Source organism: Triticum urartu, chromosome 6A (assembly GCF_056163025.1).
Source record: "Triticum urartu cultivar PI428250 chromosome 6A, HENAU_Tu73, whole genome shotgun sequence".
NCBI lineage: Eukaryota > Viridiplantae > Streptophyta > Magnoliopsida > Poales > Poaceae > Triticum > Triticum urartu.
Window position 1 is genome coordinate 365,046,660 of NC_141878.1, and position 72,089 is coordinate 365,118,748.

The following is a 72,089-nucleotide window of genomic DNA, read 5'->3' on the forward strand; positions in this document are numbered from 1 at the left end:
ATAATAGGAACACCTCTGACCTTGAGAATAATATTAAATAATTTATCAATACACAAAAAGTTTTCAACATTTCCATAGAAGAAAAATTAAGTAAGGTTGATGATTTATCTAGAAATGTTGATAGAATTGCTCATGATGTGGAAAATCTCAAGATGAAAATTTTTGTGCCTAAGATTGATGAATCAATTAAAGATCTTTATGTTTCTATGGATGAAAGTAATAAAAGAACCTCTATGCTTAGAGCTAAAAGAGAATTCTTAGAAAAAACTTTTAATAGTGATTTCTTTCGCAAAAGTGATGAAGATATTAAAATGATTAGTGTTTATTCTATTGATTCCTTGTTTAGTAAATTAAATATTGATGAAAAAGGGACTGGAGAAGACTCAACTTTAGGTAGAAGGCGTCCCAATATTTTGGAGGATGAAAATCTTGTTGAGAAAATTGATGAAAGTGGGTTTGGAGAGGTTAAAACTTTAGCTAGTGATGTGCCCACTCTTTTGGATTACAAAGACTTTAATTATGATAGTTGCTCTTTGATTGATTGCATTTCTTTGTTGCAATCCATGATAAATTCACCTCATGCCTATGAATAGAATAAATATTTTACTAAATATATTGTTGATGCTATGATGAAAGCTCTTGAAGAAAAATTGGAATTAGAAGTTTCAATTCCTAGAAAATTGTGTGATGAATGGGAACCTACTATCAAAGTAAAGATTAAAAATTATGAGTGTTTTGCTTTGTGTGACTTGGGTGCTAGTGTTTCTACAATTCCGAAATCTTTATGTGGTGTGCTTGGCCTTACCGATATTGAATCATGTTCTTTGAATTTGCACTTGGCAGATTCTACTATTCAAAAGCCTATGGGAATAATTAATGATGTTCTTATTCTTGCAAATATAAATTATGTGCCCATATATTTTATTGTTCTTGATATTGATTGCAATCCGCCTTGTCCAATTATTCTTGGTAGGCCGTTTTTACGCACTATCGGTGCTGTGATTGATATGAAAGAAGCCAACATTAAGTTCCCATTTCCTTTGAGGAAGGGTACGGAACACTTTCCTAGAACTAGAATTAAGCTAACCTATGAATCAATCATGAGGGCATCTTATGGATCTCGAACCAAAGATGACAAAACTTAGATCCTTGCTTTATGCCTGGCTAAGGGCGTAAAAATATAGCGCTTGTTGGGAGGCAACCCAATGAATAAAATTTATTTTTTCTTTTTGCTTCCTATTTTTGAGTGTTAGCACAATTATGCTACTGTTATGGTTGTGTTTTTATGTTTTAATTAGTGTTTGTGCCAAGTAAACCTTTTAGGATCTTCTTGGGTGATAGTTGTTTGAGCTTGCTCAAAAACAGAAACTTTTACGCTGAAGAAATTAATTTTAATTTTCTACCAGAGAGCGATAAAATACCCTTTCCACTTGCAGTGGATCGATATAAAAATTTCTCAGGTAGTCCTATTTTTTCAGAGTTTTTGGAGTTACAGAAGTATTAGAACTGTTCTATTTTGACAGATTTTGTTTTCTTTGTGTTGTGTGCTTATTTTGATGGCTCTATGGTTTTCTTTGATGAGTTTTTGCCATAGAAAAGTTGGAATACAGTGTATATAATACAAAAAAATATGAATTGGTTTGATACAGCACTTATAGTAGTAGTTTATTATTCTTATACTAACAGATCTCACGAAGGCTTTGTTGAGTTTTGTGTGATTGAAGTTTTCATGTTTTGGGTTATCTTACGATGGATGAAGGAAGGATGTAAGAGCCTAAGCTTGGGAATACCCCGGCATCCGAAGCTATTATCCAAGAATGAGCAACCAACTAAGCATGGGGATGCCCCCGAGTGGCATCCCCGCTTTCTTCCAACAACTATCGATATTTTACTCGAGACTATATTTTTATTCGTCATATGATATGTGTTTTGCTTAGACCGTCTTGTATGATATGTGTCTTTGCTTGTTTTATTTTGTGTATTAAGTCATCAATCCTTGTTGTACACACCTATTTGAGAGAGCCAAAATTGTGTCATGACTTGTTAGAATTGCTCTCTATGCTTCACTTAAATCTTTTATGAGCTAGGACTTGCTCTACTGCTTCACTTATATCTTTTTGAGCACGGTGTGCTTAGTATTTTTGAAGAAATGCTCTCTTGCTTCACTTAGATTTATTTGAGTGTTAGTAAAATTTTGAAGAAATTCTCACTTGCTTCACTTAAATTATTTTGAGAGAAAGAAAATTTGTTATGCTCATGATCTTCACTTATATTTGTTTGAGCTTATGAAAAGCAACACATGAAAATTAGTCCCAAAGTGATAGATATCCAAGAAGGATAAAAAATGTCATGAAGATCATTAGACAAAATAAACTTGATTCTTAGTAATAGTTTTGAGATATGATGATGTGATATGCGAGTCATCTTGATGAGTAATTATGCTTTAGTAAGAATACCGGTGTTAAGGTTTGTGATTCCCTATGCATGCATGAAAGTCAATAATCATGCAATGAAATTATATCCTACTTATGGTGCATTATTCGGTGTTAATTATGCTTAATGATTGCTTATGAGATTATTCATTTCTTGGTTGGTCGCTTGCCAATCTTTTGCTAGCCTTCATTTTGTACTAAGTATGATCACTACTTGTGCATCCAAAGTCCTTTAAACCAGTTTTGCCACATGAGTCCACTATATCTACTTATATGCGGTATTCTTTGGCCATTCTAAGCAAATTTACATGTGCCATCTCTAATTTTCAAAATAAACTTCTCTTTTGTGTGTTTGTTTCGCTTGCGGAGCGGTGAGGGGTTGCTAATATATTCCATGCTAGATGTGTTATTCTCAAGATGAGTGTTTATTCAGTTGTCATTGCATGAGAGTAAGGCAAAGGTATTAGGGATGCCCAGTCCTGAAATGCAAAAACAAATGAATTTACTTTATGTTGTCAAAAATAAATTCCTTGGAATGTGTTGGTATGAAGGGCACCCATGGATACGGTTAGCCATGGAAAGTGAAAGTTATGGTGGAAAAAGGAATAAAATTTATTTTCTGTGTGGGAACCGCCTATGATATATCAATGCATGGAAAGTATTGGGAACTCTTAAGTCATTTTCGTTGGTGGGATGGATACACCTCCCAAAATGTTTTTATCTCTAACTTTTTTGCTTTGAGCTCTGGCACCTCTACAAATCCCTACTTCCCTCTATGAAGGGCCTATATTTTACTTTATGCAATTTTTATTTTGAGTCTCCATCTTGTCTTACAAAAAGCACCAACTAGGAGGCAATATGATCGTACTTAAGTATTGGGTGTAGCTAATATTCGAGTGTGTTTCATGAATGGATCAATGTTTGAGCATGATGGGCTAGGGATAACTTATTTTAGCATTGATATTTTGAAAGACATGGTTGCTTGTTGATATGCTTGAGTATCTAAATTATTATGTCAAAACTAGACTATTGCTTTGAATCACATAAAAGTCCAAATGTCCATGCTATAAAGAAAAGAATATGATATGACATGATGAACAGCACTCCACATCAAAAATTCTGTTTTTATCACTTACCTACTCGAGGACGAGTAGCAGTTAAGCTTGGGGATGCTGATACGTCTCCAACGCATCTATAATTTTTGATTGTTCCATGCTATTTTATTATCAATCTTGGATGTTTTATAATCATTTTATATCATTTTTTGGTACTAACCTATTGACATAGTGCCAAGTGCCAGTTGCTGTTTTCCATGTTTTTTACATCACAGAAAATCAATATCAAACAGAGTCCAAATGCCACGAAATTTTACATATAATTTTTATGGGCAAAAAGGAACACAACGGGCCCTGCCTGCGCCTGGGGGGTGCCCCGAGGGGGGCACAACCCACCAGGGTGCGCTAGGAGGCCCAGGCACGCCCTAGTGGGTTGTGCCCACCTCGGGTTCCCTCTGGACCGCCTCTTTGCTCTATAAATACCCCAATATTCTAGAAACCCTTGGGGAGTCGACGAAATATTCATCCAGCCGCCGCAGAGTCCAGAACCACCAGATCCAATCTAGACACCATCACGGAGGGGTTCACCACTTCCATTGGTGCCTCTCCAATGATGCATGAGTAGTTCTTTGTAGACCTTCGGGTCCGTAGTTAGTAGCTAGATGGCTTCATCTCTCTCTCTCTCTCTTGGTTCTCAATACAATGGTCTCTTGGAGATCCATATGATGTAACTCTTTTGCGGTGTGTTTGTTGGGATCGATGAACTTTGAGATTATGATCAGATCTATCTTTTTATATCCATGAAAGTATTTGAGTTTCTTTGATCTATTTTATGCATGATCTCTTATAGCCTCATATTTCTTCTCCGATATTTGGGTTTTGTCTGCCCAACTTGATCTATTTATCTTGCAATGCGAAGAGGTGCCCGGAAGTGGGTTCGATGTTACGGTGCTTGATCCCAGTGACAGAAAGGGAACCGACACATATGTATCGTTGCTACGAAGGATAAAAATATGGGTTCTATATCTACTGCCATAGATAAACGGATCTCATCTACATTATGTCATCGTTCTTATTGCATTACTCCGTTTTTCATGAACTTAATACACTAGATGCATGCTGGATAGCCGTCATGTGTGGAGTAATAGTAGTAGATGCAGGCAGGAGTCGGTCTACTAGTATTGGACGTGATGCCTATCTAATGATCATTGCCTGGATATCATCATAATTATTTGAGGTTCTATCAATTACCCAACAATAATTTGTTTACCCACCGTTTGCTATTTTTCTCGAGAGAAGCCACTAGTGAAACCTACGGCCCCGGGTCTCTTTCTCATATTATTTGCCTTCACGATCTATTTTATTTGCTTTTATTTTCAGATCTATTAAACCAAAAACCCAAAAATACCTTGCCACAATTTATTTTATTTGGCGTTCGATCTATCAATATTTACAACTCTCTCCCGTCCGCACGCCGTTTCTGGCGCCGTTACCCGAAAGGGATTGACAACCCCTTTAACACGTCGGGTTGCGAGTGGTTGTTATTTGTGTTAGGGGATGTTTACGTTATGTTGCTTGGTTCTCCTACTGGTTCGATAACCTTGGTTTCATATCTGAGGGAAATACCTACGGCCGTTGTGCTGCATCATCCCTTCCTCTTTGGGGAAAAATCTAACGTAGCTTCAAGCGACATCAGATAGGAATACCAATCACACACAGTTATGAAAATGGACACGTTGTCGTTAGTAGAGGCACCACACACATTTTACATTCTTGAACCGTGTGCGCTAATGTACCTATCACAAACATATCGGTAGATTAAATGTTGATGTACACCTTTTTCACACGACTATAGCGGCGAAATCGTTTGGGATGTCTCTTTGATCAGAAACGTAACGTCGAGATGTAACGTGTGGGACTGGGGCAGCTTCTCATATGTTTATTCTATGGCGATCGTTAGTAGCCGCTCACCTATCCCCGATGGTTTCAGGGTCATGTGGGACGGACCCCCCCCCCCTATCGCAGTCACTCACTAGGCGACGATTCCAAATGCCATCGTGGAAACGGGTTAAAACCGTTTGTATAGCACGGTACGGTACCAATGATGCTATCCTGTTTGGATAGACAACATAAATGTGAATTATTTCATGCCCTCTTTTATTCCCCACTATCCATTGCACCTTCCTATCATATAATATATGTACATTATTCAATTACCATTTTTGTTTATGAGCCATTTGCATGGGAGGGGGAGATGGCAGTATCTAAGGGAGTAAAAAAACAATCTCCAGAAAAGATAGTGCTACCCGTCAATGCAGATAGAACCTCGATTATACTTGCCCAAGAACCGGCACCACCACACATAACCCAAACTCTCGCAGATTGTACCCCAATCCAATTTGACAGAGAACCAACTACACCCCTTCTAGCCCGAACCCTAGCAGATAGTAACCTAGTTCTAGTTGTGTAGCGACCAGACCTCAAACGGTCCAATCTATGTGCTCAGGTGTCATCCCTGGATCAGTAATGCTGACACCACACAGTACTTGAGGGATTTATAATAGAGTAGCAATTACACACTTATTACATCGAATGTCTCAAAAGAGAACTTACTACAATAAATATGGTTTAAGGCCATCTAATAACGATAACAGCGGAAGGCTTGGAAGATAAGTGAGTCCATCAACTCCAACGGCATCACTGAGTATAGAACCACGACCTAAGGCACCTTAATCATCGTCTGAAAAGTCTGCAACATTAACGTTGCAGCCCGAAACGGGTCAGCACATGGAATATGCTGGCAAAATAACACATAGAGAGCAATACAAGAATATGGCTATTCTATATGCATATATGGCTGGTGGAAAGCTCTATGGTTACAGTTTTGCGTAAAGCCAATTTTTCCCTACTGCAAAGGAATAAATTTTATTTAACTATCATGGTAGCTGTTCAACATTGAGAATGGTTGACAGCATTCTCAATCCCATTTAAGCATCATCATTAAAAACCCAACAATTAACTTTAGAGTAACATGATGAGATTCACATGATAATCCAGGTACTAGATACTAAAGATGTCCATAACCGGGGACACGGCTAATCATGATTAGTTTATACACTCTGCAGAGGTTTGTGCACTTTTCCCCACAAGACTCGATCTCCTCCGTTGGATTTCTCGCATTACATGGTGTTTGAGAAACGGATGACCGAGACATAGTCTTTCAGAAGCTCTAGCACCTTACGAACGGGTAGACCGTACCAACCTACATCCCCAACATCTGCTAGTCTACCACTGTAAGAGTTTGCACGACTTAGTCAACTATGCTAGAGCCCATAGTAGCTTGCGGCTGCACACGGAACTTTCTAGTATGAATAATCTCATGATCCCTTTGAGCCTGGGTGGCGGTCCAAAAGAAAACAGGCAATCGCTGGAATACCCAGGTGCCTCAATCCACCCAGATGTGTGTTTAGGTTGCCACCTTAAATAAACCATTAATTAACAAAGCTCACATCTATCATGGATACACTCACCCGATCCACGTCTACTAGCATAGCATAGCAATAATAAGCAAACGTAGGTAACTCCCAAAGGTTTGATAATAAACAGGTAATAGGTTCTACCTCAACTACTCCCCAAACCCACAATTTAATTAGATCCTAATCATGCAATGTGTGAGGATTGATCTAATGCAATAAAACTGGGTAGTAGGAGGTATGATCAAAGTGTTACTTGCCTTGCTGATGATCCGAGAAACCTAGCGATTCGAAGTAGCAAGCGGCGCACTCCGGGTACTCTATCGCAAACAAACAAGCACAGTATAAGTACTCAACTAATGCACAGGTAAAACTCAAACAAAAGATCTAACCAGAAAGTTCAACTTAAGAACTCCGGTTGGCAAAAATAATCAAAACGAACGAAGCAACGAAAGACAAACGGCAAAAGAAACAAGCTTCGTTTACTATTCTGGATCTAGGGCAATTTTTACAGTGGCAAAAACTTGTTTGAGTTGGTTAAACGGAAAGAGGGTTTCCGAACAAAACTCCGGGCGCTTGAATCGCCTGATTCCGATAAACGAGCGAAAAGTTAAACTAAAACGAACCTCGCATCAAGGATGCGATCAGAAAAACCACGGATTTAATCTGAGAAAAAGAAAATGAGGAATAGTTAACGAACGAACGTTCGTTAACAGAAACTAAATGAAAAACATGTTCGTTAAAATGAACGGACGAACGGGCTCTCGCTAAATAAATAAATCGGAAAAAACCGATCTATTTTAAAAAAAAAGGGAAACTAGGGTTTTCAAAAAAACCGAATCGGTTTTTTTTCAAAAACCGGCCGGCGACTACCTCGGCGGCGGCGGCTCTCCGGCGGGGCTTTGGCAGGGCGGCGGGGCAGCGGCTCCGGGCGGCGCGGGGGGCGGCGGCTCTAGGTGGCGGGGCGGCAGCAGGCGGCGGTGGGCGACGCGGCGGTGCGGCGGCTTGCGGCGGCGCGGGCAGCGGCAGGCGGCGTGGGGCGGCGTGGGGTGCGGGATGGCGGCGGCGGCGACTCGGGGCTCCAGGGGGCCCCGGGGTGCTACTTAAGGAGGGGGGCGGCTGGCTTGGGGAGGGGGTCGGCGGCGGCAGCGGCTACTGCTCGGACTACTCTCCGAGTCCGGCGGGGAAGGCGGTGGCGGCTGGGCCCTTGGCCCAGTCGGGCGCAGGTTTTTTTTAAACAATTTCGCTGCGCCTAAAAAAATCTAGCAAAATAAATAAAAATCTAAAATTTCCAAAACAAATTTTCTCCGTCTAAATAAAATATTTAGAACAGGATGAACATTTTTTTGGCTCTAAATGCAATTTTTGAAAATGTGCAATTTTTCCTAAACTCAAATAAAATAGCAAATAAAACCAAATAAAATCTTATTTGATTTTTTTTAATCCTCAATATTTATTTATTTTGGGAAAGTCATTTTATTCCCTCTCTCATATTTGGATAATAGAAATAATTGAAGATAAAATAAATAAAATCAAATGATCCCTATTTCAAAATTTGAGAAAACTCAAATATGAAAATAACGAAATCCCCAACTCTCTCCGAGGGTCCTTGAGTTGCGTAGAATTTCTAGGATCAACCAAAATGCAATAAAATATGCTATGCAATGATGATATAGTGTATAACATTCCAAATTCAAACACCTACCCCCCTTAAAATGAATCTCGCCCTCGAGATTCGGGTTGGCTAGAAAATAGGTGAGGGTGGTCCTTCAGCAATTCTTCCTCTCGCTCCCAGGTGGCTTCATCCTCCGTGTGGTGGCTCCACTGAACTTTACAAAACTTGATAACCTTGCTGCGGGTGACTCGACTGGCATACTCTAGAATCTTGATTGGTTTCTCCTCATAGGTCAAATCACTGTCCAACTGAATTGTTTCCAGCGGCACTGTATCTCTCAGCGGTATATCAGCCATCTCTGTGTGGCACGTCTTCAACTGGGAAACGTGGAACACGTCATGAACTCCTGATAATCCTTCAGGTAATTCCAACTTGTAGGATACTTCTCCCATACGTTCCAAAACTTGGTATGGGCCTACAAAACATGGCGCTAACTTTACCTTAACTCCAAAGCGCTTAACTCCTCGAAGTGGTCATACTCGAAGATAAACTCGGTCTCCGACTTCGTAAACTGTCTCCTTGCGTTTAGAATCTGCGTAGCTCTTCTGCCTAGACTGGGCTACCTTGAGCCTGTCGCGAATCAATTTCACTTTCTGTTCAGAATCCTTAATCAGATCTGGTCCAAACAACTGACGGTCTCCAATTTCATCCCAAGACAATGGGGTCCTGCACCTCCTTCCGTACAAGGCTTCGAAAGGGGCCATCTTCAAACTGGATTGATAACTGTTGTTGTAATAGAACTTTGCATATGGCAAATTCTTGTCCCAACTAGATCCGTAATCTAGCGCACAAGCTCTCAGCATATCCTCCAAAATCTGATTAACTCTCTCGGTCTGTCCATCTGTCTGCGGATGGAAAGCTGTACTAAACTCTAGTCTGGTACCCAAAGTTTCATGCAACTGATTCCAGAACTTTGAGGTAAATTGGGTTCCTCTATCTGATAAAATGCTCTTTGGAACTCCATGCAGACATACGATTCTGTTCATGTATATCTTTGCCAACTTTGCACTGGTATAGGTAGTCTTCACTGGAATGAAATGGGCTACCTTTGTCAAACAATCGACTACAACCCATATTGAGTCATAGCCTGAACGAGTTCTAGGTAAACCCGTAATAAAATCCATGCCTAACTTATCCCACTTCCATTCGGGTATCGGCAATGGTTGTAGCAATCCTGCTGGCTTCTAATGCTCTGCCTTTACTCTCTGGCATACATCACAAACTGCTACATACTCCGCAATATCCTTCTTCATTCCGGTCCACCAGAAAGTATCCTTCAAATCCAAATACATCTTGGTATTTCCTGGGTGAATCGAATATGGTGAATCATGTGCCTCTTGCAGAATTAACTTCCTGATCTCCGAATCATTAGGCACATAAACACGGTCTTCAAACCATAAGGTATCATGCTCATCTTCACAAAATCCTTTAGCTTTTCCTTTGCTCATTTTCTCCTTTATAGAGGAAATCTCCTTGTCAGTCCTTTGAGCTTCTCCGACTAAATCTCCAATGCTGCTACATAGCCTCTTGGAACTATCTCCAAATATAGCTCACGAAGATTTTCAGCTAACTCCCTTGGTAAATCTCCCGTCATTAAGGTGTTGGCATGGCTTTTATGGCTCAACGCGTCAGCTACTATGTTGGCCTTTCCGGGGTGATAATGTAATCTCATATCATAATCCTTGATGAGCTCCAACCATCTTCTTTGCCTGAGATTCAACTCTTTCTATGTGAAGATATACTTCAAACTCTTGTGATCTGTGTACACCTCAGAATGATTTCCAATGAGAAAGTGTCTCCAGGTTTTCAATGCATGCACTATGGCTGCTAACTCCAAATCATGTGTAGCGTAATTCAACTCATGAGGCTTAAGCTGTCGTGAGGCATAGGAAACAACTCTTCCTTCCTGCATAAGGACTGCTCCAAGTCCTCGACATGAAGCGTCGCAATACACCTCATAATCCTTGGTCTGATCTGGCAAAATCAACACAGGTGATGTAACCAAACGTTTCTTCAATTCCTGGAAACTGGCCTCACATTCCTCAGTCCATATGAACTTGGTATCCTTTTTCAACAACTCCGTCATAGGCTTCGCAATCTTTGAGAAATTCTCAATGAATCACTGTTAGTATCCTGCGAGTCCAAGAAAACTCCGGATCTCTCCAACTGTTGTTGGCGCTTCCCAATTGGTCACGGTATCAAGTTTAGTGGGATCTACTGCTATACCTTCTCCGGATATAACGTGTCCGAGAAATCCAACTTCCTTCAACCAAAACTCACATTTGCTAAACTTGGCATATAATTGATGTTCTCTGAGTTTACCAAGCACCAAACGCAAATGCTCCTTATGCTCCTCTTCATTCTTTGAGTAAACCAGGATATCATCAATGAACACTACCACGAATTTATCCAGAAACTCCATAAACACCTTGTTCATCATGTTTATGAAATATGCTGGTGCGTTAGTCAGACCAAATGACATAACGGTATACTCGTACAGCCCATACCTGGTGGTGAAAGCCGTCTTAGGTATATCTTGTTCTTGAACCTTGAACTGGTGGTATCCTGATCGCAGATCGATCATGGAAAATACCTTAGCTCCTTGCAATCGATTAAACAGATCATTGATCATTGGTAGTGGGTACTTGTTCTTGATGGTTACTTCATTCAATCCTCGATAATCAACAACCATCCTTAACGATCCATCCTTCTTTTCTACTAGAAGTATTGGCGATCCCCAAGGTGAAGAACTTGGGCGAATATAACCCTTATCCAGTAACTCAATCTGCTTCTTAATCTCCACCAAATCCTTTGCGGGCATCCTATATGGTCTCTTTGATATTGGCCCTGTGCCTGGCAAAAGCTCAATCAAAAACTCAATATCTCTATCCGGTGGCATGCCTGGCAATTCCTCGGGAAATACATCAGGGAAATCCTTCACTATTGGTACTTCCTCCTGCACAACTCCTGTTAGGCAATTTACTTGAGTCCTTTTTGGCATATGTCGTGATACATACTTGATCCTTCTTCCTTCTAGGGTGGTAAGCAAAATTGACTTACTGGCACATTCAATATTCCCTTCATACCTTGACAACCAATCCATTCCTAATATCACATCCAATCCTTGAGATTCCAACACTATTAGGTCTGAGGGAAATACGTAGTTACCAATCCTTAATGGTAACCGATCACACCATAGACTAGCCATATACTCTGCTCCAGGCGAGGTTACTAACATGGGTGACCTAAGGGCTTGGGTTGGCAGTTTATACTTATCCACAAATCCCCTTGATATGTATGAATGCGAGGCACCAGTATCAAAAAGAACGAGTGCAGTAAATGACTTAACCAAAAACTTACCGATTACTGCATCCGGCTACTCTTCAACCTCCTCCACATTAACGTGGTTCACCTGTCCCCTGTTGAAAGGGTTCGGCTTCTTCCCAGAGCTTCCATTGCCATTTCCATTCTGTGATTCAGGACATTCGTTGGCATAATGTCCAGTCTTCTAGCACTTAAAACAAGTGACTTGGCTCAGTTCTTTCTTGGCTGGGGTTGATGGGTTGGTGCGGTTCTGGCCGTTGCTTCCTCCATTCCCATTACCAGTCTTGGGGCCATTGTGATTGTGCGAGCTACCTCCTCCATGGGTATGCTGGAAATGTCCTCCCAGTCTAGGGGTAAAACGTGGCTTCTGTTGAGCTCCAGAATTGTACTTCCCTTGTCCATACTTCCTCTTGAGTTTCTCGATCTGCTGCTGCTTCCCTTCAATCATGAGAGCACGATCTACCAACTCCGGGTAGTTGTTGAAGGTTGCTACCATCAAGTGCATGCTCAACTCATCATTCAGTCCTTCCAAAAACTTCTCCTGCTTAGCTGCATCCGTAGCAATGTCATCTAGGGCATAACGTGCTAGCTTACTAAAGTCCTCCACATACTGGCCAACTGTTCGTCCTCCTTGGCGCAAGTTGCAAAACTCTTGCTTCTTCATGGCCATAGCTCCTGTTGAAACATGGGCAGTACGAAAAGCTTGCTGAAACTGGTCCCACGTGACAATGTCGACAGGGAAAGTGGCTGTGAAATTCTCCCACCATGATGCTGCGGGTCCTTCAAGCTGATGTGCGGCAAACTTCACCTTTTCCGCATCTGTGCATCCTGCCGTGGTCAACTCTCTTGCTGTCTTGCGGAGCCAATCATCTGCTACTATCGGCTCAATGCTACTGGAAAACACTGGCGGATTCAACCTAAGAAAATGAGCTAAGTGATCAATAGGTGGTGGTGGTGGTGGGTTGTTGTTGTTGTTGTTCCCCTGATTCTGATTCTGGACTAGTAACTGCATCAATGTTTTCTGCTGCTGGATCAACTGAGTGAGCTCCGGTAGGAAGGTAAATCCGGGATCACGTCTCGGAGGCATCTGAGGGTTTAGAAAAGATGAGATTTAAGAATAGAGGGGGTCTAAAGAGAAAACACTACCCATATGCACATGAGGCAAAAGCAAACAATTCACTTCATTCAATCAATCAAACAAGGGCATACAATCGATCTAACTATCGCAAAAGTGCCCGGACTACTATATTTACATGGTGGACTACTACTACTATTGGGGTGGTCTACTAGAAATACTCTTCGGTTGCAGACTCCATGATATCTGCTCCAGCTTCATCAACATAGTCATCATCGCTATCATCTGGATCCGAGTCGGTGTCGTCGATGATGATGTAGTCTTCCGGGCGAATCTCCTTGGGTTCTTCATCTTCTTCTACTGGTGTAGGGTCTCCCATGAATATTCCAATCTTCTTGATCAGATCGTCATTCTTTTCCACTAATACTTCGATTTCCTCTTCATAATCTTCACGTGTAGCCTTGAGTTCTTCCTCCAGTTCCTTGATTCTTGTCCTCGCCTTCTTCAGATCTATCAGGTCTGCGCACATCTGGTTCTCCTGACGTCGAATGTGCTGGTTTAACTCCTGGATAAAAGCTGCAATTGATCTATCCTTCCTGGTGCTGATCATCTCCCAGTGCTCATCTCGGCGCCCACAAATCTGGTAGATAGTATCCTTGAGATCATTGTGGTAAACTTCTCCAATGCGTCCCATGGCGATGTGAGCTGCCATGCTCTTTCCTAGATTCCAAGTTGGTGCATCAAAAGAAAACTCTATGGGCTCAGTGACTGGCATGAACGTCCTTCCTGGAACTTGAACTTGAATCATCCAGCGCTCTTCTTCAGGTAATGTGGCGTTGTAGGTTCCGGTGAAGCTTGGTACTCCTATGTTCAGGTATCTAGTGACTTCCTTCCAGTGACGTCCAAAGGGTGTATCTTCATCCGGTTGTATGAACTTGTTCCTTGCATCTGCCATCCTAAAAGAGTAGAAAAGATGAGAGGTCAGAAAGAGAAGAGTGAGTAGTGATCTAGGGCTTTAGCTTAGTGGTCGTGTCCTACAGTCAGCGTGTGCTCTGATACCATCTTGTAGCGACTAGACCTCAAATGGTCCAATCTCTGTGCTCAGGTTTCATCCCTGGATCAGTAATGCTAACACCACACAGTACTTGAAGGATTTATAACAGAGTAGCAATTACACACTTATTACATTGAGTGTCTCAAAAGAGAACTTATTACAATAAATATGGCTTAAGGCCATCTAATAACGATAACAGCGGAAGGCTTGGAAGATAAGTGAGTCCATCAACTCCAACGGCATCACTGAGTATAGAACCACGACCTAAGGCACCTTAATCGTCATCTGAAAAGTCCGCAACATTAACGTTGCAGCCCGAAATGGGTCAGCACATGGAATATGCTGGCAAAATAACACATAGAGAACAATACAAGAATATGGCTATTCTATATGCATATATGGCTGGTGGAAAGCTCTATGGGTTACAGTTTTGCGTAAAGCCAATTTTTCCATACTGCAAAGGAATAAATTTTATTTAACTATCATGGTAGTTGTTAAACATTGAGAATGGTTGACAGCATTCTCAATCCCATTTAAGCATCATCATTAAAAACCCAACAATTAACTTTAGAGTAACATGATGAGATTCACATGATAATCCAGGTACTAGATACTCAAGATGTCCATAACCGAGGACACGGCTAATCATGATTAGTTTATACACTCTGCAGAGGTTTGCACACTTTTCCCCACAAGACTCGATCTCCTCCATTGGATTTCTCGCACTACATGGTGTTTGAGAAACGGATGACCGAGACATAGTCTTTCAGAAGCGCTAGCACCTTACAAACGGTTAGACCATACCAATCTACATCCCCTACATCTGCTAGTCTACCACTGTAAGAGTTCGCACGACTTAGTCAACTATGCTAGAGCCCATAGTAGCTTGTGGCTGCACACGGAAGTTTCTAGTATGAATAATCTCATTATCCCTTTGAGCCTGGGTGGCGGTCAAAAGAAAACAGGCAATCGCTGGAATACCCAGGTGCCTCAATCCACCCAGATGTGTGTTTAGGTTGCCACCTTAAATAAACCATTAATTAACAAAGCTCACATCTGTCATGGATACACTCACCCAATGCACGTCTACTAGCTCACATCTGTTTACTCCCCAAACCCACAATTTAATTAGATCATAATCATGCAATGTGTGAGGATTGATATAACGCAATAAAACTGGGTAGTAGGAGGTATGATCAAAGTGTTACTTGCCTTGCTAATGAGCCGGGAAACCTAGCGATTCAAAGTAGCAAGCGGCGCACTCCGAGTACTCTATCGCAAACAAACAAGCACACTATAAGTACTCAACTAATGCATACGTAAAACTCGAACAAAAGATCTAACCAGAAAGTTCAACTTAAGAACTCCGGTTGGCAAAAAGAATCAAAAAGAACGAAGCAACGAAAGACAAACGGCAAAAGAAACAAGCTTCGTTTACTATTCTGGATCTAGGGCAATTTTTACAGTGGCAAAAACTTGTTTGAGTTGGTTAAACGGAAAGAGGGTTTCAAGACGAAACTCCAGGCGCTTGAATCGCCTGATTTCAATAAACGAGCGAAAATTAAACTAAAACGAACCTCGGATTAGGGATCGCGATCAGAAAAACCGTGGATTTAATCCGAGAAAAACAAAACGACGAACAGTTAACGAACGAACTTTCGTTTACAGAAACTAAACGAAAAACACGTTCATTAAAACGAACGGACAAACGGGCGCTTGCTAAATAAATAAACCGGAAAAAAACCGATATATTTTTAAAAAAAATGGAAACTAGGGTTTTAAAAAAAAATTGAATCGGTTTTTTTTTTCAAAAACCGGCCGGCGACTACCTCGGCGGTGGCGGCTCTCTGGCGGGGCTTCGGCAGGGCGGCAGGGCAGCGGCTCCAGGCGGCGCGGGCGGCGGCGGCTCTAGGCGGCGGGGCGGCAACAGGCGGCGGCGGGCGACGCGGCGGCGCGGGCAGCGGCAGGCGGCGCGGGGCGGCGTGGGGTGCGGGGCGGCGGCGGCGGCGACTCGGGGCTTCGGGAGGGGGCCCGGGTGCTATTTAAGGAGGGGGGTCGGCTGGCTTGGGGAGGGGGTCGGCGGCGGCGGCGGCTCCTGCTCGGACTCCTCTCCGAGTCCGGCGGGGAAGGCGGCGGCGGCTAGGCCGGCCTGGCTCAGCTGGGCACTTGGCCCAGTCGGGCGCGCGGTTTTCTTAAACAATTTCGCTGCGCCTAAAAAAATCTAGAAAAATAAATAAAAATCTAAAAATGCCAAAACAAATTTTCTCCGTCTAAGTAAAATATTTAGAACGGGATGAACATTTTTTTGGCTCTAAATGCAATTTTTGAAAACGTGCAATTTTTCCTAAATTGAAATAAAATAGCAAATAAAACCAAATAAAATCTTATTTGATTTTTTTAATCCTCAATATTTCTTTATTTTGGGAAAGTCATTTTATTCCCTCTCTCATATTTGGATAATAGAAATAATTGAAGATAAAACAAATAAAATCAAATGATCCCTATTTCAAAATTTGAGAAAACTCAAATATGAAAATAACGAAATCCCCAACTCTCTCCGAGGGTCCTTGAGTTGCGTAGAATTTCTAGGATCAACCAAAATGCAATAAAATATGCTATGCAATGACAATCTGGTGTATAACATTCCAAATTGAAAATTTGGGATGTTACAAGTTGACACAGCACCATCTCCACCACAAACCACCCAAACACAAGCAGTTAGTAAGGCAACTGCAGTGCCCAAAGCATGAGGACCACCACTCCGAGCCCAACTAAAATCTTAAAGCAGCAGAAGAAGAATTGTTCTTAGGTCAGGTTCCGTAGCTATGGTTTATGCTCCTTTGCTCTCGCATCACTGTATTTACTCATACCAATTAATTTCAAATTTGAAGGATGCAACTGAAACTAAAATGGTGCAGCAGGTATGTTTTAAACCTGTTTCTTTAACTGGTTTGCTATTGTAACTTGCTCTATGTTGATTTCAGTTTCAATTGTATAAACAGTTATGTTCTCATTTCATGCACATTACAAGTGTTGTTAGTGATGTGTAGTTTCCCACACTTATATTATGTCTATGTTGCTTTGTCTTAAACATATATGATTTGAACTATGTCTCTATCTTGATTTGGCAACATAAACTAGAATGATATATATATAGACCATACCGTGACCATGGTACATAGATATATGTTTGTTTCATGTTGTTATCATGTCCACTTTACTACTGAACTAGTTTAACAAAATGAGTTTCTGATACGTCTCCAACATATCTCCTTTTTCCAAACACTTTAGCCCTTGTTTTGGACTCTAACTTGCATGATTTGAATGGAACTAACTCGGACTGACGTTGGTTTTAGCAGAACTGCCATGGTGTTATTTTTGTGCATAAATAAAAGTTCTCGGAATGACATGAAAATCCACGGAGACACGTTTTGTAATTAATAAAAAATACTGGCGAAAGAATTAGCATCAGGGGGCCCACACCCTGTCCACGAGGGTGCAGGGTGCCCTCCCTAGGGTGCCCCCCTGCCTCATGGGCCCCCTCGGACTCCACCGACCTCAACCCCAACTCCATATATTCACTTTCAGGGAGAAAAAAAATCAGGGAGAAGGATTCGTCACGTTTTACGATATGGAGCCGCCGCCAAGCCCTAATCTTCCTCCGGAGGGCTGATCTGGAGTCCGTTCGGGGCTCCAGAGAGGGGAATCCATCGCCATCGTCATCATCAACCATCCTCCATCACCATTTTCATGATGCTCACCGTCGTGCGTGTGTAATCTCATCGTAGGCTTGCTGGACGGTGATGGGTTGGATGAGATTTACCATGTAATCGAATTAGTTTTGTTAGGGTTTGATCCCTAGTATCCATTATGTTCTAAGATTGATGTTGCTATGCTTAATGCTTGTCACTAGGGACCGAGTGCCATGATTTCAGATCTGAACCTATTATGTTTTCATGAATATATGTGAGTTTTTTATCCTATCTTGCAAGTCAATAGTCACCTACTATGTCTTATGATCCGGCAACCCCGAAGTGACAAAAATCAGGACCACTCCCGGGGATGACCGTAGTTTGAGGAGTTCATGTATTCACTAAGTGTTAATGCTTTGGTCCGGTACTCTATTAAAATGGGCCTTAATATCCCTTAGTTTCCAATAGGACCCCGCTGCCACGGGAGGGTAGGACAAAAGATGTCATGCAAGTTCTTTTCCATAAGCACGTATGACTATATTCGGAATACATGCCTACATTACATTGATGAACTGGAGCTAGTTCTGTGTCACCCTATGTTATAACTGTTGCATGAGGAATCGCATCCGACATAATTACCCATCATTAATCCATTGCCTACGAGCTTTTCACATATTGATCTTTGCTTAGTTACTTTTCCATTGCCACTATTACGATTGCTACAAAAACTACTACTGCTACTTTTGCCACCGTTACCATTACTTCCATACTACTTTGCTACTAAATACTTTGCTGCAAATATTAAGTTTTTTATGTGTGGTTGAATTGACAACTCAACTGCTAATACTTCAGAATATTCTTTGGCTCCCCTTGTGTCGAATCAAAAAAATTGGGTTGAATACTCTACCCTCAAAAACGGTTGCGATCCCCTATACTTGTGGGTTATCAGGACTATTTTCTAGCACCGTTGCCGGGGAGCATAGCTCTATTCTTTGAGTCACTTGGGATTTATATCTGTTGATCACTATGAGAAACTTGAAAGATGAAAGAACCAAGATTTTTCCCTCAATTACGAGGGGAGGTAAGGAACTGCCATCTAGCTCTGCACTTGATTCACCTTCTGTTATGAGTAAATTTGCGAAACCTACACCTATTATTGATTCTGATATGTCGCATGTTATTGATGATGCCACTTCTGCCATGCATGATGCTTATGATGAAACTACTTCTATGCTTGATAATACCGTGCCACTAGGTGAATTTCTTGATGAGCAACTTGCTAGGGTTAGAGAAAATGAAATTACTGAAACAGATAATATTGATGAAAATGATGATGAAGATTCTCCCCCTAGATATGAATTGCCTGATGTGCCGGGGGGTTATGTTATGGATGAAGAAACTGCTAGAGACCTTTTTGCTTGCAAAGATAGATATGATCTTAAGAAACTGTTAGCTAAGCTGAAAGAGAAGTCTTTGAATGCTAGAATGAAATATGACCCTGCTTTTGCTACTTCACCTATCTGTATTTATGATAAGGATTATGATTTCTCTGTCAATCCTGAGTTAATTACTTTGGTTGAATCTGATCCTTTTTATGGCTATGAATCTGAAACTATTGTGGCACATCTTACTAAATTGAATGATATAGCCACCTTATTCACTCATGAGGAAAAAATTCGTTACTACTATATCCTTAAGTTATTTCAGTTCTCATTAACGGGTGATGCTAAAACATGGTTTAATTCTCTTACTCCTGGTTGTGTGCGTAGTCCCCAGGATATGATTTATTACTTCTTTGCTGAATATTTCCCCACTCATAAGAAATAAGTTGCCTTAAGGGAAATATATAATTTTGTGCAAATTGAAGAAGAGAGTCTCCCACAAGCTTGGGGGAGGCTTCTCCGATTACTTAATGCTTTGCCTGATCATCCTCTCAAGAAAAATGAAATACTTGATATCTTTTATAATGGACTAACCGATGCTTCCAGAGACCACCTGGATAGTTGTGCTGGTTGTGTTTTCAGGGAAAGAACTGTTGAGAAAGTTGAATTGCTATTGAATAATATATTGAGTAATGATAATGATTGGACTCTTCCAGAACCAACTCCTAAGCCAACTCCAAAGAAAAGGGGTATTCTATTTCTCAGTCCTGAAGATATGCAAGAGGCAAAGAAATGTATGAAAGAAAAGGGTATTAAAGCTGAAGATGTTAAGAATTTACCACCTATTGAAGAAATACATGGTCTTAATAAGCCGACACAGGTAGTAAAGTTAAATTCTCTCTATAGATTTGATGAAGGTGATATTCCTCGTAATAAGTCTGCTAGACAATGCTTGGATGAGTTTGATAATTTTATTGTTAAACAAGAAAACTTCAATGCTTAGTTGGTAGACAATTGAAACATAATTCTTATATGGTTGAACACTTGAGTGATTATATGTCTAGAGTTAAAGGTGACCTTAAACTTATTAGTAAACATGCTTCCATGGTTACCACTCAGGTAGAACAAGTGCTTAAAGCACAAGATGATTTGGTTAATGAATTAAATAATAGGAAAAATGATAATGTTGTTAGAGTTATGACTAGAGGGGGTAAAATGACTCAGGAACCTTTGTATCCTAAGGGCCACCCTAAGAGAGTTGAGCAAGATTCTCAGAGAACTAATGTTGATGCACCTAGTCCTTCCAAGAAGAACAAAAAGAAAAATGATAGGACTTTGCATGCTTCTAGTGAACCTGTTGTTGACACACCTGAGAATCCCAATGATATTTCTATTTTTGATGCTGAAACACAATCTGGTAATGAACATGAACCTAGTGATAATGATGATGTTCATGTTGAGGCTCAACCTAGCAATAACAATGATGTAGAGATTGAACCTGCTGTTGATCTTGATAACCTACAATCAAAGAACCAATGTTATGATAAGAGAGACTTCGTTGCTAGGAAGCATGGTAAAGAAAGAGAACCATGGGTTTAGAAACCCATGCCTTTTCATCCTAAACCCTCCAAGAAAAAGGATGATGAGGATTTTGAGCACTTTGCCGAAATGATTAGACCTATCTTTTTGCGTATGTGTTGACTGATATGCTTAAAATGAATCCTTATGCTAAGTATATGAATGATATTGTTACAAATAAAAGAAAGATACCGGAAGCTAAAATTTCCACCATGCTTGCCAACTATACTTTTAAAGGTGGAATACCAAAGAAACTAGGAGATCCCGGAGTACCAACTATACCATGCTCCATTAAAAGAAACTATGTTAAAACTGCTTTATGTGATCTTGGAGCTGGTGTTAGTGTTATGCCTCTCTCTTTATATCATAGACTTGATTTGAATAAGTTGACACCTACTAAAATATCTTTGCAAATGGCCGATAATTCAACTGCTATAGCTGCTGGTATCTGTGAGGATGTGCCTGTTGTGGTTGCAAACCTTACTATTTTTGTTATTCTTGATATTCCCGAGGACGATGGTATGTCGATTATCCTTGGTAGACCATTTTTGAATACTGCAGGGGCTGTTATTGATTGCAACAAAGGCAATGTCACTTTTCATGTTAATGGTAATGAGCATACGGTACACTTTCCGAGGAAACAACCTCAAGTCCAAAATATCAATTCTATTGGAAAAATTTAAACGATTACTAATGGAGGTTTTGAATTCCCTCTTCCCATTGTCAAGAAGAAATATGGTATTCTTATTGTTGGGGACATGCATATCCCCGTTGAGGTAACCTAGTGTTATTCGAAAATTCTCCGGTTTCATGTTATTCGGGAAGAGTTTGTTAACAAGACTTGATCAACCTTGTTAGTGGATTACTTTTGATGAGCACGAGATGGATGAAGTTAGAAAGCACAACTCTCTGTACCCTCCTTTTACTTTCTGTTATTTAGAATAAATAAAGAAAAAATAGTATTTTCTTTCTGTTTTTTGAATTAGCCTTGCAATAAAAATACCCTGAAAATAAAAATTCTTCAAATGTCCTGAAAATGAAATATGATTTTTTGTAGAATATTTAAGAATTTCTGGCACTGAGAACACACCAGGGGGGGCCACCATTTGGCCACGAGGGCACATGGCGCGCCCACTGTGACGCCCCCGATTCGACCGTACACTAATCATACACGCAAATGTGTACGATCAAGATCAAGGACTCACGGGAAGACATCACAACACAACTCTAGACACAAATTAAAATAATACAAGCTTTATATTACAAGCCAGGGGCCTCGAGGGCTCGAATACATAAGCTCGAATACACAAGAGTCAGCGGAAGCAACAATATCTGAGTACACACATAAGTTAGATAAGATTGCCTTAAGAAGGCTAGCACAAAAGCAACAATGATCGAAAAGGCAAGGCCTCCTACCTGGGAGCCTCCTAACTACTCCTAGTCGTCTGCGGTCTTCACGTAGTAGTAGGCATCCTCCGGGTAGTAGTACTCATCAGTGGCGTAGTCTGGCTCCTGGGATCCGTCATCTGGTCACAACAACTGGGTATGGGAGAAAAGGAGGTAGCAAAGCAACTGTGAGTACTCATCCAAAGTACTCGCAATACTTACATCATCTCTAAACTAAGTATGCATCTGTATCAAAGGAAATGGGTTGTATCTGTTGACTAAACTGCAGAATGTCAGTGTAGCGACCTGACCCGAATGGATCACGTCTACTGTGCTACGGTGTCATCCCTGGATCAGTAATGCTGGCACCACACAGTACATCGAGGTTTTATAGCAGAGTTGCAATCACACACTTATTACATCGATGGCTCCAAAAGAACTTATTACACTGAATATGGCTTAAGGCCATATAATAAAAATAATAGCGGAAGACTTGGAAGATAAATGGGTCCATCAACTCCAGCGGCATCACTGAGTATAGGGCCATGACCTAAACGCACCTCAATCGTCGTCTGAAAAGTCTGCAACATTAACGTTGCAGCCCAAAAACGGGTCAGCACATGGAATATGTTGGCAATGTAACACATAGAGAATAATGGAAAGAAACAGCTATACTATATGCACATATGGCTGGTGGAAAGCTCTATGGTTACAGTTTTGCGTAAAGCCAATTTTTCCCTACTGCAAAGGAATAAATTTATTTAACTATCATGGTGGTTGTTAAACATTGAGAATGGTTGACAGCATTCTCAATCCCAATTAAAAATAATTAAAACCCAACAACATTAATTAGAAGTAACATGTTGAGATTCACAATGATATTCAAGTACTAGATACTCAAGTTGTCCATAACCGGGGACACGGCTAATCATGATTAGTTTGTACACTCTGCAGAGGTTTGCGCACTTTTCCCCACAAGACTCGATCGCCTCCGTTTGTTTTCTCGCACTACATGGTGTTTGAGAAAACGGATGACCGAGACACAGTCTTTCAGAAGCGCTAGCACCTTACATGTGGGGTAGACCGTACCACCTACAACCCCTACATCTACTAGTCCACCCCGTAAGAGTTCGCACAACTTAGTCAACTATGCCAGAGCCCATAATGGCCTGTGGCTGCACACGGAAGTTTCTAGCATGAAAGATCTTATGATCCCTTTGAGCCTGGGTGGCGGTCCAAAAAAAACAGGCAAGTCCTGATAGACATCAGGTGCCTCAATCCACCCAGATGTGTGTTTAAGTTGCCACCTTAGATAAACCTTTTAAAATTATCAACTCACATCTGTAATGGATATCACTCACCCAATCCACGTCTACTAGCATAGCATGGCATAATAATAAGCAAACGTAGAAGTAACTCCCAAAGGTTTCATAATAATACAGGTAATAGGTACTACCTCATCTACTTCCCATCCCACAATTTAATTAGATCCTAATCATGCAATGTGTGAGGATTGATCTAATGCAATAAAACATGGGTTGTAGAAAAGGTATGATCAAAGTGTTACTTTCCTTGCTGATGATCTGCGAGTCCTAGGGTTTCGAAGTAACAAGCGGCGCAATCCGGGTAATCTATCGCAGACAAACAACAAGCATACAATAAGTACTCATCTAATGCACAGGTAAAACTCGAACAAGAGAACGAACCAGAAAGTTCAATTTAAGAACTCCGGTTGCAAAGAAAGAACGAACCGAACAAAGAAACGGAAAACAAACGGCGGAAGAAAACAACTCGGTTCTAGCAAGTTGAAACTAGGTCAAATTTTTTTATCGGGGCAAAAGCTTGTTCAAGTTGATTAGACGGAACGGCGGTTTCGAGACGAAACTCCAGGCGCTTGAATCACCTGATTCCGATAAACGAGCGAAAAGAAAAACTAGAAAGAAGATCGAATCTAAGATCGCGATCGCGGAATAAATCCGACGAAAAGAAAAAGAAGAACGGTTAAACGAACGGACGTCGTTAACCTAGAAAAATCCGGTGATCACGTTCGTTAGGACGAACGGTCCGGCGAACGGTCCAAAGACAACTAAATCGGAGAAGAAAACGAATCCGATCTAGGGTTTCGGAGAAGAAAAACCGAACGAAAAACCGATCTAGAAAACCGGAACGGTTTAGAGAAGAAAAGAATCGGAACGATTAGAAGAAAACGATCCGAGAAAAAGAATAGATGTAGCGCGGGGCTACCTCCGGCGAGGTCTCCGGCGAGGGGCTCCGGCGGCGTGGGCGTGGGGCGGCGGCGGCAAGGTGCGGCGGCGGCGCGGGTGTGGGGTGGCGGTGCGGCGCGGGTGTGGCGGCGGCTTAGGGCGGCGCGCGGGTGTGGCGGAGCTCTAGGCTTTGGGTTTGATGATTTAGAGGGGGGGTGCTTGGGTATTTATATTGGGGAGGGGAGGGGTTTACTTGGGGTAGAGGGCAAGGAATTAGACTAGGAATAGGAAAGAATATACGGAGTAGGACTAGGAATAACGAAACAAAGGAAAAAGGGGCAAGGGCTACCCTAGAATCCTAAAAGGATTCGTAGAGCAAGAGGCGGCGCGCCGGCTCCCTGGCGCCTGGCGCTAGGCGCGCGGTGGCCTGGGGCGCGGTGGCCTTCGGCCCGGCTGGGCCTTGGCCTGGCCGGCCTGCTCCAGTTTTTTTTTATATAAATGGTTCAGCGCGCAGAAAAAAACAAAAAGAGATCTAAACGAACTCCGAAAAATCTAAAGTAAATTTTCCCCGACTCCAAAAAATGAGCCGAACAAAATGAACTTTTCTCCGGACCTAAAATGCAATTTTCGAAAACGCGCATTTTTCCCTATCCAAATAAAATGCAAATAAAACTCCGGCAAACAAAAATCGATCTATTTATTAAATCTTCATTTTTCTAAATTTTGGGAAAGTCATATTATTCCCTCTCTCATATTTTGACACCGGAAAATTTATTGGAGATAAAACAAATAAATCAAACGATCCTCTTTTCAAAATTTGAGAAACTCTCAAATATGAAAATAACGAAATCTCCAACTCTCTCCGGAGGTCCTTGAGTTGCGTGAAATTTCTAGGATCGGCCAAGATGCAAGAAAATATGTTATGCATGATGATCTAGTGTATAACATTCCAAAATGAAAATTTGGGATGTTACAGTCAGAAGGGAAGGGGAAAGCCTAGCCTATCGAAGACTAGCATCTTCTGGAAACCACCATCTTGCAGCAACAGGTGGGAGTAGAATAGCATAAAGTAAAGTCATAGAAGTGTTATCAACCTCGGCCAGAGATCCTTTCTCGACTCCCTGCGAGAAAGCAATCACAGAGCCATACTATCCAAGTGTCAACACATTCCAATTCTCATCACCATCCAGTTCTCATCACAAGTATCCAGTTCTAGTTGTATCGATCGGGATACAACTCCAAGTGTCCGTTACCGTAGGATAGGCAATCGATAGATGTTTCTTCCCTACAGGGGTGCACCAACTTACCCACCACACTTGATTAACTCTGGCCGGACACACTTTCCTGGGTCATGCCCGGCCTCGGCTAAACAATACGCCGCAACCCGACCTAGGCTTAATATAGAGGTCAACACGCCGGGCTAAGCCTATGCCCCCAGGGGTCATGGGCCATCTCCCCGGGAACTCCTGCACGTTGCGTACGCAGCCGGTGAGCAGATCTAGCTACCTCCTTAAACAAGGTAGGAGCTTACGCAGTCCAACCCGGCACGCGCCGCTCAGTCGCTGACGTCTATTAAACTTTGGCTGATGTATACGACGCAGAACGCCCATACTATGCCCACATGATAGTTAGTGCTATCAGGCCAGAGGCCCCTCGAATGAAATATCCAAAACATAGTGGATTAGGAGCACGCGGTAACGAGCAGAGACTCACGATCGATGTGACCCTGTCGCCCCATCTCAAGTACTTGTGGCAAGGGCTAAGAATGCCCGGCCACGCCTCGTAAGTATCTCGCGGGCACCTTCCAGGTCAACCCGACTCCACATCACTCGCTATTAAGCTTGCGCGGGTACCCCTCAGGGCCGACCCATCTTTAGAAACATGGTTCAGTGTAAATTCATAGTAACCATAGTAATTGTGTGTCTAACACCAAGGGGAAAACCCGAGGAATCACCCCCGGTGAATTCCACTCGATGTAATCATCAAGGTGAACGTAAGAGGATTCACCCTCGAGGTTCACACTTGAGGGGTTGCACGACAGAGCCGTATCGGAAGTAGTTAAGGAGGAAATCACCCTCGATGACCACGACCGGATAGCTACACTACAGAGATCTCATCATGAGTGATGTAAGAGGTTCCACCCTTGGCACTCGATGGTAACTCTGCAGAGTCGTACAACTAGGGGGTGATGTGCGGTGCCGGGGCCTGGACGTCGATCACGTTGATCGAGTCATCGAACATAAAGCGGGGCAACTGGGACAAGGTGGGGTCACTGATGGATCTCTAACCAACATATACTAAGCAGTTTAGGATAAGCAGGTAAGGTATGAAAGCAGGTAACAACAATAGGCTATGCATCATAGTAGGATCATACAGAAAGTAGTAGCAGTTCTAATGCAAGCATGAGAGGGAAAGAAATAGGCGATATCGGAATGCTCAAGGGGGGTTTTATTTGCCCTGTTTGCATCACAAACATAGCATGGCAACAAGCGGTGCTAAGGGGTGACCTAACACGGCAGTAGGTGATACCGGCAAAAAGGGGGGGAACATCCGGGAAAGTATTCCTGGTGTTTCACGTTTTCGGACAGAAGAACCGAAGGGGAAAAGTTGCGTGCTTGCTATGCTAGGGATGTGTGGTGGGCGAACGGGTTGCGTAACCAGATTCGTCTCGTCGTTCTGAGCAACTTTCATATATAAAGTTTTTCGATCCGAGCTACAGTCAATTTTCTATGATTTTTCAAAGTTTTAAACATATTCTGGAATTATTTATATTAACAGAAAAGGAATTATGACATCAGCAGAGTGTCAGCATGTCATCAGCAGGTCAACAGACCCGCTGACTGGTCAAACTGACCAGTGGGTCCTACATGTCATAGACAGAGGGCTAACAGTGGGTTATTTTAAATGAACAGGGGTTAATTAGCAGTTGGGCCCCACATGTCAGTGACTAATTAGTCTAACATTTATCAAAACATTTAGTTAGCCTAATTAGCAGACAGGGCCCATAGGTCATGCATAGTAACTGCGTTGACCAGAGTCAACATGGTCAACTGAGGCGTCGGGGCCCACTGGCAGCCTCACTGGGGTGGGCCCCACAGGGCCACGTCCGTGCCAGGTCAGCACGGCGGCCGGAGCAACGCCGACGACCATAGGAGGTGGCGGCGACGCGCAGGATTCGTCCCCCGTCGTCTGTTTGACGCGCGGGGGGTGTGTTCGGTCGAGGACGATGAGCCGCATGGAACTAGGGTGGTAGCCGGGCTGGGGGCGGACGGAGACGATGCCGGCGATGAGCCTAGGCGATGGCCGAAGCACGGGCAGGTCGGAGCCGGCGCTAGGAGGCACGGGAGGGGGCACTGGTGGTTGCCACCGGCTCCTGCGATTGTTCTGAGCACGATAGCGATCTCAGGCGAGGGCTGCGGCCATGGGGGCCACAGGGGCGAGCTTGACCGCGGTGGCAGGAGCACGTGCGCGACGGGGGCGAGCTACGGCTACCTAAGAGAGCACGGGGAGAGGGGGAAGGGAAGCGGTGCTCACAACGGGGCAGTAGGGGATGGCAGAGGGCTCGGGGTGGCTCTGGTGAGGCCGAATCGAAGACGGCGAGCGGCGGGGCAGAGGTTGAAGACGACCTCGATCCGGTCGAGGTGGAGGTCTCCGGCGTCGATCTCGAAGGCGTGGTCAACGAAGATGCTCACTACGGAGCTTCTAGACGACTTGGCGGGGCACGGGGAGGACGGTGGCCACGGGATCGACGGTGGCCATGGCGACCACGAGCTCGGATGAGCTCCAAGTCAAAAGAGAGAGGGGATGGGGAAGAGCGAGTGGGGCTAGGGTTCGTCAAGGGAGGGAGGAGGGCGTCGGGGCGTCCTCTTATCCCCTTCGGGGCCTGTAGCGGCGCGGGACGGTGAGGTGGTCGGACGTCAATGAACCAGAGCCCCTCCCCTCGGTCGGTCGAAAAGGGTGGGAGGGAGACGACCCAGGGGGGTTGGGCCGGTCGGTTGAGGTAGGTGGGCCGGCCGGCTGGTCGACTGGGCCTGCCAAGCGGCCTGGTGGCCGGTTGGCTAGCTGGGCCGGTTGGCCCAGCGCAGGGGGGTTTGTTTTCTTTTCTTTCTTTTTCTTTTTCTGTTATTTGCCCTGTTTGCATTTTTCATTTAGTACCAAATGAGTTTTGTTTTGAACAAAACTTGGCACATAAAACTAACACAATACCTTGAGATGGAACAAAAAGTTTGGGGTCAAAAGGAGTTGTCTAATCAATTTTAGAAATTGAAAAGGACATCTTAAATACTGCTAGACCAGATAATAAATTCCCAGGGGCAATTTGGGAATTCCAAAAATGTTGGTTTCAACATGAAAAATGTCTAGGGATTATTGTCCATAGGATGAACTATTTTATTTGCATGAAAGAAGAAGCAAATATTTGACATGCAATTTGAATTTGAAGCCTATTTTGGACAAGTGGCATTTTGGGATGATGATCATGATGACATGACCTTCATTAGGGGGAGATTACTGTAGTGGATGCTGGGGATGTTACAAATCTCCTCCACTACAAGAAATCTCGTCCCGAGATTTAAGCGGGGAAGAAAAGAGTAACTCTGGGTGAACTGACCCTTATAGGGTTAATTGTCTGGTGAACAATGTAGGGAATGTGGCAGAAGTATCTCTCGAGTTGAAACTTAAGAAAACTTCGAGAGCAAAATATGAAGGTACAATAAGAAGTTTCAAGTGAATGGGCAAACAGTCGACAACTGAACAGAGTGTGAGAAGGGGTTCAGAGCACTGGGATTAGATCATCTCTCGAACGGTGGCTCATGACAACACACAAAGCCAAGTGCAAATGATACTTTGAAGTAAAGGATATACAGGAGGGTCAGGTTCTGATCCTGTGGAACTGTGGGTTATGGGCCCACCATGTGGGTTAAAATAGAAGGAGCGATGACATCTTGCATGGTCCGGATAGCAAGGCATGTCAGAGGATAGCCTGTTAGTTATGTCGGCAACAACGTCGGTACCAAGGGCGAGGGACGAAGAGAACCATTTTCCTGCTCGTTGAACGAGGCGGGCTGTTACGCAAAGTTCTCGTCCATCAGTGGCTACCGGAATGTCATCAACAATAGTAACAGGGTCTTTACTGACAGAGTTGTACATTGAGGTGCTTACCTAAGCAGGAAATTATCTCTACTGAGATAAGTTAGTTTACCGGAAAGGTTAAACAGAAGAATGGAAAGGAAAATATGATTAGTATATTAATCAGAACAATGGAAAGGAAAATGTGTTTAAGCACAATTATCAGGGGTATATCCTCCCCAAGGACAAGCAGAGGATGATATCCATGACAGGATAGTAAGTAGATAACCAATTAGGTAAAGGGGAAGAAATTTTCATGACATTACCCATACAACAGTGTTTGGATAATTGATAAAGAAAATTTTAGTATCGTGCTTCAAATGTTCTTATTGGAGATCGGATTACCATAGACATGCTTCGAGATAGCATTGACATGGTTTCAAGCAAAGGTCAGACTTTGGATACACAAAGGATCCATCATAAACAACTTAGAAAATAAGTCATACAATTTTAGCAGGGAAAAGATGAGGGTGTGGTCGACGGGCTCAGTAGCAATCCATCGACATGTCAAAAAGGATGTATTCCCAAAATCAATATGATCAAGTTTGTGTTGGGGGGGGGGAGGAAAGAATGTTGTTGATGCTGACACAAATCAACGAGAGGCAAGGATGGTATTTCTAGCCATGAATTAAATTGACATCTCTGAAGAAGCCGGAGTGTGACGGTGATCAAGACAAAGTTTGTCGAGAGACTCTATGAAGATGCCCTCGAGCAGAAAAGGGAGAATGAAGTGAAAGGCTATGAGAACCACGGATTCGACACAAGCTCAAAGTCAAGCTTGTTGTTCGAGGTGAAATGATAAGATGAGGAAGATCGACGTAAGCTTAGCTCATCGTCGGAAGTTGCTCCGGGCATAAGGACCCGGTAGCCTAGTTAAAAAGTTGACATGATAAAAATATAGCCGATCAGGCTAGGAATGATGTGATGTGGTATAAAGCTTCCCAGTATCAAGTACTAGGTGCAATGCCAGAAGGTAAATCGGAGTAGAGGTTGGACAGGGGAATGATTTGCAGAGGATAAGTAATTGTAACTTACCCAGTAAATGGGATCAAGGAGGAAATATGGTCGGGACCATAACTACAAGGGATCCAATTCACGATACCGGAAGAATTATTCAAATGATTAAATATCCTTGCAAGAAGCTTTCATGATAAGTCCCACACCGTGTCCGTGGGCATGAACACAAGGTTCAGGGTCGACTCCCACTTCTACAATGCATAACCTTTCATTTTATTTCTCGCTCTTGATGAAGCTGTAGTATTTAAATTTTATCTGGCGAAAAGCCAGTAGAGTATAACCCGCATAACTTTCGAGTTCACACAGATTAGGGAAGGCATAGGTTCAACCCATCGGGGCATCTTAGGAACCTATATCATAAATTCCAAGAATAAATAACACAAGCTCGGTAGTAGAGCATGCTTGAGAAAGCGGAGGATACAATTTACCAAAAGCATTATGTATCCGAGGAAAAGCTCACAATCTTATTGAATATGAAGGACGTTGTCGGATAACATCCGAAAAAGGGGGTCTGGTGGTCCACGAGGGATCCGATGTGAGCATCAATATTCAACCAGAGGAAGAAATAATGCAAGGAGATCGGATTATAGAAACAACTGACTAACTCAAAGCTCAATTAAAAAGGAATTATGAATTCCAAGACAAGGGATCAGAAGCAATGCTCTAATTAGGGATGGATAGATAGAATAGCATTAGGGGTACAATCGATGGCGATTTGATTGATCGAGATTTAGCACATGTTAAAATGACGTCTGAGCCGGAAGGATAAATTCTAGGATCTGATTGAGGATTGCGAGCATTCGCAACATATTGTATCAACGGACTCAAAATGATAATGACAAAGGCTGACAATAAGATTACTAGACTTATGGTATTAACCATAATGCAAGCAAGCAAGAAATTCAAGAACAATAGGCTGTTGAGGATTTTCACAATAACGAATGGTATTACGAAGACTTTTGTGAAGTACAAGAATCAACTAAGGATGAGCGGATACTCGATAGGTGCACAAAGTTATCCGTAGGGGTATTTAGAGGACAAGGAACTGCAAGGCAGTAAGCTCAAAGGATTCTCGGGAAAAAGAAGAGCAGTTCAGGGCATCTTGTAATAACAAGATCAATGGGATAGAATGTAAGATTGGCAAGTGTGTAGTTATCCATAAGGATATTTCGGTGGTAGGGAATTGCAAAGGCAACAGGCACAAAGTCTCGAGAGAATAACGTAGAGTATCTTCGGAATCTTCTGATGCAGCAGGCGATCATCAGAAATAAGGGGCTCTCCGGGCAGATGTGATCACAAGATCTTAATGTGCAAGTTAGTAAAACCATTTAACCCGAATAGAAGAGAGATCAGAGTCCCAGATTATAGACGAGGAGTAAAAGATCCTAATACCACCCAATTGGCAACGTGGGCCCGTAAGACACACAGCCAAGTTAATAAAACGTTTTTCGGTTTCTAGACTCAACTTCGACGAAGGAGTTAGGAAGGGGGATTTCTACAGGCAGTCGGCTCTGATACCAACTTGTGACGCCCCGATTTCACCGTACACTAATCATACACACAAATGTGTACGATCAAGATCAAGGACTCACGGGAAGATATCACAACACAACTCTAGACACAAATTAAAATAATACAAGCTTTATATTACAAGCCAGGGGCCTCGAGGGCTCGAATACATAAGCTCAAATACACAAGAGTCAGCGGAAGCAACAATATCTGAGTACAGACATAAGTTAGATAAGATTGCCTTAAGAAGGCTAGCACAAAAGCAACAATGATCGAAAAGGCAAGGCCTCCTGCCTGGGAGCCTCCTAACTACTCCTAATCGTTCGCAGTCTTCACGTAGTAGTAGGCATCCTCCGGGTAGTAGTAGTCATCAGTGGCGTCGTCTGGCTCCTGGGATCCATCATCTGGTTGCAAAAATCGGGTATGGGAGAAAAAGAGGTAGCAAAGCAACTGTGAGTACTCATCCAAAGTACTCGCAAGACTTACATCAGATCTAAACTGAGTATGCATCTGTATAAAAGGAAATGGGATGTATCTGTGGACTAAACTGCAGAATGCCAGAAGGGAAGGGGAAAGCCTAGCCTATCGAAGACTAGCATCTTCTGGAAACCACCATCTTGCAGCAACAAGAGGGAGTAGAGTAGCATAAAGTAAAGTAGTAGAACTGTTATCAACCACGGCTAGAGATCCTTTCTCGACTCCCTGCGAGAAAGCAATCCCAGAGCCATACTATCCAAGTGTCAACACATTCCAATTCTCATCACCATCCAGTTCTCATCACAAGTATCCAGTTCTAGTTGTATCGATCGGGATACAACTCCAAGTGTCCGTTACCGTAGGACAGGCTAGCGATAGATGTTTCTTCCCTGCAGGGGTGCACCAACTTACCCACCATGCTCGATTAACTCCGGCCGGACACACTTTCTTGGGTCATGCCTGGCCTCGGCTAAACAATACACCGCAACCCGACCTGGGCTTAATAGAGAGGTCAACACGCCGGACTAAGCCTCTACCCCCAGGGGTCATGGGCCATCTCCCCGGGAACTCCTGCACGTTGCGTACGCGGCCGGTGAGTAGACCTAGCTACCCCCTTAAACAAGGCAGGAGCTTACGCAGTCCAACCCGACGCGCGCCGCTCAGTCGCTGACGTCTATTAAACTTCGGCTGATGTATACGACGCAGAACGCCCATGCTATGCCCACGTGATGGTTAGTGCTATCAGGCCAGAGGCCCCTCGGATCAAATATCCAAATTGTAGTGGATTAGGAGCACGCGGTAACGAGATGAGACTCATGATCGATGTCAGCCCGTCGTCCCGTCTCGAGTACTTGTGGCAAGGGATAAGAATGCCCGGCCACGCCTCGTAAGTATCTCGCGGGCACCTTCCAGGTCAACCCGACTCCACATCACTCGCTATTAAGCTCGCGCGGGTACCCCTCAGGGCCGACCCGTATTTAGTAACATGGTTCAGTGTAAAGTCATAGTAACCATAGTAACTGTGTGTCTAACACCAAGGGGAAAACCCGAGGAATCACCCCCGGTGAATTCCACTCGATGTAATCATCAAGGTGAATGTAAGAGGATTCACCCTCGAGGTTCACACTTGAGGGGTTGCACGACAGAGCCGTATCGGAAGTAGTTAAGGAGGAAATCACCCTCGATGACCACAACCGGATAGCTACACTACAGAGATCTCATCAGGAGTGATGTAAGAGGTTTCACCCTCGGCACTCGATGGTAACTCTGCAGAGTCGTACAACTAGGGGGGTTATGTGTGGTGCCGGGGCCTGGACGTCGATCACGCTGATCGAGTCATCGAACATAAAGCGAGGAAACTGGGACAAGGTGGGGTCACTGATGGATCTCTAACTAACCTATACTAAGCAGTTTAGGATAAGCAGGTAAGCTATGAAAGCAGGTAACAACAACAGGCTATGCATCAGAGTAGGATCATACAGAAAGTAGTAGCAGTTCTAATGCAAGCATGAGAGGGAAAGAAATAGGTGATATCAGAATGCTCAAGGGGGGGTTGCTTGCCTGGTTGCTCTGGCAAGGAGGGGTTGTCGTTCACGTAGTCGTACTCAGAGGCATCAGCGTCGGTCTCGAGGTCTACCGGAGAAGAAGAGGGGGAAGAAACAGTAAATACGGAGCACACAAGGCATCACAAACATAGCATGGCAACAAACGGTGCTAAGGGGTGACCTAACGCGGTAGTAGGTGATACCGGCAAAAATGGGGGGACATCCGGGAAAGTATTCCTGGTGTTTCGCGTTTTCGGACAGAAGAACCGAAGGGGAAAAGTTGCGTGTTTGCTATGCTAGGGATGTGTGGTGGACAAACGGGATGCATAACCGGATCCGTCTCGTCGTTCTGAGCAACTTTCATATATAAAGTTTTTCGATCCGAGCTACGGTTAATTTTCTATGATTTTTCAAAGTTTTAAACATATTCTGGAATTATTTATATTAACAGAAAAGGAATTATGACGTCAGCAGAGTGTCAGCATGTCATCAGCAGGTCAACAGACCCGCTGACTGGTCAAACTAACCAGTGGGTCCTACATGTCATAGACAGAGGGCTAACAGTGGGTTATTTTAAATGAACAGGGGTTAATTAGCAGTTGGGCTCCACATGTCAGTGACTAATTAGTCTAACATTTATAAAAACGTTTAGTTAGCCTAATTAGCAGATGGGGCCCACAGGTCATGCAAAGTAACTGCGTTGACCAGAGTCAATATGGTCAACTAGGGCGCCGGGGCCCACTGGCAGCCTCACTGGGGTGGGCCCCAGAGGGCCACGTCTGTGCCAGGTCAGCACGGCGGCCGGAGCAACGCCGGCGACCATAGGAGGCGGCGGCGACGCGCGGGATTCGTCCCCCGTCGTCCGTTTGACACGCGGGGGGTGCGCTCGGTCGAGGACGATGAGCCGCATCGAACTAGGGTGGTAGTCGGGCCGGGGGCGGCCGGAGACAGCGCCGGCGATGAGCCCAGGCGACGGCCAAACCACGGGCAGGTCAGAGCCGGCGCTAGGAGGCACAGGAGGGGGCGCTAGTGGTTGCCACCGGCTCTTGTGAGCGTTCTGAGCACGACAGCGATCTCAGATGAGGGTTGCGGCGGCAGGAGCACGTGCGCGACGGGGGCGAGCTACGGCTACCTAGGAGAGCACGGGGAGAGGGGGAAGGGAAGCGGTGCTCACAGCGGGGCAGTAGGGGATGGCAGAGGGCTCGGGGTGGCTCTGGTGAGGCCGAATCGAAGATGGCAAGCGGTGGGGAAGAGGTTGAAGACGACCTCGATCCGGTCGAGGTTGAGGTCTCCGGCATCGATCTCGAAGGCGTGGTCAATGAAGATGCTCACTATGGAGCTTCTAGATGACTTGGCGGGGCACAGGGAGGACGGTGGCCGGGGGATCGACGGCGACCATGGCGACCACGAGCTCGGACGAGCTCCAAGTCAAAAGAGAGAGGGGATGGGGAAGAGCGAGTGGGGCTAGGGTTTGTCAAGGGAGGGAAGAGGGAGTCGGGGCGTCCTCTTATCCCCTCCGAGGCCTGTAGCGGTGCGGGACGGCGAGGTGGTCGGGCGGCAACGAACCGGAGCCCCTCCCCTCGGTCAGTCAAACGGGGAGGGAGGGAGACGACCCAGGGGGGTTGGGCCGGTCGATTGAGGTAGGTGGGCCGGCCGGCTGGCCGACTGGGCCTGCCAAGCGGCCTGGTGGCCGATTGGCTAGCTGGGCCGGTTGGCCCAGCGCAGGGGGGTTGTTTGCTTTTCTTTCTTTTTCTTTTTCTGTTATTTGCCTTGTTTGCATTTTTCATTTACTACCAAATGAGTTTTGTTTTGAACAAAACTTGGCACATAAAACTAACACAATACCTTGAGATGGGACAGAAAGTTTGGGGTCAAAAGGAGTTGTCTAATCAATTTTAGAAATTGAAAAGGACATCTTAAATATTGCTAGACCAGATAATAAATTCCCAGGGGCAATTTGGGAATTCCAAAAATGTTGGTTTCAACATGAAAAATATCTAGGATTATTGTCCATAGGATGAACTATTTTATTTGCATGAAAGAAGAAGCAAATATTTGACATGCAATTTGAATTTGAAGCCTATTTTGGACAAGTGGCATTTTGGGATGATGATCATGATGACATGACCTTCATTAGGGGGAGATTACTGTAGTGTGATGCTGGGGATGTTACACCCACCCCCCTGGGGCGCGCCCCCCTGCCTCGTGGGCCCCACGTGGACCCCCTCCACTTACTCCAGCACCCACTCACTTCGTCTTCCTCCAAAAGAAATCCTCCCATAGCTCAAACCCGTGTTCTAGCTCATCTTGCTGCCATTTTTGATCTCTTTGCTCAAAGCTCCATTCACAAAAACTATGTTGGGGGATTGTTCTTCGGTATGTACTCCTCTAATGGTCCAATTAGTTTTTGTTCTAGTGATTTATTTATTGCAATTTTTTGCTGCTAAGGTGACCCTGTTCTTGAGCTTGCATGTCAAATTTATATGGTCCAAAGTAGTTTTAATGCATGATATAGCCTCTATGCACCTATGGGAGTAGATGCTATCAATCTCGTTGAGTTTGATTCACTTTTATTTCGAGTCACTAAAATTTTAGAAATTTTTCAGAGAAAGAAAAATGCATAGGAAAATGTACCAAGGTGGTTCCTCAAGGAAGCAAGAATCAAGGCTCGCGATACGTGAGCCGGACGATGAACCACCGAGGGAAGCTGAAGTGCGCCCTTGTGAATGGCCGTTAGAGGAGTTTATGGTCCATGCAGGCACCAAGGATTAATTTGACGCATATGTGCGTAATGCTGATCTTGATGACTTCGTGTCAGATAAGAGCCTACAGTACCATTACCTAACTAATTCCTTTGTGACGAGGTTTAAATTTACATCCTCGCGCAATTCTCACACTATTTTATTTGATCTTTATGATAAATCATATACTATGGACCTAGAAGATTTTAATATTGCTTGTAAACTCCTGCAGTGGGGCAATGTTAGTGAACCTCGCAAATCTGAATATAAAGACTTTCTTGCTAGTATCACTGTGGGGGAATCTAGGGAAATCACACAAGCTACCATAGGGAGCATTCATTTCCCTTCCATACATTATTTTTCTCTCTTTATAGGTAGATGCATTAACGGTAAAGATGAGGCTTGTCACATGTGCGTTCTAGATCTTAGTGTCCTCAACAGTGTGGTATTAGCTGATAAACAATATAACTTAGGGGCCATTGTTGCACGAAGGTTGCATCTTAACGGGAGAAGTGGAGATTTGTTTGGTGGAATTTATGCAACTCGTGTAGCTAATTATCTTGGTGTACCCATACATGGAAATGATATGGAGTTGCCTCCTGCTTATCTAGATTATAGTGCTATGGTTCGCCATTAGTTTCTTGAGAGGAATGAATAGTTCCTCCAGTACTGATTAATCTTTGACAGACAGCGCACTGTCCATGTTGCCCTCCCTGCTCCTACTTTCTTTAACTTTCAGGAAAAAAGGAGATATGTTATAACCAGGGAGGAAGCGAATGAGTATGAGAGGAGGACGGAGGCAGCTCGCCTCCAAGCTGCAGCTCTTCAGGCAGTAGCTGCTGCATCTCAGTACAACCCCATCTACAACTTTGGATATCCGCTAGGCCAGCAGTAGCCATAGACCAACTTAGTCCAAAAGCCTAAGCTTGGGGGAGTACGTATTTCTCACCGACATTACATTCACGTTCACACACTCATTCTAGTTGTCGATGCTCATACTTTTTCATTGTACTATCCATGTTGGTTTATTTTCTTTTCTAAGCCTTCTTCTTGTGTGTTTGAAAAACCTTAAGAAAAACAAAAAAAATTAGTTGTAGCTTTTAGCTAGTTTACTTTCCATGCCTGTAGTAGTAGTAACTAAAAGAAAACCCAAAAAGATTTCTCGTTCTTCTTTTGCTTGTTGGGAGCTTTCCCGTGTACATAGTTTTATTTCCTTTCTTATTCTTTGGGGGTCGAGAGGAGAAGACCATGATGAAAATGTTGAGTGACTCTCATAGGCAATATTGTTGATTTAACCCAAAGCCCATATATACCTTGTCTTCTCCCCTGTATAAAATGCTTGCAGATTCCATCTTAGTCCAATGCATGTGCACTATTATTATTATCCACACCGTTCGGTCGTGCGAGTGAAAGGAAATAATGACGCAATAGGATGGACTGGGTGAGATGAGAGAAGCTGGTATGAACTCGACCTATCTTGCTTTTGTAAATATGATTAGTTCATCGTTCCTGATTCATCCTATTATGAATGAAACATGTTTGCAATGACAATTAGAGATTATAGTTGCCCATGCCATGCTTAATTAGCTAGGAGTTTATAATGGTTTACCTTGCATGCCAACATGCTATTAAAATGGTTGTGATGTGGTATGATAGGGTGGTATCCTCCTTTGAACGATTCGAGTGGCTTGACTTGGCACATGTTCACGCATGTAGTTGAAACAAAATCAACATAGCATGCACGATATTTATGTTCACGGTGATTTATATCCTACTCATGCTTGCACTCATTGTTGATTAATCTTAATGCATGTTCATGACTGTTGTCGCTCTCTAGTTGGTCACTTCCCAGTCTCTTTCTAGCCTTCACTTGTACTAAGCGGGAATACTGCTTGTGCATCCACTTTCACAAACCCCAAAGTTATTCCATATGAGTCCACCATACCTTCCTATATGTGGTATTTACCTGCCGTTCCAAGTAAATTTTTATGTGCCAAACTCTAAACCTTCAAATGAAATTATGTTTTGTATGCTCGAATAGCTCATGTATCAACTAGAGCTGTCTATATCTTCCATGCTAGGTGGGTTATCCTCATGATGAGTGGACTCCGCTCATCATTCATGAGAAAATGGCCGGTAACCGAGATGCCCAGTCCCATGCTCAAATCAAATCAAAATAATTGCAAACAAAACTCCCCCGGGATTGTTGTTAGTTGGACGGCACCCGTTGTTTCGGACAAGCCATGGATTGATGTTTGTTGGTAGTGGGGGAGTATAAACTTTACCATTCTGTTTGGGAACCGCCTATAATGTGTGTAGCATGGAAGATATCGAGATCTCTTGGTTGTTATGTTGACAATGAAAGTACGCCACTCAAAATATTATTTATCTCTATTTCAAAACTCGAGCTCTGGCACCTTTGCAAATCCCTGCTTCCCTCTACGAAGGGCCTATCTATTTACTTTTATGTTGAGTCATCATCCTCTTATTAAAAAGCACCAGTTGGAGAGCACCGTTGTCATTCGCATGCATTGCTATTAATTTACATTGAGTATGACTGTGACTGGATCTCTTTTACCATGAATTACAATGTCTAGTCAGTCCTTGATCTTCAGGGGTGCTCTGCATTTATGTTTTGTGGTCTCAGAAAAGGCTGGCGAGATACCATCTTGTTATATCATGTTATGATTGTTTTGAGGAAGTGTTGTCATTTGAGATTTATTATTATTGCTCGCTAGTTGATTATGCCATTGATATGAGTAAATGTGAAACCTAAATGTTATTGTGAATATGGTTAGTTCATAACCTTTGTTGAAAACTTTAATGCTGGCTTTACATATTTGCAACAACAAGATCAAACAGAGTTTGTAAAAGTTTTTATTTATCACTTTCAGTTTGTCAACTGAATTACTTGAGGACAAGCAAAGGTTTAAGCTTGGGGAAGTTGATATGTCTCCAACGTATCTACTTTTCCAAACAGTTTTTCCCTTATTTTGGACTCTAACTTGCATGATTTGAATGACTAACCCGGACTGACGTTGTTTTCAGCAGAACTTCCATGGTGTTATTTTTGTGCAGAAATAAAAGTTCTTGGAATGACCTGAAAATCCACGGAAACATATTTTGGAATTAATGAAAAATACTGGCGAAAGAATCAACATCATTGGGCCCACACCCTGTCCACGAGGGTGCAGGGTCCCCCTGGGGGCGCCCCCTGCCTCGTGGGCACCCTGGGACTCCACCGACCTCAACCCCAACTCCATATATTCACTTTGGGGGAGAAAAAATCAGGGAGAAGGATTCATCACGTTTTACGATACAGAACCGCCGCCAAGCCCTAATCTTCCTCGGGAGGGCCAATCTGGAGTCCGTTCGGGGCTCTGGAGAGGGGAATCCTTCGCCATCGTCATCATCAACCATCCTCCATCACCAATTTCATGATGCTCACCGACGTGCATGAGTAATGTCATCGTAGGCTTGCTGGACGGTGATGGGTTGGATGAGATTTACCATGTAATCGAGTTAGTTTTGTTAGGGTTTTTTTTACAATGAAAACAGCAGGAGAAGCTCCTACTGTTAATTTTTTATTAAATGTTAATAGAGGGTTAACATGAGCACCTCAGGGGGTTTACAAGAAGCATTACATGAAGCTTGAGGCTAGCCACTTTGGGTAGCACCCTAAAAAGAAAATAAATACAGAGACAGTTATATAGAGGTGTGTGCTACTGTTGTGAGAGAATTCTTGTATCTTTCCAAGAAGGTCAAGCTTTGGGGATTTATTCTATACCCTAAAATAATGAAGTCCTCTTTCAGTTTTCTCAGCCAATCAAGATGTGTGGACAACTCCCATTCAAAAATCAGTTTGTTTCTCTGTTTCCATATATTCCAGGAAGCTAGGGTGGTGATTTCTTTAAATAATGGTCTCTGCCATCTCTCTTTGTCTTGGTCGTGTCTTGCTTGCATATCCAGATGATTGGCCCATTCAATACCCAATATTTCCCAGCACCTAATAGCAAAAGGGCATTCATAGAATAGGTGGTTGTTTGTTTCAAGTATAGCATGCTCACATAGGGGGCAGTTTTGGTCATCACCAATATTGAAGTGTCGTCTCTACAATAAATCTCTGGTGTTTATTCTGTCAAGGAGCATTAGCCATGCAAAAACCTTGTGTCTCATGATACACTTGGATTTCCATATCGAAGTTATGAGTTGTGGAGCTTGCACATTCTTGAACATGAAGTCATAGAACTTTTTTGGTTTATACTTCGTGTCCCCCCAAGATAGAATCCATTCGTCCTAGGCCATCTGCTCGAGAGATACTCCAGTCAAAGTTGCATGAAGATTATCCATTTCTACCCTAGCCTCCAAGGATAATTGTAACATGAAATTGTCTTATAGCATACTGTTGTTGCAGAATTGTGCCAAAGAAATGTACTCATTTGTAGTGAAGGAGAACAGATGCTCATGAGTGCTCGTTAAAGGTTGATCCTCCAGCCAAATGTCTTTCCACAGAAGAATAGTGTCACCCGCCTCTGGTACACAAGTTGTAATCCCACGATACACATCCATCAGAGAGAACACGTCACGCCACCAGAAAGAACCATAGCTTGGTTTGGCGTGAGGAGGGATTCCATCAGAGTAGTAAGCGTTCCATAAAATCATGACCCATGGAGTGTCATTCTTATGCATAAACTTGTGTAGGTATTTAAGAAGCAGGGCGTTATTTTGAATTTGGAGGTTGAGGACACCAAGCCCTCCTTTCTTCTTAGGACGACAAACAAGATCATAGGCAGCTAGTGAGTGAGTTTTAGCATCTCTGTCAATTTCCTTTCTCCATAAACAATGTCTTCTAGCTCTGTCGAAGATATCAATCAACTTGAGTGGTACTTTTAGGACACACATTGCAAATGAGAGAAGCGAAGAGAGTGCTGTGTTGATTAGTTTCACGCGTTCTCCATATGATAACCAAATGCCAGTTCCCGTTAATCTTCTATCGATTCTGTCTACTAATGGCATCAACTCTTTAACTTTGGGCTTAGTTGTTCCTAGTGGTAGACCAAGATACGTGAACGGCATTGTTCCAACTTGACACCCAAACACCCTGGCTAAGTCAGCAACTTTTTGCTCCTCCACATTGATTGGCATTAGTTGTGACTTGGAGTAATTAATTTTCAGGCCGGTAGCACGAGCGTAAGAATCTAGGATGGCTTTAATTGTGACCAGATCTTCTCCATTGGTCGGGAGCACAATTAAGGTGTCGCCCGCGTACTGGATAACTCAAAAGTTTTTTGATGCAGGCTAATTGATTGGCAAATAAATTAGGCCTTCCTCCCAGGCTTTATTGATTAGGGATTGTAATAAATCCGCTGCCATCATGAATAATAAAGGCGATATCGGATCCCCTTGTCTCACCCCCTCTTGCATTTGAACTCCTTACCAGGTATACCGTTAAGAAGAATTGAAGAAGAGCCTGAATCGAGCAGCATCTTTATCCACATGCACCATCTATCATCAAACCCTTTGCATTTCAGCATTTTCAAAATGAATTCGTGCTCCATCGTGTCAAACGCTTTTTCGAAGTCAAGCTTCAGAATGACAATCTCATTTCTAGAGTGCTTGCATTGATGTAAATATTCCAATGCCCAACCCAGACAATCTTGTATTGTCCTAGTCTTTATGAAGCCATATTGGTTTCGTTGAACTATTTTTAGAATCCAGCGTTGGAGTCTTTCCGCTAAAATCTTTGTGATGACTTTGAGCACACAATTCAACAAGGAAATCAATCTATAGTCGTTCACTGTTTCTGGGGTCAGTGTCTTTGGAATCAAGGTAATGAGTGAGGTTTTTAAACAGTTCAGGTTCACTTTACCTTCCCAAAAGTCTTGGCATAGTTGGTAGAAATCCTCTTTAATGATGCCCCAACATTTTTTTTTAAAAAGACCGTTAAATCCATCCGGTGTCGGTGCCCGGTCAGCAGGAATCGGTTTTATGACATGATCGATCTCCTCATTGGTGAAAGGGGTCGAGAGCTCCTAAAGACCTTAACATTTGTGCACTAGTTCAGAAAGCTCGAAGTCAAACTCAAGTTGATTAGAAACACCCATTCTATTTTTAAAACATTCATAGAAAGCAGCTGCCTTTTCGTCATGATTTTCAATAAGATCCCCATCCGGTTGCATCAAATTAGTGATTGAATTCTTGCATAATCTCTCAGTGGCACGAGCTTGGAAATATTTAGTGTTTTCCTCCCCTTAGACTGCCCATCAAAACGTGCATCTTATTTTCCAATACTCACTTTGGTATTTTAACAACCTAAGCAAGTGATTTTTAAGAATGAGTCTGAAGTTGGCCTCGGGAATGGATAAAACTCTGATTTCCTCCAAATTATCAAGTTGTAATAAAAATTTATTGCAGTTTTCTATTAGTAATTTGAGCTTAGATATGGAATTACTCCACCTTTTTAGAGCATATCTCAATCTCTTCAGCTTAGCAGATATTCTAGTGGCACTAGATGTTGCTTTAATAGGAGTTGTCCAAGAGTCTTGAACCACTTGCATGAACCCCGGGTGTGATGGCCAAAAAATTTCAAATCTGAAAAGTTTACATCTAGGAATAGCTGTATCCACTGATAAAGACAGGGAATGTGATCTGAAATTGGTCGAGCAAGAGGTTTTACCACAATGTTTGGGAATTTCAAAATCCATTCCAGGGAAGAAGAAAACCAATCCAATTGTACCAACAAGGGAGTTTCCTGAATATTGCTCCATGTGTACTTCCTGCCTTTAATTGGAATTTCCAACAGTGCTAGCTCGCTAATAATTTCATTAAATTTAATGATATCCTCCATATTTCCACCTGGCAGTTTTCTGTTTTCTAAAGATCTCATAAAGTTAAAGTCTCCCATGAAAAGCCATAAATCATTCACCTCCACGTTTAAACTTTCCATCCACTGAGTAAATAATTCCCTCTCAGGGCCATCACATGGTCCATAAATGTTTGATAATAACCAAGTATAATTAGTTTGTACTGACGTCAATCTGATCGTGAGAGCAAAAGACAATTTATGCACCACTTGGCCTGGGAATTGACTACTGCACCAAATTATTATGAGACCACCTGAAGCACCCACTGAAGGGACAAATTCAAATTTGTTGAACCGTCTTGGACAACATTTTCTAATATAAGAATGATCGAAATCAGATTTTTTTTGTTTCTTGCAAGCATACAATTGAGCAATTCGACTCATCAATTTTGTTACGTAGTGCATCACATTTAGTACTAGCATTTAAGCCACGCACATTCCAACAAAGGACATTCCACAAAAGGGATGACATAATGGTTCAAAGCAAATCGAGTTTAGGACAAAGCAAATAGTTTTAGAGTGAAGCAAATAGATAAACTTAACGACGTGCTAGTTTTACTGAGAGGAAGCCACGCCTTTTCCCTTGTCCTTGAGGGCAGCCCAAAGCCTTTTATTGGTGAGTTCTTCCTGTGGAATCTCACAAGCCATGGTGCCAATATACTGAAGTGTCTCAATCGGTGTTGGAGGGGGGCCTGCTTCTCTGCATTAGAACCAGAACCACGTGTCTGCTCTAAGATGTCTGGTGTGCGTTGAGGCTTAACATAAGACTGTTTTTTCTTTCCCTCTGCCAATGAAGGAGCCCTAAAACCCTTGTACCTCATTGCTCTAACACTGCGCCTAACTTCAGAAACATCAAGAGGCGTGATCACTCTGCGTCTCTTCCTCGAGGTGACTTCATCCACTTCCATCAGAGTTTGGTTATTATCCTGACTGCACACATCTTCAGAAACAGAGTAGTTTTCCACTTCCTTCCCTTCTAACGTCAATACTGCCAATGACTCCCTCAGAATGCAAGAGATGAAGTTACAGCAGATGTTCCAAGCTTCCTCAGGAAAACCAATAAGTTTAGTTCCAGGCATAAAAGGTGAAAATTGGAATACCGAGAAGCAAGCCATGCCAACTAGATCATGCATAGTATCTTGAAAGCCAGTAGCAAATTTTCTCCAAGCTATTGCCATTCCAACCTCAGTAGATTCCCAACCCAATCTAGGTGTATAAACAGTGCAGTACAAGTGAATCAGAAATGAAAGCCAATTATTTTCAGCAGGTACCTTAATAGTGATGTCGTGTGAGTTAACTGGAATAAAAGTCAAGTCACCTCCATCATGACCCTGAATGGACTCTTCAGCCACTTCCTCAATCATTGCCACATGTTCATTCCAAACCCTGAGTCCATCATCAAATCCTGAATCTGCAGTTTGAATACCATCCATCATGGAAGGACCATCATAACCAGTGTATTGTTTGTAACTGAATCCTTGGTAAACTAGTGGAACAGGGGGCAATTCAGGCCAAACACCCCATCCTTGCTGAGGAGGAGGAGGGGTGGGGCCACTTCCCATGGATTTGCGGCATTCTGAAGGTGCCAGACTTGTGCATTGTGCTGCTGTTGCTGCATAGCATTGAGAAATGGAAGCTGCTCAGGATGAGGCGAAGCACTCAATGGAGGAGGAGCTTCTTCATTTCCTTGCATCCCTAGACTTGGATTTCTACCATTCAGCACATACATAGGTACTGTCCATGATGTACCCAGTTCGCTAATATCAGTAAACCTCTTAACTATCAGACTGAATGGTACTAAAGCAAGCTCATTAATCAGCACACGGACAAGCACTCTCGACTTCTTGTAACCAGGGCGGTGCCAGTACATGCATCTACCAAAACAGGAGACCGCTTTGATAATGTAGTGCTCAGTTTGATAATTCAAAGGAAATCCTAGCAGCATAACCCAAGCATCCCTCTCAATCACCGACCTACGCATATTCGGCCCCTCATCATGATGCAGCAGATAGAAATTTGTATGTTCATTTAAAGGCTGCTCTCCTCTGTTAGCCATAGTATCACGCACTAAAGTATCATGGAATCGGATTAAACCAACACAAAACGGATAGAGTTCTCCATCGATAGTATGCGCACCATGATCATCAAACAGAACACGTCTAACCTCAGCCAAAACTGCTTCTCGTTGAAGATCTACGAGCGGCGGAACCACCATGACCAACGCATACTGTGAATGATCGAGCGGTGGGTCATCGACGACCACCATGTTACTCTGCAGCCTGCCTTCTCGACCTTGTTGGATGTCCATCTCGCCCGGCACATACTGGTATGGGAACACCGAGAGATTTGCCATGGGAGGTCTAGGTTGGGTCGGGGAGGAGCTCTCGAGGTTGTAGGGTGGCAGACTAAACAGGGGAGGGAGCATGGTCTCGGGAATCGGGGCGGTTCTAGTAGGATAGGAAGGAGGCAAAACGTCCGGGGTATTTTCGTCCAAGTTGTTATTGATCTGCACCGAATCCCCCTTTTTTCTCTTGATAATCCAAACTTGTTTCCTCTTAATATGCCAATGTTTCTGGCCCTGCGATTTTGTACGCCCAAGTTTGTTGTGATTCGAATGTCCCAACGGATCGGATAGGCTAGTAGAAATCACAACTTTCTTATTAGTCCGGTCTTTCCTTACCCAAGTCAAGGCCTTATTTGTACATATCAAATAGTGCCAGCTCAAATGACCTAATATCCCACAGATTTTGCAACGCACTCCAATTAAACATCCTGAACGTATATGACCATGGGACAAACAATTTTTGCACCAGGAACTAGAAGATGAATTTGCATGCATATATTGGGGGTTTAAATGAGTAGAATTGTACCTCTCAACACTAACATCCATGCAATTATTGGAATTATGACCTCTGCCTTTGCATTTCATACAAATCATCAATTTATCGAAAATAAATGCCTTGTCTGGGAGATGAGGCAAATCAAGGACTGACATGATCACCTGATTAGAATATCCTGCTTGCCATAAATCCAGAATTTCCTCAAGCTTTGTCTCTGGGATATCGTTCCATGCACGAGATTTAAAATTTGAACCAACAAACTATTTGCCGATCACCTTAGAACCCAGTTGACCTTGAACAGAAGAGAGGCTACCAAAACGCATGTGCTAAACAGTCCGATCAACCCTTGTGTCCTGCGAATCAAAGTCCAGGCTGCCAAATCGCATTTGATCGAACCTAGGGATATTAAACTTGGCCAACTCAACTTGATACAAAGAATTTTCTTGTGAATATGCAGAAATCTCAAAGAACTTTGAATGGCCATAGGCGATCTTGACGAAATCTCTGGTAACTCATTATCTAGATGCCAATCAGAGTCATCCCATGCATAATCCACATGAGATTTGAGCAAGCGAAAGTGACATACAAAGTTCAACCAAACACGATCTTTCAGGGCATAAATGAAATGACCAACATAATTTGAAGCCACCAAAAACCGGAAATTCCTTTTTATCAGCTGTGAAACATTGAATCCTAATGCCAAACCACCAATACAACATTGCAAGAGGAAACCCACTGATTCCTCTGAGAGAGAGAGAAGGAAGCCGAGGAGAAAGAAATGACCAAGAAAAATTCCTTGGTCCCCAAAGAGCTGTCGAAGTGCACCGTAGATCCAAATTTTGAACGTACCTTTTGCTCCACCTTGAGACCAGGGGAAAAACCCCAATGGAGAAGGCTGGCCATAGCGGATCTAGGGTTTTAGAGGCCTCCATGGCTGGATTGGGGTAGATTGTTGTGTGCTGTGGGGAGTGAGGCGCCATGGGTGGGAGGGAGGTGGGAGGGAGGCACCATGATTTAACAAACAATATTGAAATTGTTTACCTTAGTAGTGGCTTGCATATTTTCTAAAAAGCAATTATATGAAGATAAGGATTTGATCCCTAGTATCCATTATGTTCTAAGATTGATGTTGCTATGACTTTGCTATGCTTAATGCTTGTCACTAGGGTCCGAGTGCCATGATTTCATATCTGAACCTATTATGTTTTCATGAATATATGTGAGTTTTTGATCCTATCTTGCAAGTCAATAGTCACCTACTATGTTTTATGATCCGGCAACCCTGAAGTGACAAAAATCGGGACCACTCCCGATGATGACCGTAGTTTGAGGAGTTCATGTATTCACTAAGTGTTAATGCTTTGGTCTGGTACTCTATTAAAAGGAGGCCTTAATATCCCTTAGTTTCCAATAGGACCCCACTGCCACGGGAGGGTAGGCCAAAAGATGGCATGCAAGTTCTTTTCCATAAGCATGTATTACTATATTCGGAATACATGCCTACATTACATTGATGAACTGGAGCTAGTACTGTGTCACCCTATGTTATAACTGTTGCATGAGGAATCGCATCTGACATAATTATCCATCATTGATCCATTACCTACGAGCTTTTCACATATTTGATATGTCTCCAACGTATCTATAATTTTTGATTGCTCCATGCTATATTATCTACTGTTTTGGACATTATTGGGCTTTATTATCCACTTCTATATTATTTTTGGGACTAACCTATTAATCGGAGGACCAGCCCAGAATTGTTGTTTTTTGCCTGTTTTAGGGTTTCTAAGAAAAGGAATATCAAACGGAGTCCAAACGGAATGAAACCTTCGGGAACGTGATTTTCTCAACGACCAAGACCCAGGAGACTTGGACCCTACGTCAAGACATAAAAGAGGAGGCCACGAGGTAGGGGCGCGCCTACCCCCCCCCAGGCGCACCCTCCACCCTCGTGGGCCCCCTGTTACTCCACCGACATACTCCTTCCTCCTATATATACCTACGTACCCCCAAACGATCAGATACGGAGCCAAAACCCTAATACCACTGCCGTAACTTTCTGTATCCACGAGATCCCATCTTGGGGCCTATTCCGGAGCTCCGCCGGAGGGGGCATCGATCACGGAGGGCTTCTACATCATCACCATAGCCCCTCCGATGAAGTGTGAGTAGTTTACCTCACACCTACGGGTCCATAGTTAGTAGCTAGATGGCTTCTTCTCTCTTTTTGGATCTCAATACAATGTTCTCCCCCTCTCTTGTGGAGAACTATTCGATGTAATCTTCTTTTTGTGGTGTGTTTGTTGAGACCGATTAATTGTGGGTTTATGATCAAGTCTATCTATGAACAATATTTGAATCTTCTCCTAATTCTTTTATGTATGATTGGTTATCTTTGCAAGTCTCTTCGAATTATCAGCTTGGTTTGGCCTACTAGATTGATCTTTCTTGCAATGGGAGAAGTGCTTAGCTTTGGGTTCAATCTTGCGGTGTCCTTTCCTAGTGACAGTAGGGGCAGCAAGGCACGTATTGTATTGTTGCCATCGAGGATAACAAGATGGGTTTTCATCATATTGCATGAGTTTATCCCTCCACATCATGTCATCTTGCTGAAGGCATTACTCTGTTTTCATTAACTTAATACTCTAGATGCATGCTAGATAGCGGTCGATGAGTGGAGTAATAGTAGTAGATGCAGGCAGGAGTCGGTCTACTTGTCTCGGACGTGATGCCTATATACATGATCATACCTAGATATTCTCATAATTATGCTCAATTCTGTCAATTGCTCAACAGTAATTTGTTCACCCACCGTAGAATACTTATGCTCTCGTGAGAAGCCACTAGTGAAAACTATGGCCCCCAGGTCTATCTTCATCATATTAATCTCCCAATACTTGGTTATTTCCTTTGCTTTTACTTTGCTTTTATTTTACTTTGCATCTTTATCATAAAAATACCAAAAATATTATCTTATCATATCTATCAGATCTCACTCTCGTAAGTGGCCGTGTAGGGATTGACAACCCCTTATCACGTTGGTTGCGAGGATTTATTTGTTTTGTGCAGGTACGAGGGACTGGCGCATAGCCTCCTACTGGATTGATACCTTGGTTCTCAAAGACTGAGGGAAATACTTACGCTACTTTGCTGCATCATACCTTCCTCTTCGGCGAAAACCAACGCAGTGCTCAAGAGGTAGCAAGAAGGATTTCTAGCGCCGTTTCTGGGGAGTTCTACGCAAAAGTCAATATACCAAGTACCCATCACATACCCTTATCTCCCGCATTACATTATTTGCCATTTGCCTCTCGTTTTCCTCTCCCCCACTTCACCCTTGCCGTTTTATTCGCCCTCTCTCTCTCTCTATCCTCCCTCTCTTTCTCTATTTGCCTCTTTTTGCCCGCTTGCTTTTTGTTTGCTTGTGTGTTAGTTTGCTTGCTTGTTACAATGGCTCAAGATAACACTAAATTGTGTGAGTTCACCAATACCAACAATAATGATTTTATTAGCACTCCGATTGCTCCTCTTACCGATGCTGAATCTTGTGAAATCAATACTGCTTTGCTGAATCTTGTCATGAAAGATCCGTTTTCCGGCCTTCCTAGTGAAGATGCCGCTACCCATCTAAATAGCTTTGTTGATTTGTGTGATATGCAAAAGAAGAAATATGTGGATAATGATATTGTTAAATTGAAGCTATTCCCTTTTTCGCTTAGAGATCGTGCTAAAGCTTGGTTTTTGTCTTTGCCTAAAAATAGTATTGATTCATGGAACAAGTGCAAAGATGCTTTTATCTCTAAGTATTTTCCTCCTGCTAAGAGCATCTCTTTTAGAAACGATATTATGAATTTTAAGCAACTTGATCATGAACATGTTGCACAAGCTTGGGAGAGAATGAAACTAATGATACATAATTGACCTACTCATGATATAAATTGTGGATGATTATACAAAAAATTTATGCCGGATTGAATTTTGCTTCTAGAAATCTTTTAGATTCGGTCGTGGGAGGCACTTTTATGGAAATCACTTTAGGAGAAGCTACTAAAATCCTAGATAATATTATGGTTAATTATTCTCAATGGCATACTAAAAGATCTACTAATAAAAAGGTGCATGCGATAGAAGAAATTAATGTTTTGAGTGGAAAGATGGATGAACTTATGAAAGTATTTGCTAGTAAGACTGTTTCTTCTGATCCTAATGATATGCCCTTGTCTACTTTGATTGAGAATAATAATGAGTCTATGGATGTGAATTTGTTTGGTAGGAACAATTTCGGTAACAACGCGTATAGAGGAAATTTTAATCCTAGGCCTTATCCTAGTAATCCCTCTAATAATTATGGTAATTCCTACAATAATTCTTATGGAAATTATAATAAGATGCCCCCTGATTTTGAATCTAATATTAAAGAATGTATTACTTTGCAAAAGAATTTCAATGCTTTGATTGAAGAAAAATTACTTAAGATTGATGAGTTGGCTAGGAACGTTGATAGAATTTCTCTTGATGTTGATTGTTTGAAACTTAGATCTATTCCACCTAAGCATGATATCAATGAGTCTCTCAAACCCATGAGAATTTCCATTGATGAGTGCAAAGAAAGAACCGCTAGGATGCGTGCTAAAAAAGATGCCTTTATAAGAGCGTGTTCTTCTAGTTCCTATGAAAATAAAGATGAAGATCTAAAAGTTATTGATGTGTCCCCTATTAAATGTTTGTTTTGAAATATGAATCTTGATAATTATGGGACTGAATATGATCCACCTTTACCTATAAGGCGTTCCAAGAATTCGGAATTTTTTGATCTTGATGCTAAAATTGATAAAAGTTGGATTGAAGAAATTAAAACCCTAGATGTTGCTAAACCCACTATTATGGATTTCAAGGAATTTAACTATGAGAATTTCTCTTTTATTTATTGTATTTCCTTGTTGTAATCCGTGCTAAATTCTCCTCACGCTTATAGTCAAAATAAAGCGTTTACTAAACATATCGTTGATGCCTTGATGCAATCTTATGAGGAAAAACTTGAATTGGAAGTTTCTATCCCTAGAAAACTCTATGATGAGTGGGAACCAACTATTAAAATTAAAATTAAAGATCATGAATGCTATGATTTATGTGATTTGGGTGCTAGTGTTTCCATGATTCCAAAGACTTTGTGTGATTTGTTAGGTTTTCGTGATTTTGATGATTGCTCTCTAAACTTGCACCTTGCGGATTCCACTATTAAGAAACCTATGGGAAGAATTAATTATGTTATTATTATTGCAAATAGGAATTATGTGCCTGTATATTTTATTGCTCTTGACATAGATTGCAATCCTTCATGTCCTATTATTCTTGGTAGACCTTTCCTTAGAACGATTGGTGCAATTACTGATATGAAGGAAGGAAATATTAGATTCCAATTTCCATTAAGGAAAGGCATGGAACACTTTCCTAGAAAGAAAATTAAATTACCTTATGAATCTATTATGAGAGCCACTTATGGATTGCCTACCAAATATGGCAATACCTAGATCTATCCTTGCTTGTTATGCCTAGCTAGGGGCGTTAAACGATAGCGCTTGTTGGGAGGCAACCCAATTTTATTTTTATTACTTGATTTTTGCTCCTGTTTATTAATAAATAAATTATCTAGCCTCTGTTTTGGTTTTGTTTTTTGTGTTTAATTAGTGTTTGTGCCAAGTAGAACCATTGGGAAGACTTGGGGAAAGTCTTGTTACACTTGCTGTAAAAAACAGAAACTTTAGCGCTCACGAGAACTGCTGCCATTTTTATTTGGAAAGTGATATTTAGTTAATTATTTTTGAAGATGATTAATAGATAAATTCCTCACTTCCAGAAATTTATTTTAGAATTTTTGGGGTTCCAGATCTTGCGCTAGCTACAGATTACTACAGGTTGTTCTGTTTTTGACAGATTCTGTTTTTCGTGTGTTGTTTGCTTATTTTGATGAATCTATGTCTAGAAAAATAGTTTATAAACCATATAGAAGTTGGAATACAGTAGGTTTAACACCAATATAAATAAATAATGAGTTCATTACAGTACCTTGAAGTGGTCTTTTGTTTTCTTTCGCTAATGGAGCTCACGAGATTTTCTACTTTGAGTTTTGTGTTGTGAAGTTTTCAAGTTTTGGGTAAAGATTTGATGGATTATGGAACAAGGAGTGGCAAGAGACTAAGCTTGGGGATTCCCATGGCACCCCCAAGATAATCTAAGGACACCTAAAAGCAAAAGCTTGGGGATGCCCCGGAAGGCATCCCCTCTTTCGTCTACTTCTATCGGTAACTTTACTTGGAGCTATATTTTTATTTGCCACATGATATGTGTTTTGCTTGGAGCGTCTTGTATGATTTGAGTATTTAATTTTTAGTTTACCACAATCATCCTTTCTGTACACACCTTTTGAGAGAGCCATACATGATTTGGAATTTGCTAGAATACTCTATGTGCTTCGCTTATATCTTTTGAGTTATATAGTTTTGCTCTAGTACTTCACTTATATGTTTTAGAGCACGGTGGTGGATTTGTTTTATAGAAATTATTGATCTCTCATGATTCACTTAGATTATTTTGAGAGTCTTAAATAGCATGGTAATTTGCTTAAAATCCTAATATGCTAGGTATTCAAGATTAGTAAAAAATTCTTATGAGTGTTTTGAATACTAAGAGAAGTTTGATGCTTGATGATTGTTTTGAGATATGGGGGTAATAATATCAAAGTCGTGCTAGTTGAGTAGTTGTGAAATTGATAAATGCTTGTGTTGAAGTTTGCAAGTCCTGTAGCATGCACGTATGGTAAACGTTATGTAACAAATTTGAAACACGAGGTGTTATTTGATTGCCCTCCTTATGAGTGGCGGTTGGGGATGAGCAATGGTATTTTCCTACCAATCTATCCCCCTAGGAGCATGCGCGTAGTGCCGAGGTTTTTGATGACTTGTAGATTTTTGCAATAAGTATGTGAGTTCTTTATGACTAATGTTGAGTCCATGGATTATACGCACTCTCACCCTTCCATCCTTGCTAGCCTCTTCGGTACCGTGCATTGCCCTTTCTCACATTGAGAGTTGGCGCAAACTTCGCCGGTACATCCAAACCCCGTGATATGATACGCTCCTTCACACATAAACCTCCTTATATCTTCCTCAAAACAGCCACCATACCTACCTATTATGGCATTTCCATAGCCATTCCGAGATATATTTCCATGCAACTTTCCACCATTTCATTTATCATGACACATTCATTATTGTCATATTGCTTAGCATGATCATGTAGTTGACATAGTATTTGTGGCAAAGCCACCGTTCATAATTCTTTCATACATGTCACTCTTGGTCCATTGCATATCTCGGTACACCGCCGGAGGCATTCATATAGAGTCATCTTTGTTGTAATCATTGAGTTGTAAATAAATAGAAGTGTGATGATCATCATTTTCTAGAGCATTGTCCCAAGTGAGGAATTATAAAAAAAGAAAGAGAAAGGCCATAAAAAAGAAGGCCCAAAAAAGAAAGAGAAAGGCCATAAAAAACAGAGAAGGCCCAAAAAAAGAATGAGAGAAAAAGAGATAAGGGACAATGTTATTATCCTTTGCCACACTTGTGCTTCAAAGTAGCACCATAATCTTCATGATAGAGAGTCTCTTGTTTTGTCACTTTCATATACTAGTGGGAATTTTCATTATAGAACTTGGCTTGTATATTCCAACAATGGGCCTCCTCAAGTGCCCTAGGTCTTCGTGAGCAAGCAAGTTGGATGCACACCCACTTAGTTTCTTTTGTTGAGCTTTCATACATTTATAGCTCTAGTGCATCCGTTGCATGGCAATCCCTACTCCTTGCATTAACATCAATCGGTGGGCATCTCCATAGCCCATTGATTAGCCTCGTTGAAGTGAGACTTTCTCCTTTTTTGTCTTCTCCACATAACCCCCCTCATTATATTCTATTCCACCCATAGTGCTATGTCCATGGCTCGCACTCATATATTGCGTGAAAGTTCATAGGCTTGAGATTACTAAAGTATGAAACAATTGCTTGTCTTGTCATCGGGGTTGTGCATGATGAGAGCATTCTTGTGTGACGAAAATGGAGCAGGACTAAACTATATGATTTTGTAGGGATGAACTTTCTTTGGCCATGTTATTTTGAGAAGACATAATTGCTTAGTTAGTATGCTTAAAGTATTATTATTTTTATGTCAATATGAACTTTTGTATAGAATCGTTCGGATTTGAATATTCATACCACAATTAAGAGGAATTACATTAAAATTATGCCAAGTAGCACTCCGCATCAAAAATTCTGTTTTTATCATTTACCTACTCGAGGACGAGCAGGAATTAAGCTTGGGGATGCTTGATACGTCTACAATGTATCTATAATTTTTGATTGCTACATGCTATATTATCTATTGTTTTGGACATTATTGGGCTTTATTATCCACTTTTATATTATTTTTGGGACTAACCTATTAATCGGAGGCCCAGCCCAGAATTGCTGTTTTTTGCCTGTTTTGGGGTTTCGAAGAAAAGGAATATCAAACGGAGTCCAAACGGAATGAAACCTTCGAGAACGTGATTTTCTCAATGAACAAGACCCAGGAGACTTGGACCCTACGTCAAGACATAAAAGAGGAGGCCACGAGGTAGGGGGCGCGCCTACCCCCCCCCAGGCGCCGCCTCCACCCTCGTGGGCCCCCTGTTGCTCCACCGACGTACTCCTTCCTCCTATATATACCTACGTACCCCCAAACGATCAGATACGGAGCCAAAACCCTAATTCCACCGTCATAACTTTCTGTATCCACGAGATCCCATCTTGGGGCCAGTTCCAGAGCTCCGCCGGAGGGGGCATCGATCACGGAGGGCTTCTACATCATCACCATAGCCCCTCTGATGAAGTGTGAGTAGTTTACCTCAGACCTACGGGTCCATAGTTAGTAGCTAGATGGCTTCTTCTCTCTTTTTGGATCTCAATACAATGTTCTCCCCCTCTCTTGTGGAGAACTATTCGATGTAATCTTCTTATTGCGGTGTGTTTGTTGAGACCGATGAATTGTGGGTTTATGATCAAGTCTATCTATGAACAATATTTGGTTCTTCTCTGAATTCTTATATGCATGATTTAAATATCTTTGCAAGTCTCTTCGAATTATCAGTTTGGTTTGGCCTACTAGATGATATTTCTTGCAATGGGAGAAGTGCTTAGCTTTGGGTTCAATCTTGCGGTGTCCTTTCCCAATGACAGTAGGGACAGCAAGGCACGTATTGTATTGTTGCCATCGAGGATAACAAGATGGGGTTTTCATCATATTGCATGAGTTTATCCCTCTACATCATGTCATCTTGCTTAAGGCGTTACTCTGTTTTCATTAACTTAATACTCTAGATGCATGCTGGATAGCGGTCGATGAGTGGAGTAATAGTAGTAGATGCAGGCAGGAGTCGGTCTACTTGTCTCGGACGTGATGCCTATATACATGATCATACCTAGATATTCTCATAACTATGCTCAATTCTGTCAATTGCTCAACAGTAATTCGTTCACCCACCGTAAAATACTTATGCTCTCGAGAGAAGGCACTAGTGAAACCTATGGCCCCCAGGTCTATCTTCATCATATTAATCTCCCAATACTTAGTTATTTCCTTTGCTTTTATTTTACTTTGCATCTTTATCATAAAAATACCAAAAATATTATATTATCATATCTATCAGATCCCACTCTCGTAAGTGGCCGTGTAGGGATTGACAACCCCTTATCGCGTTGGTTGTGAGGAATTATTTGTTTTGTGCAGGTACGAGGGACTGGCGCGTAGCCTCCTATTGGATTGATACCTTCGTTCTCAAAAACTGAGGGAAATACTTAGGCTAGTTTGCTGCATCATCCCTTCCTCTTCGGGGAAACCAATGCAGTGCTCAAGCGGTAGCAATATTGATCTTTGCTTAGTTACTTTTCTGTTGCCACGGTTACGATTGCTACAAAAACTACTATTGTTACTTTTGCCACCGTTACCGTTACTTCCATACTACTTTGCTACTAAATACTTTGATGTAGATATTAAGTCTTTCAGGTGTGGTTGAATTGACAACTCAACTGCTAATACTTGAGAATATTCTTTGGCTCCCCTTGTGTCGAATCAATAAATTTGGGTTGAATACTCTACCCTCGAAAACTGTTGTGATCCCTTATACTTTTGGGTTATCAGTTTCATGTACAACATGCTAAACCTATGATGTGTCTGCTTGTTTCTCTTTTACAATGCCGACAAAATATTGGAGAAGAGTACATCGTTATGCAATGGTAAAGGAAGTAATGCAGATAAGGTTAAAGATAGTGAGACATCCCTGTTGCTCTCCATGAAGCTGATAAAAATTATCTTGAAGACAGTGAGAAAACCCCAAAGTCTTGTCTTGCAATGGTTTTGAACCCCTTTCCGTGATGGCATTTTAAATCGTCACCTTGCCAGTGTGGGCGATAGGGGGGTCCTTACCACACGACCCAGAAACCATCGGGGATAGGCCCTCTGGTCACACACGCTGGGCAAAATAAGCTCATGTGCGATCGGGCTAACCATCGCATACAATTATACAGGCCCAACCATTTCCATTCGTAAGTACATCCCACATAGTGAATCCCAGATAAATGTGTCCGTTCGTATGTATATCCCACACAATGAATCCCAGACAAACATTTCCGTTCGTATGGACATCCCACTCATTGAATCTAAAAAGAACGTTTCCATTTGTATGTACATCCCACACAGTGAATCCCAGACAAACGTTTTCGTTCGCACGTACATCACACATAGTTTTCGGTATAGCCTCGTGTGCGATAGGTATAACGATCACACACGCTTTGCATATGTTAACTGTTTGCTTTATTCACATATATCACACACGATTCGATGAAGAAAACAGTACGGCATTGGGCTATTCATCACACACGCTTTTAATGATAGAACTGTTTGTAGAAGTCCCATGACCCATTTAGTAGGTTTATTAGTTTACATTTAATAATTCCAGTATTACACAAATTCACATTTCATATCGAATAGTTGTTTGTCGATTTCATATCAGACACATAAATATATTTTAACATCACAGTACAATAGCTACATGAAAACAACACAGTATAGTATATAGCTAGTTCACCTTCATAAGCACAATATTAGAACAATTTATTCATTTCCCTAATCAACTGATGCATGATCAGCCAGGTTCGTCTTCTCCACCTCTGCTTTCAGTTCAGTAAGAACCTGTTTTGCACTGGCCAACTGGGAAAGTGCCTCCTCCTTCACAAACACCATCTTAGAAAAGTCTAATTTAAAAAATCTGAGCTCATTCTCCATCTTCCTCTTTTTCCTGCATCTTGAAATATTCTTCAGCGTTGACAACACTTTCTCTAAACCTATCTCTATTCTCTTCCTCATACATGCTCCATAGCTTTGCTAGGCACATCTTCAAACATTGTGGCCATTCTTGATCAACCCACTCCACGTAAGAACACTTACGTTCATCCTATAATATTTAAAACTCAATCAGTAATAATTGTAGGGAAAATGGGTTTCTAGAAACATATAAAATCACCGCATACATATTTTGAAAAACTAAAGAAACACATTAATTATGACATATCTTCTCAAAAAGATCAATGTGCAAATCAATTATTTGCTACTGAGACAACAACCAAATTCAGAAACATCACAAGCTATAATTAACTACAACAACGCTACAAGTTCGTAGTCATGTACTATAAATAAAAAATTGAACATTTTATGAGGAAGCTAAATGTAACTGCAATAGGATAGTGACAGTGTTTGCATGACATCAAATTGATACTAACAAGTGTGTACATGCACAAATTTAGTAACATAGAACTAATAGCACTCAGGTCGTCCACTATGTATGCCAAACCGGTGTCAAAACAACTATTGCTACATTTGGCACCGGTGCCCTGCACTGCCGAGCCGATGCCAGAGGGAAAAATCAGGGAACCAGACTCCGGAGCACCTAGTTCCTCTGATGCCCAGTTCCTTCGTGCCATAAAGTTTTAGTATTTTACTGCTTGGCTGCTCAGATGTGTGGAGCAAAGTTGGCTGCACAAACCGCTGGAGCGGTGCCAAATAATATTCTCAGGGCACCACTGATGAGATGGCAACATTTTTAGATACTGGGTAGAAACTGTGACATTGTCTTAATCACATCCAGAATAACATAGCATGGTGACAGTGTCTGAATCACATCTAACAAATGATCTGTAACAACGAAATTGGGGCTAACCTTCTCTGCACATGCCAGAAACTCCCTCCCACTATCCACAGATTCAAATGCAACTAACTTCACTCATGGAGATTGATGGTGACAACGAGCAGGCAGATCTTCAGCCACACCGCTCCATTCGTTGCAAGTGATGGTCCTGGAGAGCTACAAGAGGAAGAAATGACTCAAATTGGCCGCCGGATTAAAATCCTTCATTCAAAATCATAACCCAAGAGAGGAGAGAGACATCCCAGCTACTGAAAGAGTCGTCGACGTAGGAGGAACCGGTGGAGAGGTCATAGAAGAAGACCATGGAGACCGTGGTGGTCGGATGCGAGACGGCGAGAGCGAGGAAGCGGCTATAGCTTGGGAACGAAGGAAGGAGGAAACAGGGGAAATGTGACTTGTGGTCGGAGAGAAAGGGGGTGTCGAGGGGGAAGAGTTAGATATTTCGGCGGTAGGCCAAAAATTTCGAAAGGTGGAGGGAAACTTTGTTCGCGGTGCCGTCGGACACCATTCACTTTGAACAAATGTGTGCATCACAAATGATTCTTCTGCTTTACGCACATGCGATGAGTTTGATCATTCAAACTTTGGTGGAAATTTCACTGGGTATTGTGCTCATCCACATCATTACATGATTTAATCTCGCTTTGCTAATTTGGTTACACAAAAGAGTCTACAGCACAGAGACTACACTTACTGAATCGAGCACTTTTAGTAATTAAACAGAGCCAGCTAACCTAAACATTGCTCTAAGAAAAGACCAGAGTTATAAACAAAGGCTAATAGTACGGATTTCCTACAACCAAAGAGCCAGCTGACCTAAACATTGCTCCAAAAAAAGCACAATTTTAACAAAACCGCCGACGCATAATAGTACAGATTTCCTACGACCAAAGAAACACAAGCATCGGAAATGCCATCTTCAATATTTTCCATCCAGAGGGGTGCCCAACCATCTTGTGCCACATAATATATACATGTGTAGCTTAGGCACACGGTTGGACCGCAAATTGAATTGTAATCAACACCAAACACTTAAGGTAGCAAATGCCCTTAGAGGCTTAGAGGCATCATAAGCAGTATGTTTATTAGAGAGAAGATACTTCCTGTTTTCTTCAAATCCAGTGAGAAATTATTTACTGCTAGAGTCATTGGAGGAGTGACAGCCAGAGGGAACAAAGTGTGAAGAAAAGTCCTTGTCACCCTCAGTAGCTTCCACAATTAGAGAAAGCACTACTAGGAAAAGGGCTATAGATGATATGGCCACTAATGGCACACCAGATATGTGGTGCGCCACTACTATATAGTAATGGCGCACCATGAGTTGGTGCGCCATTACTGCGGTAGACACTAATCGGGCACCAGACCCACGGTGCACCACTAGTAACAAAAAAAATTATATATTTTTCCAAAAATACTAATGGCGCACCAGGGAACAGTGCGCCATTACTAGTTTAACTAGTAATGGCGCACCTGCCACACAGTGCGCCACTACTATATTTTTTGCAAAACTACTAATGGCGCACCTCAAGCCGACGACCCACCGCACCCTCCCCCGCTCCACCGCCGCCGACGACCCACCGCACCCTTCCCCACTCCACCGCCGCCGCCGCTGACACCCCGCACCCTCCCCCGCTCCACCGCCGCCGACGACCCCCCGCGTCCTCCCCCGCTCCACCGTCACAAATGAATGCAACTAAAAATCCAAAAAACAAATTTGATTATATTTTCAAATAACAAATTGGATGATATTTTCAAATAACAAATTTAATGAATGCAACAAACAATAATAATAATAAATTACTTATGGTGCACCGCTGGATGGTGCGCCATTGTTATGCCAAAAAAAAGTTACTTATGGCGCACCGCTGGGGGGGTGCGCCATTGCTATCTAAAAAACTTACTTATGGCGCACCACTAGGTGGTGCGCCATTGCTATACCTCCCCCGACTAAAATCTCGGCCCCAATCCCCGGCCGATCCCATCTCACATCTCTGAACCCCTGCGTGCCGCTGCCCCGACGACCCACGACGCCGCCGCCCCCGCGCCCCCGCGCCCCCCACCACTACAGCTCCTCCGCCGCCCACCGGACAGCAAGCCACCGCGGCCCCCAACCATCCCGCCGCCGACGACCGCACGGGGTGCAGGATGACGACCGCCGCCGACCCACAACCGTCTTGCCGCCGCCCGTAAGCCCCCCCTCCTCCTCCGCCCGATGTCCACAGCGTCGACGTCTTCATCCTCGACGACGCCCCCGTCTTCTATGCCCGCAGGTACCCCATCCAACTCACCCCCGCCTCCATTTCCCACCTCTCCCTCTCTGCTCATAGATCTTTTTTCAAGTTCTTTCCTCATAGTTTTTTTTCAAGTTCTTTCCTCATAGTTCTTCCAAATTTCAGCTACTCCAGCCGTTCCTCCGGTTGCCTCCCTCCTCTCCACACTCCAGACGGTCGACTCCCTCCGCTATTGAACAGGACGTTGGTAATATGAACTCTCTCTTCTTCTCTCTGTTTACCAATTCTACTATTGTATACAAACATCTTTATGTTATATGTCAACTTGTGAAGTTTGTGAACTACGAGAATTAGAAAGATTAGGGAAAGGAACTAGTTGATAAGAGGGATGCATGAGAAGCTAGCTACACTGCCATGAACTTTGTTTTTCCTTTTGACAAACACTCTTGTTAACATCAGGAATTAAAAATGCAGCATAGAACAAGATATATAGATAGCTGAAACAAAGAGGTGTGCTTTGAAAGAAAAAATGTGCACCTGGAAGTGAGACTTGACATGTGCCAAGCTAGTAAACAAAATCTGTATATGTACATACTCTCATAAGGTTCTAAGAGATTTTATTATAAGCTTGATGTTCCTTGTCGTTGACTTATCATTGTTAAACAAAGACCTCTAAGCTGATACTCTGCATGTATGCACACAAACAATAATCCTATGAGGCTGGTCATCAACTCTGATCCAGAAGTTTTAAGTTTTAAGTTGGTGATAACAACACATATATTCCCTTCCAAAAAGAAAAAAGAAAGAAATGTATGCATCTGCTACTGTTTATAATTAGCCCCTCTCTCCCTAACTAACTAGAGTAATTAACAACACTAGCTAATTAACAATACTAGCCAGCTTGCTAGCTTGATGAGTCATCACCAACCAATATGATGATCAAAGCTTGTCTGTAATTTCTTCTCTGTCTGTCTGTAATATGCTAGCTTGATTAACAATACATATGATGCAAATCAACCATTAGAGATTGTGGTTGGGATTTTATGGACTGTTCATTTTGGCTGTTACATGTTACTGTGCTGGCTGGCTGGCTGGCTGGCCAGCGTCTTCTCCAACTTGTTTGCCTTTCCCACTGCTCACATGTTACTGTCATATTTTCCAGCAAAGTCTTGGTCTAGCATTGCTACTGAGGCACTGATTTTTGTCCATATGAAAGCAGAGGACCATATGGTCTGTGGCCTTTTCATCCATATCAAAGTAGAGGCACATTGTGGTGCTAGTTTGCTGGATTTTGTCTCCGACCATCGTGTCGTGATGATTTTGCAGGTACCCCAAGAGGCCCTTGAGTTTGCTGGAATATCGATTAACTTCCGTTCCAGCAAATTCAGGTACTCCATATTTCCTATTTTCAGCAAAGGTCATGCTGAAATTTTCCGTGAATTTTAGCATGACTTTGCTAAAAATAGGACATATGGGGTACTTGCGACTAATGCATGGGCCGGGGTATCTTAGTACTTAATTAAGTAGGATCAACTGCCTCTTGTGTTATACATATTCTATTTGGATGGCCCTGCTAACCCTTGACCATAAATACTTGAGATGGATGTAGCAGGCTTAAAGAAAGAAATGTTTTTAGGCCAACTCCACTGGGCCTGGCTGAAAATGCACAAGTGTGCATGACTAACAATATTCTATTGTAAAGCTAAACAGGAAAGAGGAACCACTCATCCTAACCATTTTCTCTCAAAATTACCACTTCACTTCTTACTACTGAAAATCTTAGACCATCTCCATTCACCAATAGCTCAAACCAATTCGAAGGGTGTGTTTTCACCACACTGTGGATTATCTTATTGGACACAATGCAAGAGATGATGCAGTTTTGAATTATGAACGTACGATATGTCGTCATCAGACGACGAAAGTCTCCCGGGGGAGTGCGGCTAGTGCCACGACGATCGAGGTCTGTGCGACATGCCTCACCTAGACGATGATCAGCGCTTCAGCATTAAGCTCGATGAGACCTTCGAAGTTGAAATGGTACACAACGACGACAAGTGTTATTTTCATAATTAAGCATGACTTCAACTATTTCAACGTGTAATTTTCATCTTTTACAATTCGAGTATAGCTTATCCCATGTCATGCAAGACGCTATGTCTTGGAGAGGATGGATTTTGAAGACCATGAAATTTCTGAAACAAAGAAAATTCACTTAAGGACTCATCACAATGTGGATTTTGAAGTAAATCTGTATAATTCTGGGAGTGTAACCCATTTTGGTTGCAAAAATTGGGAAGCATTTTGCAAGATGTATGGTTTTGATGAGGGTATGCTTGTCACCATGGATCTTGGTGATCCTAAAATCGAGCAAGACAATATGGACATTTGGGTCCTTGTTGATACGCCTCCAATTCTACCGCTATGTGAGTTTCACAAACATAGTTATTAGCTAATTTATATTGTTTATTTCAAAATAGTTGACAGCTTACTTCCATTGACAACTTATTTTTATTGTTCAAAGAATGTGCGGGAGATGGTAGACAAAACCCACTACACTGATGACTCCGAATTAACAACTTACAAGGAGAAAAATCATCTGGTCGGATTTTGTACTGACATTGAGAATTACAATATCTACAATCAAACTCCTCAACATTATGGTCAATACGTGCACTAGTGCATGTGTTCAACTACGGTAACTACCATGGAGATACCCTGGTAAGATTTTTTACTATTAGGACATCTGTGCATCTTTTGCATACTTCTAAAACTAGTACATCATTGCTAACTATGAAGTTATTACTATGTTTTTCAATAGATAATCCTAGAGAATTGTGTGCCTCATTTGATGTATCAGAAAGGTAGTCTTAATGTTTTGAACATACAGCCAGGTCATCCTACGAATCTCAACTGTCCATACGAGATTTCTAAAAGAAGTGGAGACATGAAAATCAAAGGATGGAAAAATGTATGGACAGTCGTAAGGAGGTTCTTGGAAGCAAAAGGAAGCAAAGCGCAAGAATTGGAGACAAGATGATCTCCGTTCTCCATAATGGAGAGTCAGGGTCTATATTGTTTTATGCTATTTTACCTTAAATAGGGTATTTAGGTCCTGCCTAGTACTGATGATCATGTGCTAAGAACAATTAAGTAGGGTTGGTTCGATGACTACCCAGATGATGATCGTATGACTTGTTATTAATAACGAGTAGAAGTTGTATGATTATGATTAGTAGGACTTGTTAGGATTAGTATTACTTCCGACAAACTCGCTACTCGCAGTCTCGAGACTGGTAATGTTGTATCTTTGTTCGGTCTTTTGAATTCGGAGACTAATATGATGAATTGTATTCAGAGACTAATCTTCTATTGTATTCGATGAATCTGCTGTTGCTGCGTGGTGTTGTCTATATTCTGTCCAACAATATATTTTGTAACCTGTGAAAATATCAGAAAATAAAAAAATTCCTTATATTCATACTAGTGGAGCACCACCACATAGTGCGCCATTAGTAAGCCAGAGCACACTAATGGCGCATCATCCACTAGTGCGCCATTAGTATGCCAAAGCACATGGGTAAATATGGCCCCCTGGGAGGCATACTAATGGCGCACCGTGGGCTATACTAATAGCGCACTGCATGGTGCACCATTAGTATACCAGATACTAATGGCGTGATACTAGTGGCACACCTGTAGTGCTCCATTAGTAGGCAAAACAGGTGCGCCACTAGTAGGCCTTTTCCTAGTAGTGAAGAGTTGCCTTTGAAGAAGAGTGATCAACATCAGACCATGCCAGCAACTCCTTCTCAAAATCAGAGCATTGCAAGAACATTTGCTCATTTATAGACTCCTAATCAATAATAGCAGACTCTAGAATGATAGCCTTTGAGGTTTGCAACTCCAAAACCCCATATCTTGGCCCTTTAAAGTGGAAAACTCAGCACTGGAGCGGCACCACTTATCCTTATTATATATATGATATTGCAAACCCAATAGTTCTGCGGAGTGAAGAGTGATTTGAGTATTTTGAAACCTGATTGGAAATAGTACTAACTACCTAGATAGTGCATCCTGCAGCAAAATGAGTATCATCCCTTCCTTATGTAGACAAAATGTTAAAAGCAAAATTTTGCCTATCCACCTCCCCAGTTATTTCCTCCTAATTGGCATATTGAAAAAGATTAATCTTTAGAGACATATATGCTTCCTTTGGTGCAGGAGCAAACACTTGAGAAAGAGCAGCCAGTGGAATATATGGTCTAGGAGGCCCATCAATCAGCATCTATTATGGCCTAGGAAGATTAAATCCAAATAAAAATTTGGTTGTGGCATGAGTACAATAGAGCCATCAGTGCTAGCATTATTGGATAAGTTCACTAAAAACGGAGATCATCTTGCTCATTTTTTGGATTATTTCAAGGGCCCTCTGAGATTATTTATTTCTAGAAATCCCCCTTGGTGCAACTCAACATCAACCTGATGAATAGGACGCAAGGGTGGCATGGCCTAGTGGTCCCATTCTTGCTCATCATCTTCACGTAAATCATCATTTTTAGGAGGGGCAATCCAAAACTTAGGGCCAACCAGATGGTTATTTTGATTTTGATGAAAATGTTGTATATCAGACATGGGGTGGGGGTTTCCTTTTAGGGGAACAAGATCTTCATCTGGTGCCCCCCCCCCTCTCCCCAAGCATTTGTTGTTGAAGAATAATCACAGGAATAGACCATGAATCCCCAAGAAAGTCATTAGTCATGGATTGGACTATAATAGAATGGATATCTCAAAGCTCTTCAACTCCGACCTTCACAATAATACTAGCTTTAGCAATTTTTGCCTGATCCTAAACAAGCAGTTTACCAAAGCTCCTAACTGCATTTCCTATGTCTGGAATTTCTCATATCCGCATGAAAACCGACCAACATAAGCCAAGCCTCCCAGTTCAAGTGGAATCTCCTCCAATTAGGGCCCGCATCATGCTCTTCAAAGACAATGAAAATATCATCATACCTATGTGGACTATTATTCAACAAATCATCTCTATCAAAATAGAGGAATCCTCACATATGACTGACCTAGCGGACAGGGGCTAACCTCACTAAATCCAAGCCGGCTAGATTTCAAGAACTCGTAAAGTATCTATCTCACATTATGGAACTATAGTTCACTGAGGGAGTCTTGGATTAGGGGGTGTTCGGATAGCCGAACTATACCTTCAAGCCGCACTCCTGGACTATGAAGATACAAGATTGAAGACTCCGTCCCGTGTCCGGAAGGGACTTTCTTTGGCGTGGAAGGCAAGCTTGGTGATACGGATGTTCAGATCTCCTACCATTGTAACCGACTCTATGTAACCCTAAACCTATCCGGTGTCTATATAAACCGGAGGGTTTTAGTCCGTAGGACAGGATACACATCAACAATCATACCATAGGCTAGCTTCTAGGGTTTAGCCTCTCTGATCTCGTGGTAGATCAACTCTTGTATTACCCATATCATCAATATTAATCAAGCAGGACGTAGGGTTTTACCTCCACTGAGAGGGCCCGAACCTGGGTAAAACTTCGTGTCCCCTGCCTCCTGTTACCATCCGGCCTAGACGCATAGTTCGGGACCCCCTACCCGAGATCCGCCGGTTTTGACACCGACATTGGTGCTTTCATTGAGAGTTCCTCTGTGCCGTCGCCGTCAGGCCCGATGGCCCCTACAATCATCAATGGCGATGCAGTCTAGGGTGAGACCTTCCTCCCCGGATAGATCTTCGTCTTTGGTGGCTTTGCACTGCGGGCCACACTTGGCCATCTAGAGCAGATCGAAAGCTACGCCCCTGGCCGTCAGGTCAGATTCAGAAGTTTAAACTACACGGCCGACATCCGCGGGGACTTGATCTTCGACGGATTCGAACCACTGCCGAGCGCACCGCACTGTCACGACGAGCATGATCTAGCCTTGCCGCTGAACAGTGCCCTGGAGGCTGCACCCACATCGGCTCCGACCCCCAGTTCGGAGCCGACTGCACCGATCGAGGATGGGCGGTTGGAAGCCGCCTCGGGGGCTGCGATCCCAACGGTGGTTGAGCCGAACACCAGCCCCGTACTTTGCAAGACTCGTGACTCCAGGGAGCCGGATTCTTCGCCGGACTCCAAACTCTCCACGCCCCTGCCGAGCGAATCCGATTGGGCGCCGATCATGGAGTTCACGGCCGCGGACGTCTTTCAGTACTCGCCTTTCAGCGATATCCTGAAGTCACTGAAGTCTCTCTCTTTATCAGGAGAACCCTGGTCGGACTACGGTCAGCAAGGTTGGGATTCAGACGATAAAGAAATTCAAAGCCCACCCACCACCCACTTGGTAGCCACTGTCGATGATTTAACCGACATGCTCGACTTCAACTCCGACGACATTGACGGTATAGATGCCGACGAAGGAGACGATGAAGAATCAGCGCCTATCGAGCCCGGGGACGCCACCTCGTCATATGACGTACACATGGTGGATGCACCCAAAGATGACGGCGAGGAGCGGAAGGACGCACCGAAGGATTGTTCCCTCGAAAAGCAGTCAAAGCGGCGACGCAAGCGCCGCCCCAAATCCCGCCTCGACAGAAATAGCGATCACACTGATCCAGCACTGGAGCAGGGCGAACTGCTGCCAGACAACGGCAATCCGTATAATCCAACCAAACAAACAAATCCTATCAATGATAATGGTCCGGACGACATAACGCCGGACAGGCACTCGGAGCAGCAGAATGCCTGTAAAAGGCTCGTTGCCACTGCAAGGAGCCTCAAAAAGCAGAAGCGGAGGCTCAAGGCCGCGCAAAACACGCTCCAATTCAGATGGAGCAAAATACTCAACACTGTAGCAAGGTACAATGACAATCGCCCCTCCAAGAGCTACCCAAAACAGAAGCTGCTACCCGAATTCGATGAGGAGGCCTCAGACCCCCCACAACCAAATATCAAAGCAGCCACCTGGTCGGATAGACGACCCCTCTACCACCACAGAACGGCAATCAACGCCGCTCACAATACAACACGCGACCCATGCGAGGGCTCGCACCCAAAGGACGGTGCAACAAGATCCATCTATGGACCACGCAAGCACGTCCCAGCATACAATGCAACACAACAAACATCCGAACAACGCGGCACACCCAGCTACAGGGGTCCCGCACACCCCCTATGTTTCACCGATGAGGTGCTGGACCATGAATTTCCAGAGGGATTCAAGCCCGTAAACATAGAGGCATACGACGGAACAACAGACCCTGGGGTCTGGATTGAGGACTATATCCTTCATATACATATGGCTCGAGGGGATGACCTCCATGCCATCAAGTACTTACCTCTCAAACTCAAAGGGCCAGCTCGTTACTGGCTCAAAGGCCTCCCCGAAAGCTCCATTGGAAGTTGGGAAGAGCTCAAAGACGCCTTTCGGGCAAACTTTCAAGGGACTTATGTCCGACCTCCGGATGCGGACGACCTGAGCCACATAACTCAACAGCCCGGAGAGTCAGCCCAAAAGCTTTGGAATAGGTTTCTTACTAAAAAGAACCAGATTGTCGACTGTCCGGACACCGAAGCCTTAGCGGCTTTCAAGCACAGCGTCCGCGACGAATGGCTCGTCAGACACCTCGGCCAAAACAAGCCGAGAACGATGGCCGCATTAACAAACCACATGACCCGCTTTTGCGCGGGTGAGGACAGCTGGCTAGCCAGATGCAGCACCAGCAACCCCAGTACATCTGAAGTTAGAGGTGGAAACGGGAAATCACGGCGCAAAAGCAATAACAAACGCCGGAATAAAGAAGACAGCATGAAGGGCATGGCAGTAAATGCCGGATTCAAAGTCCCTCGTCCAAACCAAAAGCCGCCCTCCAAAGGCACCAGGGATGAACTGTCCAGCCTCAACAAAATTCTGGACCAAGTATGTTAGATCCATAGTACCCCTAGCAAACCTGCTAATCATACCCACAGAGAATGTTGGGTCTTCAAGCAGTCCGGCAAGCTTAACGCCATACACAAGGGGGAAGATACACCAAGTGAAGACGAGGACGAGCCTCCCAAGCAAGACATGGGGGAACAAAAGAAATTTCCACCCGAAGTCAAAATAGTAAACGTGTTACATGTGATCAAGAGAAAAAACAATGCAGCACTCCTTGAAAAATATACCCAAGTGCCCGTCACCGCGAAGTCCCGCCACTGGTCGTCTCAACCGATCACCTTCGACCATCGTGATTACGCATCAAGTATCCAGCACGCAGGATGGGCTGCACTGGTATTAGACCCAGTAATTGGCAGATACCACTTCACGCGAGTCTTGATGGATGGCGGCAGTAGCCTAAACCTAATATATCAGGATACAATCCGCGGGATGGGGTTAGACCCAACACAAATTTGCCATAGCAATACTACCTTTAAAGGAGTAACGCCAGGCCCAGGGGCTCGTTGCACGGGCTCCCTCCTACTACAAGTTATATTCGGCTCCCCCGATAACTTCCATCACGAGCATTTAACTTTCCACATTGCTCCGTTTAAAAGTGGCTATCAAGCACTACTCGGACGCGAAGCTTTCGCTTGCTTTAATGCAATACCAAACTACACCTCCCTAACACTCAAGATGCCCGGTCCACGTGGCATCATTTCAGTACACGGAAGTATCAAGCGATCTCTGCGCGCCGAAGAGAGTGAGGCTGCCTTGGCAGCCGCACACTAAAGGCGCCCGGACCAGCAAAAGCATCCAATAGGTCGTCAAAGACCTCAGACACATGTAAAACAAGTCCGGCGCCGCTATTCATATCAAATAGACAGTCACACCCCTATCTTTCAAAAGTACAAGGGGCTCAACGCCCGCAGACGAGTGGCGATTTCTTCCTATCTTGAATTATACATGGTTTCTTTAGAAAACTATCCTTTTGCACGACAACCTTTTCACCTAAATTCCTCTCTTTTACAGATGATCATCGCGCTACACCCGTCCAGGATACGGCACAACGGAGACACAGGCGCAGATGTGCAGCGGGGACCCGACCCAAGGATTCTTTTTAGATTTAGACCCTGCGTAAACCTTTTTTACTGTCTCTTGTTGCTACATATCCACCGTTGAGAAGGATGCTGACGTCTTGGCATGTGGCCACGCCAGAACAATGCACGTACCTGGACACAAGGGGCTTCTTACAAAGGCCATTCTTCAGGCCCGGTTTATACCACAAAGACTGAATACCCTAGGGAGTGTTTGGCGTCGCGAGTTTGGCCCTATATGCATCAGCTCCGAATCATTGTCTTTGGTCAAATGTTGGGTTTTCCCGGCTCCTGTGTTTTGGTGCCTTACGTTCCGCTTTACCGGCTAAGGTAGCACCAGGAGAACTACTGCAATTGTGCCCTGGTTCATCCGGACGAGCACCTCAGTAGAGAAAGCCGAAAACTGACTGTCATGATCTAGCGTGAGACTGGTCAACCACTCGATGACCTATGGGAATGTTAGAATTCCTCCGCCTTAACGAAGGGCCGCTTTCCGGCCAGGCATATACGCACCCCGGGATCGGGAGAGTGCGGAGCCACCAGGGGCTATCTAGTAGCCCCACTGTCAAACTCGTATGGCTAAGTGAAAGTGTTAAAGAATTATAGTCCGGTTGCCTCGCTCGCTCCGCTATCACCTCCTTAATAGGACCAAGACGTTGGGTTAAGTGTGAACACGTGTTTCTACGAACACATGCGCATTATATGCATGGGGGTTGAAGCCGACGACTGCAATCTTTCAGGTTATACACATGTATACATAAACGGCTGCCCAGGAGGCATCACATTACTTTCAGGCAAAAGTATAAAAGTAGCCTCATAAAAATTTAAAAAGCATTTCGCTTACAATGAGATTACATGTCATTCAAACATAATATTTTTTGAGCACTGGGTCTCTATCAAACGAGCACCCTCAAGAACTTCCTCAAAGTAGTGCTCATCAGCCCTTCGACCTATGGCCGAATCCCGCGCTGCAATAGTGGTAGCATCCATCTCTGCCCAGTATGCTTTAGCACAGGCAAAGGCCATCCGTGCGCCTTGTATACACGCCGACCTCTTCATCACATTTATGCGCGGCACCACATCGAGGACCTGCTGCACCAAGCTAAAATAGCTGCTCGGTTTTGACCTTCCGGGCCATAGTTGATCCACAACAGACCTCATGGAGAGTCCGGACAACCTATTTAGTTCGGCCCATTCGGCTAATTGGTCTGTCAACGAAAGAGGACGCTCGGGAAAAAGGAATTGCTTCCAAAACAGCTGGTCTACTTCACGGTCCGTCTGACTCTGGAAGTACTTGGCCGCATCGGCAGCGCTCGCCGCCAAATCCATATACGCATCCTCCGAACTCCAAACCGATCCAGAGGGGCATACTGTGGATCTCCGTACTTCCTCTGCAGCATAAAGGACTTCCCGGCTACAATATCCCCGGCTTCCCGCAGTTCCTCCTTCTTTGCCCTCACAGCAGAGCGAAGGTCTTTTCCCGTTACAGCAGCCTTCTCAAGGTCCGATGCCTTCGCCTGGTTTTCCTTTTCAAGAGCCCGGCAATGGTCTACGGCGGCTTTTAATTCTACGTCCATATTGGCCATCTTCTTCCGGCTCTCGCCATGTGCGGCCTTCTCGGCCCGCAACTCTTCAGCCGCCCTCAAAGCAGCCGCATTACCCAATCTTGCTTGTTCCTTGGCTCGGGCAAGTTCCGCCCGCAAGGCTTCAACATTGGCAGCTCCATCTGCAGTCATAACATGTTAAAAACACTGGCATCATACTCTTCCTATGTGGCGTTTACCAAGACAAGGATACTTACCCTGCGCCTCGTCAAGCCTTCTGTTAAAAATCTTGATGTCGGCATCTGCCGCATCCAACTGCCATTCTAAACGGGCAAACTGGCTAGACCAGATGGCCACCGGAGCTTCCATGTCCTGCACATAAAGGCAGTATGGTTATTACCTGGGTGTATGATCCTCCGTTCGTCATCGTTTCCGACAATAACCAGAGTCTCAGGGGCTACTGTCTACACAAAGCACACCTAACACGTGCAGGACTATCACACATTCCTTTTTACGTACCTCAAAGCCTGTCAGTAGACT